The sequence below is a fragment of the Adiantum capillus-veneris genome, chromosome 22, assembly GCF_014529385.1.
Source record: "Adiantum capillus-veneris isolate H3 chromosome 22, ASM1452938v2, whole genome shotgun sequence".
Taxonomy (NCBI): Eukaryota; Viridiplantae; Streptophyta; class Polypodiopsida; order Polypodiales; family Pteridaceae; genus Adiantum; species Adiantum capillus-veneris.
The window spans coordinates 80442873-80514961 of NC_140952.1; the positions used below are offsets into that span (position 1 = coordinate 80442873).

The 72089-nt window shown below is 41.4% G+C and overlaps 2 protein-coding genes across 2 annotated transcripts; both read left to right on the top strand.

Annotated features, from left to right (window-relative positions):
* The first annotated feature begins 17993 nt into the window (after positions 1 to 17993).
* LOC147429656 (uncharacterized) lies at positions 17994 to 57529 on the top strand. Its single transcript, XM_086495922.1, has 6 exons — positions 17994 to 18986; positions 19095 to 19385; positions 54441 to 55145; positions 55242 to 56290; positions 56395 to 56668; positions 56810 to 57529. Exons 1-6 carry the CDS (start codon positions 18228 to 18230, stop codon positions 57257 to 57259), a joined length of 3528 nt encoding a protein of 1175 aa, XP_086352048.1. The 5' UTR covers positions 17994 to 18227; the 3' UTR covers positions 57260 to 57529.
* On the top strand, positions 32007 to 34042 carry LOC147429657 (uncharacterized). The gene is made up of 2 exons (XM_086495923.1): positions 32007 to 32189; positions 32273 to 34042. Exons 1-2 carry the CDS (start codon positions 32057 to 32059, stop codon positions 32491 to 32493), a joined length of 354 nt encoding a protein of 117 aa, XP_086352049.1. The 5' UTR covers positions 32007 to 32056; the 3' UTR covers positions 32494 to 34042.
* Positions 57530 to 72089: the final 14560 nt, after the last annotated feature.

The window sequence follows — 72089 nt, forward strand, 5'->3', positions numbered from 1 at the left end:
TACCACTGTATTTTGATCTTTTCTACGTGAAAGATAAAGTGCAATATAGACCATAGATCTCGTACGCTTTTGCAGTGACACACCTAATCGCAATTGCAACCATGAGCCAATGCCTCACCGTACGACAACTTACAAACAGATGCTCCTGTCATTCTAGCAGCAACACACCTAGTCGCAATTGCAACCATGTGCCGAAGCATGAATGACTGGGAGCAACATAAAACATAGTCACCCTACGCTTTTGCAATGACACACCTAGCCGCAATTGCAACCATGTGCCAGTGCATCCACGCACAGTGACTTCTTTCAAACAGATGCTCCTATCATTCTAGCAGTAACACACCTAGTCGCAATTGCAACCATCTGCCGAAGCATGAATGACTGGGAGCAACATAAAACATAGTCATCCTATGCTTTTGCAATGACACACCTAGCCACAATTGCAACCATGTGCCAGTGCATCCACGCACGGTGACTTCTTTCAAACAAATGCTCCTGTCATTCTAGCAGCAACACACCTAGTCGCAATTGCAACCATGTGCCGAAGCATGAATGACTGGGAGCAACATAAAACATAGTCATCCTACGCTTTTGCAATGACACACCTAGTCACAATTGCAACCATGTACCAGTGCATCCACGCACGATGTCTTCTTTCAAGATTCAAGCATATGAAGCATTATGAAATTATTTGAGCACACATTCATGCATTAGATGCTACCATCAATCTAGCAGCAACACACCTAGTCGCAATTGCAACCATGTGCCGAAGCATGAATGACGGGAAGCAACAACAAACATAGTCATCTTGCGTTTTTGCAATGACACACCTAGCCGCAATTGCAACCATGTGCCAGTGCATCCACGCACGGTGACTTCTTTCAAACAGATGCTCCTGTCATTCTAGCAGCAACACACCTAGTCGCAATTGCAACCATGTGCCGAAGCATGAATGACTGGGAGCAACATAAAACATAATCACCCTACGCTTTTGCAATGACACACCTAGCCGCAATTGCAACCATGTGCTAGTGCATTCACGCATGGTTACTTCTTTCAAACAAATGCTCCTATCATTCTAGCAGCAACACACCTAGTCGCAATTGCAACCAAGTGCCGAAGCATGAATGACTGGGAGCAATATAAAACATAATCATTGTACGCTTTTGCAATGACACACCTAGCCGCAATTGCAACCATATGCCAGTGCATCTACATACAATGATTTGATAAAAGAAATTTTAAACCTTTAAGTTTTAACGCAAAAAACTCAAAAAAACATCAATAAAATAAGGAAGGGTTTAAAAAATTACTGCTACACTGCTTTGAGAATGTGGAAAGCTGCCAGAAAGTTTGGTGAAGACTTTTCAATGTACCTCTTTTGTGAAAAGACAAGCACCGACGTCACCTTTATATAGCCACGGTGGGCAAATAGCTTTACCCGGTGTGACCGCCGGGAAGATTCACTAGCCCGACGGGCCAACTAATTAGCCTGGCGGGCTACGAGCCGGTCTCCAGGTCTCCCTGGAGGTCAAAAAAGATGAATGTCAATTAACAAAATATTTGTTATTTTGCATTTCTATTGTTATTAACCTGAAATTATAGTGTGATCACGTCATTTTGAAATCCCTGATAAAGAGATTGTAACCTTTTCTCTATCTGATTTATATTGTGATGAGCCTTGGTCCCTTGCAAACTACACACACACACACACACACACACACACACACACACACACACACACACACACACACACACACACACACACACATACACATAGACACACTCATTGCATACATATGCACACACACATACAACTCTCTCTCTCTCTCTCTCTCTCTCTCTCTCATAGACACACTCATTGTGTACATATGTACACACGCATACACACACATGCATGCGTATGTAAACACATACAAACACACACACACACACACACATGCACAACACATACATACACACATACACACAACATACACACACACACACACACTCTCACACACACATACACACACATATATATATAGGTGCACGTGCACACACACAAAAACTCTCTCTCTCTCATACGTACATGATCTTGAAAGTTCAATATAGCTTAAGCTCATGACTGGGTATATTAAAAACATGCCATTTCTCCATACTGTACATATGACGTTTAAAAACTCCCTCCCCCCCCCTCACACACACACACACACACACACACACACACACACACACACACACACACACACACATACACACACCCTCTTATAGAACCCTTGAAAATAGCCTCTTATATTCACAACACCCATCGACCATGACAAAATATCAATTCACTGTGGGCAGGAGACTTGGTACAACAACATGACTTCTTTCTTTCTCCCCCTCTATGGGGGACGGCCGGTCTGTCTCTGGCCCTCATTCAGTCTCCTATAATGCAGTCCTCCCTCTCTCTCTCCCTCCCTCTCTCTCTCTCGATGCCATTACAAACAAGGGATTGTACTTACTGTCCAAAGTTTTGCTGAGCGCATTGTACTTTTCTCTGCCACTAGCCTAACAATCCCATAGTACATTAAGAAAGGGGAAAGACGCCTACATCCATATCTTCCCTCCTATAGGCAATTACTCCTACTATACCAAGGTAGCAGACCCCCTACTCATTTAAGGCTGTAGCCCTGCTGAAAACAAACTAAGCGAAGCCATGTGGACTTAATCACCTTGAAGTGTCTTAGAAGGAGTAGCTCTAAAATGAAAATAGCTCTTGTTGAGATAAAAAGGGGGGAAAAAAAGAGCTCCAAATGTGTGTGACAAAGCATCGCTAACGTAGGGCGTTTGGAAGTTTGGAGACTCACGATTCACAAATCAGAAAGCCTTGAGCGCTTGCAGGCCGACACTTCCAAAATAGATGTGCACACACACACACACACACACACACACACACACACACACACACACACACACACACACACACACACACACACACACACACACACACACACACACACACACACACACACATACACCACACATTATTTTAGTGAAAAATGGTTGATGGAGCCAGGGAAGTTCTCGACCTCAGAGTACAAAAAAAGGGAAGGGAGTCCAATAAGCCCTGCCTCCACACACAGTCGATGGAATGATTTAAGACTGTTTGCCAATCCAATAGAAACAAGTTTGAAATTGAGTCTTCATGATATTGGGAATTTTTGAATGCCTTATTTATAGTAGCTTTATAGCCACACTTTGAAAAATAATTGGCTCCCCTCTTACAGTTAGAAGTATTAACTCATAGTAAACGCAGCCAAAAAAACTATAGAATCTAGAACACGATTTGTATGTCCTACTGCTATTAATGACTAATACAAAAAAGAGAGACCCAACCAATAATTGAGATGATGAATTGAATAATTAGAGGACGTTAATTACTCGCCATAGATCCAATATTGGCTTAAAAAGAACAAGCAAAATTAGCATGCGCAGTGTTCATGCTGGTATACTTATTTAATACATGGATTACTCAATACAAGTAAAAAAGGAGAGCGTAGACTCTAATGATGCTTTCCTTAATGCTGGAATTAACCATGTTTAAATGGCACAAACAAAACATGTTTTATATAGCAATGGCAAGTTCCTAAAACTACTTCTCAAGAATCACATGCATCTCTCTGAAACATCAAGGAATTTTTCAAGCAGCCATGCACGTCTTCTAGAACTGTAAGAGCCTGTCTTAGACTCTTGGGCAATTGTAGAAAATACAGTTCACATATTGGTTGCCAACATAGATCAAGAGCCACAGTTCCAACAAGATTTTTCTTCATCATATAGGCTACTAACCAAGAGGTCAACATCCCTTCATACTCTAGAATAAGTACATTACTCTAATGTTGCTTTCCTTAATGCTGGAATTAACGCCATGTTCGAATGGCACAAACAAAACATCTTTTATATAGTGGTAGCAAGTTCCTAAAACTACCTCTCAAGGATCAGATGCATCTCTCTGAAACATCAAGGAGTTTATCAAGCAGCCGTGCATGTCTCCTAGAACTATAAGAGCCTGTCTCGTGGGCTCTTGCGGAGCTGTAGAAAATATAGTTCACATAGTGGTTTCCAACATAAATCAAGAGCCATAGTTCCAACAAGGATTTTCTTCATCATATAGGCTACTAACCAAGAGGTCAACAATCCTTCACACTCTAGAATAAGTCCATTATTTTACCTATAGCAAGGTTTACTAACATCATATCACTTCCACCTAAGCAAACTATTAATGAATAGCATAGCCGTAAATAGGAGGTGTTTGTTCTTTTCAAAGAAAGAAAATGTTTTTCCCAACTACTCACACATGGCTTATTGTTTCAAAAAACATGAAGGAACAACAAAAAAAGGCTGAAAAGGTCATGCAAGTAACCGACCTCTCAGAAAGAATGCGACATGGAGACCTATTTGAAGGACTAATTTTGAGCCGTTACAGAACCTATGACCAAAATATCAGTCCTTCATTTCCAGTCCTGCGTGCAGACTTAACAGACAAAGAGGGCTTTGTGACAGTCACACTGCAAATAAACAAGGATGAAATTCAACAATTTGAAAAGTTGATAAAAAAAAGGACCTGGGTGTGCATACAAAACTTCAGGCTTCATCCTAAAAACCCTAAATTTGATAAAGGCGATGCACCAACTGTCATCATAGTTACTGGGAGCTCGTTGATATCAACTATGACTCCGCAGCCATGTGAAATAATTTTTTTCCCAAGTGCAACTCTTTCTAGTCTGGTTCAAGCACAAGGAGACAGAGAGCAAGAGGAAACAGTTTCAGTTGGTCGTAATGCAAGACAGAGGCCCTCAGACAACAACAAGGAAAAATATTATATACAAGTTTGATTTCGCGGACGGCACTGCAGAAGCTAACTACCAAACCGTACATCTCGATATGTAAAACCATGTGGTACAATCTGATCTAGCTAGTGAAAAAAAAACCCTTCTTGAGCATGCTGACGTGTTGTTATGTATGCAAAAAAGAGGTGGCTTTCAACACTGCTTGCGAAGACGATAGAAAATACATTGTGCAACAGTTTCGCAAAGAGGAGCATGCAATGTTCACTTTGAAAAACTTATTCTTAGGAGCTTTCTTCGGTGCATGCTCACTACAATTTCGTACATCGACAATCATCGCGCCTATTAATGACGCCGATCGGAGATTAGAATTGATGCAAGTCGCCGATTTTTGGAAAAAGAAAAATCAAATGGTCAAACAAGTATCAGTACTCAATACCTTAAAACCCAAAGGAATGAAAATCCTACTCACAGTTTTCAACACGGATTGCGCAGGTAGATGGTTGTCTGCTCTTTTCTCCAACAAGCAATCCTTTCTTTACAGGCTGTGAGAAATGTAGAACCATAATTCACGATGCATTGCCTTCTACTTCACACTCTCAGCCAAACAAGTAGTACTGCACACGCTGCTCACAAGTTACTAGCCCTACTCTCATTCCCGGGGTAAATGGCGCAATTGAAGGCGACAACAGCTACATAAGGATATCCATTGTTGACAAATGGGTTCCGTTGTTGCTGAAAATCGAAGAGCCGCTTGAAACGTACTTTGGAAAAAATAAAAGGGACTTCTACAAAAAACTGAGCTCCACCCGAACGCACGGACACTTTACAATAGATAGCAATAACATCTTAGTGGGGTACGATGAGGTTCCTGCAAAGCACCAACGAGCTTGATATGTAGTGCATGTTCCCTTCTAGAGCAAACTCAGTTTTGGATGTACTGACTTTGTATTTTTAATGTTGATAAACTCTTTTTATAAATGCAGGAATCTATTGGATGATGCTTCTCTGCAGCACCATGGTTTGAAGAAGGAGAAAAACAACCGCTATCCAGTCGCTCACCTAGAAGGACAACAAGACATCTTTTTTTTTTTATCAGCTATTTGAAATCCCTGTAGACACCTCCGTTGCACAAAACCCCTCTGCAGATATTGGTATAGTGTGGTAAATAAACTCTGTCTGATTTGTTTTTTCCCTAGAAAAGACATAAAAAGGCATTTTGTCAAAATATGCTTGTATAAATACATCACTAGTGAACTTTGTTACGCGGTCAATAAACCCTAGCTTTTTTGAAGCAACTTGTACCTTGTTTGCAATGCTAGAAAATTGTAATTCTCTTACAACTAGACTTACATTTGACAATGTTATACTGCAAATTCTAGAAGACTACGTATACATCACCAGAGATTGTCTATTTGACACATTCAACTATTTGCTAAAACACTCTTTATCGTCAATTGCTTTGAGGTATGCTTATATTTCAGATTTCATTCTTGCTATGAATAGAGAAGATCACAATGCACTTCATTGCATACATACTTTTCTATGTAATGATTTCCTAGTAAGTTTGCATGGAGTACATTCATTAGAAGAATACACACACCGAATGCAAACTACAAGCTGCTAATGGTGGATTATGGGGTGATCACTTCTGTATCTTTTGGTTTTCACACTTATTTGAAAGAAGTATTACATTATGGTCGAAAACAACTTCGAAGCCATACATTACATATTCCTCATAATTCACAACCAAGTGGCATATATTATATGACGACCGGTCGATGCACGTTGGACATTTTGAACCTCTTGTACCTTCAAACAATGACTTAACCCCAAATGCTTCTAACATGGCGCAAAAAAACTTAAATGCTATAAGATTTAAACATCTTCAGCCTCTAAAAGCATTTAACTATAATGCTGGTGATTGCTTATTTGATAACATAGTATATCTATTAGATAATCAAACTTCGAGCCATAACTTAAGACAACTAGTTGTCTTTGAGCTCCTTAAAAATTTAAGACTCGATGATACAGCAGCAAAAGAAACAGTAGAGATCCACTTGAGCGCATCTTGGTTGCGCGAAACTCATAATATTAGTAGCTTCGAAGAGTATATTCAGTTGATGCAATTACCAGCAAGAGCAGGAGGATTGTGGGGAGATGCAGTTATTTTATTTTGGCTGACACGAGCCTTGTAGTTAAATGTCAATGTTTGGAGCTTAACTTCTAAATTGATTATCTTCAAAGTGAATTTTGCAAGCAACACAAAACAATTGAATTTACTTTTTCATGATGAATGCGGGAAAGATGGGCACTATGAACCCCTTATTTTTATACCAGAAACAAATGAGTCAAGTCAAGAAGAGTTTGAAGAAACGACAGAAATTTTAAAAGCAAAGGAAAATAGGGAAAAGAAGTGGGCAAAAAAACGAACATACACTCAATGGACCACAAATTTAGAAAACAAGCTTGTAACTCTTTTTTTCACGCACAAACAGCTCTCAAAAAAACAAACTTCAGAACTATTCTTGCAGCAAAATCCTGATATCCAGGCTTCAGTCGCGACCACTGTGAATAGACTCTCACACATTCTCAAACAGTACAATATCAGCAAAGAAATGGAGTATGAATTTCCAATTTGCAAAAGAAGATCACAGAACTACTCTCTTTCTTGGAATACACATATGAATAACTCCTTGTTACATTTGCTCACAGAAAGTAAATACAACACGCATGAACAAGTTTGCTTTCAGTTTATGAAGCTCTTCAACCTCCCGCAAAATTATTTCGAACAAATAAAACGTCATTTGCTTTATCTAAAAAAGAAAAACAAGCAAACACAATATCTTGGTCCAGCAGCTAATATCAGCAATATAGAAGTAGCAAAGTTGGAACAACATTTTTACAGGCGCGTCCAACAAACACCTTCAAAAATTTGTAGCTGTTGTAGGCGCCTATTCTTTAAAGAACAACTTGTTGCTAGATGTTCATATGAGATAAGCTTCATTGAGCATGAAACTTTCACTGCAATTAGTACAAGTAATAACAAAAAAACAATTAAAATATGCAAAAGTTGTATGAGCTTTTGCAAGAAAAAAAGGTGCCAAAGTTCTTGTCACCTTTCTTAATACGCATGAATGAACCTATAAAAAAAGTCTCAGTTCTCAATGAGCTAGAAGAACGCCTGGTTGCACCAAGAAATACATTTTCGCAGATACACCAGTACTTGCACCACGGCCAGTATTTACTGAAAGGAAGCATAATCAATGTTCCAGCCACTACAGATACAATATAGAGGATCTTGCCACGACTGACTTTCGAACATACAACAATAGGAGTTGCAATAAAGAGAAAACTTGAGTACAAATCTATCTATAAAAGTGGACAAGTTCAACCTCGGCTTATTATTGATGCGCTATGCGAACTAGTTTAAACTCCTTTATACAAAAAACATAAAATTGAGGTTAACGATACAATGAATACCATTAGAGATTTTGAAGAAAAAACAAATAGACAATCTTCAGAGCTTGAGAGCGCAACACTAGAAACAGTTGACTTAGCAAAAGACAATCAAACTCTCATAAGCAATGAAAGAAACGTCGACCTGCATGAAGAGGCAACTGAACCGCACACAGACACACTCTTACACAACTTCACAGACTCAAATGACTTTTTTGATGCTTTTTCAAAAGTTTTAACTCTTGCACCATACGAGGGGAAGCAGCCGCTTGGCCTTTTTATCGATCAACATTGCGAAGAATTGAACTTCCCTACCTTATTCTATGGGAGCCAACGGCAAAATACACCTCCCTTATACCACTACTCATTCCAAGAAATTTGCCAATGGGAACTCATGAATAGTGACCGAAGATTTGCAAATCATATTACCAACATCTTTTTCAAAGTAATAAAAATAATGATCCACCAAATTTACACTTCAGCATGGGTGTGTTTGCGAAAAACTTCACTAAATAACAGACTAATTTGCGCACGAGATGTAAAGATAAGAGAAAACATTGAGGATATTTTACAAACAGACATTGGCTACAGAGATTTAGAACGATTAAGAACTTCTCCAACCTATTTTGAGCGCCTTCGGAGAAATCTCTTTGCAATGATTCGCCAGCTCGGGCCACCTACCTTCTTTATCACATTCACAAGCGGCGAGCGCAACTGGAAACCACTACAAGAGGTTCTCAAAAGCCTAGCTTCAACTAGCCTTGCAAAGCAAGATAAACCACTTAACTTAAATGACCTTATAAGAGGAGATCCTATTACATGTGCCAGGTACTATCACCATAGAACCTCATGTCTAAGACAATTGTTAAAGCGTACATCACACATATATGGCCACATACAGGAATTTTTTTCCGGCACAGAGTTCCAATCGCGTGGTAGTGAACATGACCATCGGCTACTTTGGGTAAAGGACGCACCTATCTACAATGGAGAAAATCAACAAGAAATTACTAATTTCATCGACACTTATATATCTTGTGACAAAGAAAACATTCTTGAGCACCTGAAATCTAGTCAGACACATCTTCATACACACACATGTAAAAAACATAATAGAAAAAAATGCAGATTTAAGTTCCCAAAGCCACCATTTCAAACAACTACAATTCTTGAGCCTTTAGAAAATCCGACTTCAACAGATATCGAGAATGCAAAAAACATTTTTGACTTTTTAGACACATATGAAGAAACTGACAAACCCCTTCAATATGAAGACTTTATTAGAAACCTGCACATCACTGGAGAAGCGTACTCTAGAGCAATCGCAACAACCATCAAGCATCCAACAATATTCCTTAAAAGGAACTTGCAAAACATTTGAACAAACGCTTTTGCAAAACACATCATCAATATTTGGGAAGCAAATGTTGACTCCCAGTTCATTTTAGAGCCTTATGCAGCAGCATCATATTGTACATCGTATTTAACAAAAGTTGATAATAACTTAACAAAAACGCTCCAACAAATTCTCAAACATGCAAAGCTAAGCAATTCAAGCATAGCTTCACGTATCAAGCAATTAGGATTAGCGCTATTGAATACACAACAAATGTCTGCTCAACAAGCAGTATATTTAATACTTTCTTTACCTCTTTTTCATGCTTCATGCCAGTTCCAGTTCATCAACACAACACCTCTACAAGACCACATGTTCATCTTAAAACGCAGACATGCGTTGGAGGCCCTGCCGGACGACTCTGTCGACATTCTGAGGGAACCAATTATAGAAAAGTATAAAAGAAGGCCTCCACGTTTAGAAAATTGTACACTGGATGACATTGTTGCTGAATATAATTACGTCAAGAACTTTGCGAAGCGAAAAACACCAAATTTCATTAGATCAATTAAATATAACAAAAAACGCGACCCTGAGAACTTCTACAGAGAAATGCTTCTCTTACATGTACTACCTTTCCGAGGAACCGAAGAAGACCTTCTACAAAAATGCTCAAACTGGAGAGACGCATTTGAACTAGAAAGAGACCAGGTCAAAGATAACTACGAAAAGTATAACTACAAAAAAAATGACACAATTGACGAACAATGGTACAACATTGATTACCTAGCTTCTGACATAGTTGAAGACAACTCAGATGACAATGAAGAAATTAACAGGAACTACATCAGTGTCACAGATGCAACCGACATTGAGCCGTACAACATGAACCTTGATTTTGTACATGAAAGATCAAACAACGCCCAAAAATTCCAATACATTTCAAAATCCAATATAATGTTAGAAACAAACAAGCACTACGAACAAATAAGGAACCTAAATATACAACAGTGAGCTTTTTTTGATGGCGTCCTGCACAAAATACAGCATGATCCACAGATACAGCTCTTCGCTTTCATAACTGGAGGAGCTGGCACCGGTAAAACAGTTCTCTTAAAAGCTATTGCAGAACAACTTGCTAGATACTATAACTCTGATAAACTGTGTGACCCACTAAAACCAAAGATCTTAAAGTTGGCTTATACTGGAAAAGCAGCATACAATGTCGATGGAACAACAATACATTCAGCTCTACATATACCAATAAACCAAAAAACATTACTGCAAGTTCCGGATTCACAACTAGACATCCTATCAAAAACATACAATGAGCTAAAAGTGGTCATTGTGGATGAGATATCATTGGTAGGAGCACGCATGTTTTCATACATTGACAAACGGTTGCAAGCCATTAAGCATATACATCATCTACCATTTGGAGATTTACATATACTATGCTTTGGAGACCTTTACCAACTACCTCCAGTAAGAGACAAGTGGATTTTTGTAAATATTGATTCTCTTGATAAATAAATTTGGCAAACATACTTCAAGCAATATGAATTAACACAAGTAATGCGCCAAAACGATACTAGTTTCATCGACATGCTAAACCGAATTCGAAAAAATGAACAAACAGACATTGATATTCAAGCTTTGAACAGTAGCTGCTTGAAGCAAAATTTCTTTGATACATACACACCTCACCTATTCTACACCCAAAAAAGCACAGCTAGACACAACAATAATGTTTTTGAAGCTATGAAAGGACCAACATACATATTGAAATCAAACGACGATCCCCTAATTACATCAGGTTTAATTTTGAATGACACGAACAAAACAGCTGGTTTGCAAACAGTCCTAGAGATCAAACCTCTCATGATGGTTGAGCTATGTGCAGGAAACTACGACATAAACGATGGGCTTGTCAATGGAGCAGATGGCTACTTTTAAACCATAACTACTAGCAATAACAAGAAAATAATGTGGGCTGAATTTTCCAATAAAAGAACAGGACAAGAAACACGTCTAAAACACAAAGTATTATATGGATCAGACATAAAACCCACATGGATATGCATATTCCCAATAACAAAAGAATTCCAGGTAACTAAAAATGCAAGTAAAAAAACATACAGAACTCAATTCCCAATTCAACAAGCTTCTGCACGAACCATACACTATTCTCAAGGACTTTCATTCCATTCGATGGCATTCTCGCTTGCTAAGTGTACTAAACACGGTTTAACATATAGTGTGCTTTCTAGAGTTCGAACGAAAGAAAACTTATTTTTATTAGATCCTTTAGAACAGTCAAACTTTACAGTTGATGATTTTGTAAGAGAGAAGCATGCTAGATTTATTTCAATATCCCAGTGGAAATTTTCAGTCCCATATTTCAACTGTAGAGATACAAACACCATCAACATCTTCACATTGAATCTCAGATCACTACCAAAACATATTGAGGACTTAAAGTCTCATCCACTTATTGATATGACTGATGTCGCTTGCCTTCAAGAAGTAAACACATATTCCACACCATCAATAGGCTTTGAAAAAAATTTAAAGCAATCTCAACACAAAGCAAACATAACACAACCATTTTATACGACTCTTTGTTAAATGTTACGTCATCAAAAACTCACACATAAATATACTATGACATAATTGAATTTATATGGTACATCAACAACTCCAGGCCTCTACATTTAATTGCATTATATCGGTTTCCAACAACTGACAATATTCAACCATTCTTAGATGACCTAGAAAAAGTTATAGAGATGCAAAACAACGAAAACATGCTTGTTATTATTGGTGACTTCAACATCGACATGCTCACACAATCTCGGCCACAGCTGCACTTGCAACGAATGATGGAAAAACATAGGCTTCACATTGCAAACACACTTTTCACAACAACAAATAAAACTTTGCTTGATCACATTTGGACCAATGAACCCTTGGTCAATATTGTTGTGCACAATATTCCAATCTATTGGTCAGATCACTATGTGTGCTACTTTCTATAAAAAAATGACGCTCATCTAAAAAAGACAAAAATATAACTTATAAAGAAAACTATAAATCCTAATAATTCCTTACTTGGCCAAATCTCCTACTTTCAAAGCAAAAAAAAAAACTCAGTGACGCTCATGTGCTTAAGTAACATGACTGCTTAGGAACTGAGACGACCATTCAAAAGCCTAAAGAAATTTGTAAAACCCTTGCTATACTATTATAGGGCTTGAAGAGCAATAGTATTGGGTCCCAACATAGCCACTTCGCTATTAGATAACTAAAATTGCAGTTCTTCAGCTAAACACAAAACCCTTATCAAGAAACAAGCAGCACACGCTCCTTTTTTTTTCAAAAGCAACAAGCATAAAGTAGCATCCCACTCTGATAATGCTCATGCATGCTATGTAGACGTTCTAGATACAAAAGCAAGCATCCAAGTATCTGCTATTTCTCAAATAATGACATTTTAGCTTTATGTACTTTTGAGTGATTTTGTTCTCATGGTGCTCTTCCCTTCCTTCAAAAGTCTTCATCAAACTCATGAAGTACTATTGTCCCTGAAGAACCATTCAAAGGTCTTCCACATATATCTTTACAAACTTCAGAACTGCTTAGGCGACTTGACAAGCTGCTCTATTTCTTGAGTCGACTCAACTTGAGGTAAATTAAGTTTTATGATTTTGTCAATTTGTTGACATCATACATGCAGGTCTATTCTATCGATAAGAATTTCTAATACAATTCTTTTTAATTTACCTCTACAATACACTTTGAAATAGTTCTATAAGAATGGAAAAATTCTTCCCCATGCTTGTGTTCTCAAATAACAAAAAAGAAAACCTTTTCTTATCTCCCTTATCTAATACTCTTGTAGAATTTTTTTGCAACATCATTCTCCACCTTGAACATAGGATTCCAAAAATTAGCTATATATAGTCAATGTAGGCATAGAAGCTACACTCTAACTTACACATAGGCGTTGAAACTATAGTTCCAACATTATGACAGCACAATGTCAAAGGAAGGCCATAAGCCAAATAGAGAGAGAGAGAGAGAGAGAGAGAGAGAGAGAGAAAATCCCACATGTAAGTAGACAGTAATATAGAAAACACCTTCCAAAGCACAAAGCAGCTTTGTAGATCTAACCATGAAAATATACATGCCAAAACACTTGACAACCAAGTACAATCATTAAAGTACAAAATGTCAATTCCAATCATCTCTCTAAAATCAGCATTAAGGCCTCTTGAGGCATGTGTCTTGCGAATCCAATTTAAGACGTGGTTGTTGTTGCAGGAAGAAGTACCACAAACAAAAGTACATAGCTTCATCGAACTGTAGCCAAAGCATGCAACTTCCAGCCAGCTGTTATGACTAATATGTCAAACTTTCTTTTGCTGCCGATACAGAACACAATGCATTTTGCATGCAAAAAATCCGATGAAGCATTTTGCAAGGCCATGTAGACAAAGAGTGCCAGTCAAATCTGTAAACACTTCCATTCATATGTTCCAAAAGTATCGTGACATCAATGTCCTCCTATTTGGTTGAGCAAATCAAAGAGTAGAAATTCGATTATTATAATATTCAATCAAAGAACAATATTCTACTCAATAGAATGCAAGCTTGCAAGGAGGTAGAAGGAAAATTGAGAGATATGCCTAAATATGATTTAGAACTTGATGGCTGGTACATATTAGCTCTTAGAGGCAAATGTTGAGTACTTGTTGCTTCAAGGATGGTTTGAGGACTTCGAATTTGAGGTGCCAGCATTGAGAGCAAAAAGTATTCTAAGGAATACTTAGATGCTTGCTCAAGAACAAGAGACAATGCCAAATAAAGTGCAAGCATCTACAACGGACCATAATTTCATTGCTCTAGTAAAAGATGCAAAAACACATGGCTCCATTGAGAAAGGACATGAAGTACAAAAATAGAGACAAGGAATATCACTGCAGAAGCGGTTCAAGAGCACCTGAAGAAAATCCAAGCAAAGAGCAAGTTGAAGACTTACCAGGCAAGGCAAAAGATGCTTCGAATAAGATTACGCCATCACTTACTTCGAAGGAATTAAGAGACACCTCAAGGCTCAGTACAAGCTTGTGACTACTTTGCATTGCTCCTCAGTAATAGGACACCTCAAGCCTCAAAATGAGCTAAACGCTACTTTGTATAACTCTTCTGTCTACTCTGTATAGATGTTCACTACTGCTTTGTATTGCTCCTAATAGAAGGACACCTCAAGCTTAAAAATGAGTTGAAGGCTACTTTGTATAACTCTTGAGTCTACTTTGTATAGATGTTCACTGGTTTAGGATTATTTCTGTACAATATTTGGAATCATCCATGGAAGATGACTCAAGGGTTGGCATGGGATAGCCAGTTTCTCATTGTTGGAAGGAGGTGGCATTGGACAAGCAAAAGTGCAAACTTTGTATGTTTGCTGAGTGTTGTTGTATTCATCAACAGGGTTATCATCGACACTTGCAGTAAAAGGAGCAACTATAGAATTTTGACCAGATTGTATGTGTTTGCCTTCCTGAATCCTGTCCGAAATATCATCAGTATCCACGTTATGAAAAGTAACAGTGGGACTTTGATCAGCATGTGTTTTCTTAGCATTCTTGTTCTGAATGAAACTGGTACTACTGTTCGACAATGTCCTCTTCTTTTCGAACTTCTTTCTTGCAGGGCCATGAACACTTTTACTGAAAGGAAGATGAGGAAGCGGTAAAAACTTAGGTCCAGATCCACATTCTCCTGCTAGCTCTTTCCCAATTCTGTTTTGTTTACATGAGGCCCAACCATTCATATTTGGCTGGTACTCCAGTAACTCATTTTCAGCAGCAAGGGCTACAGCTTCGAGGGCAGCCCTTGCAATTGCAACAGCCTTAGCTTTGCTGCCGCAGCTTTTTCCAGAGCTATGGATTTCGCTTTGACAACTGCCTTTGCAGCCTTTGCTAGAGCAGCTCTAGCAGCATCCACCGTTTCATCGTATCCATAAACAAGTGCCTGCTCTCTTGAAACATTGCTCCTTCTAGTTGGTGTGTGTGTGTGTGTCTGTGAGAGAGAGAGAGAGAGAGAGAGAGAGAGAGAGAGAGAGATCATTTCAAGTAATCCACATGAGGATATAGAGCGAGCTTGCTTTACATTTGCTTAAAATAGCATTGTGCACATCCTGCCACTAGCGGATCTCAACAGACGACGTTCTGGATAGGAATCTCCTCAAGCACTTCTTGCGCTTCCTCAAGCGTACTGCATCTGGCATATATGCTGACCAAGACAGTGCCAAGCATGATATCTTTTTTGATCAGCCTGCGACTCACAATATAACTCTGGTTTTTTGTATCCATATCAGCATCTTGCACAGGGCCACATGCCTTCAAGATGCGTGCATAGGCGATTGTATCTGGAAAAAGAATCTCACTTCGATCTAATGAGAACAAACTAGAGCTTTCTATTGTGGCTGAAATCACTACATTCGAAGAGCCCACACTCCGAACAGGAAGCTCCTCAAGCACTTGCGTGGACCCACATGATGATGTAAGTATACCCTCCAAGACGGAACGGTAAGTGGCTGATTCGGAGAGACACACTTGCTGTTGCTGCACATATCTCGCAATCAGTGCATTTGAAGAGACGACATTTTGGACAGGAACCTCTTCAAGTACTGTTTGTGCTTTCTGAAGTATGTCATATTTGGCGTACACAGACAGTGCTTACCAAGTGAAGAGATGGCTTGCTTTGCATCTGTTCAGAACAAGCCCATAACCTTTTTTTGTAAATCTCTGCAGCTTCCAAACAGCAACATGCCTTTAAGCTGCAAGACTAGGTGACTGCATCTCCCTAAGACTAGGTGACTGCATCTAGGGAGATGCGCTTATTTCATGTAGAGAGTGCTGCTCGCTTTGCATCGCCTGGAAATATTCTAGAGCTTACTTCGAAGGAATTAAGAGACACCTCAAGGCTTAGTACAAGCTTGTGACTACTTTGCATTGCTCCTAATAGAAGGACACCTCAAGCCTCAAAATGAGCTAAACGCTACTTTGTATAACTCTTCAGTTTACTCTGTATAGATGTTCACTACTGCTTTGTATTGCTCCTAATAGAAGGACACCTCAAGCCTCAAAATGAGCTGAAGGCTACTTTGTATAACTCTTGAGTCTCTTTTGTATAGATATACAGTGCTTTAAGATTGTCTCTGTACAATATTTAGAACCATCCATGGAAGATGCCTCAAGGGTTGGCATGAACTCTATCTCCCTCTCTCCCTCTCTCTCTCTCTCTCTCTCTCAACACATCCTGATCAGTACCTGAAGTGATGTACATATTTTACTTTCCAAGACAATTTTCTTAACGTACATGTGTCCTCTCTCTCTCTCTCTCTCTCTCTCTCTCTCTCTCTCTCCCCCCCCCCCCCCCCTCTAAGACATCACATCCCAAATGATGATAGTTCACTTCTGTAAATAACTATATGTTAAGTCATATTCAGAGTGTAAGCTTTAATCACAATCAATAAGCATTCTCACCGTCATTATATTAGCTTCTTTGGTCATGGACTTTGCAATTTCTCTTGGAGGACAATTGCCTTCAGTTTTAAGCTAACAATTTAAATAAGCAAACCACGTTTGTGTGTCTGTATGATTAGCCCGATTATAAAAATAAAAAAGAGCAAAAAAGGTTGTCAAAAGAAAGGTAGAACCAAAGGGGGCACAACCCCTGCACAAGGTTGGCTAGTTATGTTGTTTATCAACTTCTCAAGATGTGATAAGAGTCCTATAAGAGCGAATACTTGAAACATATTCCACCGGCAGTGCCACTCGTCCTACAGACGCCTTGTTATTTTCCTCAGTTTTTCCAGGATGAACAAACTGAACACACTTTTTCTTCGATAGCCTTCGTCGTTTTTTGTGGCTGCATCCTTGCTCCACCCCTATGCGGAGGAGCTTGCATGCAATTTGTTCGCAACTTGTGGGCAACTCTGCTAGTGATTTTCCCCATGAGAACTTGCAGGGTTTGCAACTTGTTGCGCACAAGTTGGGAACCAGTTCCCCATGTGAAATGTCTCATAAATAGGTGTGACCTTGAAAGTGTTGTGATTTAATATAGATAGGTGTGAACTTGCAACTTGTGGTCAATACAACTTCCTCACAACTTGTGGCCGGTGTGAACTTGAAGCTTTTAGTGGTAGGTGTGAACTTGGTCTAGAAGAAGCGTAATATAAACTTCGACTCATGGAAACTTTCAGTGATAGGTGTGAACTTGGTCAAGAAGAAGCGTAATATGGATATGTGTGAACTTGGTCAAGCCGGCTCGTCGAAACTTTCAATGTGAACTTGGTCAAGAAGAAGCGTAATATGGATAAATGTGAACTTGGTCAAGCCGACTCGTCGTGTTCAAGTCTGCTTGCAGCTTTATAACAGGAAAAGTAGCAGCAGCTTGATGTGCTCAAACCAACAGGTGAGCGAAATATGAGCAACTGTCGTTATATGCTCAAGATTGCTGGTGGAGCAGAGGTTGAGCCCAAGATGACCCATGACCTGCCTTATGTGCTGAAGCTACACCCCATATAGGGGATATGCTGCAGCATAAAGATGGACGTGCAGAAGAGGGCTGAAGGCCGACATCCTGACGACGTGGTTATTACAGTCGACGTACCTACCACATCCTCCTCGGCAGCTCACGGTGATGATAAGGATCTTCCCTGGATCTTCCTCAACCACTCTGGCCACCAGAAGGCCGAGCTTGTGGAGCCCCTCTACTATGCCCTCCACCATACAGGACACAGGCCCTTCTTCGACCTTGATTGCATCGATTCTCTGCCCAGTGGCCATAGCTACCCGACCCGCATCTTCCAAGCTTGCCTAGCCTGCAAAATGGGAGTGGTGGTGCTGAGCGAGGACTACGTGCAGAGCCTCTGGCCCATGCTAGAGCTGCAGTACCTCCTCCGCGGTCGCCCCGAACGCCCCATCTACCCTCTTTTCTATAAGCTGAAACCCTCAGATCTAACCACTCCTGCAAATCTGGAGCGGTGGAAAAAATGCTGGGCCAAAAACGCCCATCATTGGCAGAAAAGCGTAAAGAGATTGCAGGAGGACATAATTTCGTCCTGCAGTGGCTCGCGTGGCCTCCAGATCAACCTAGATCTAGAATCTTGGCCAGCTAATCTAGGAAAGCTTAATTATAGAAGTGGAGACGTGGATGCCCAAATGTTGAGCTGTTCGGAGAAAAGCGCCTACCGCAGTAGCCGTGAGTACATCGATGCAATTGTCGAGAACATCTGTGCTCAGCTGCCTCCACCTTCCAAGTATTCATTGAAGAAAGGCATAAAGGGGAAGGAACGCATGTGCGAGGTATTCTCACGAGTCACAGCTCTCTAGAGGATCTCATATTTTACGCTGCCGTTGCCCACTTGATCACTGGTTTCAATTTTCATTCGAATTTCAATTTGTTTACTGCAGATGATCCATCAAGTTTTTACGCGAAAAGGCAGCAAGGGAGAGGATGAGGTGATCGCCATTGGAGTGCATGGGATTGGAGGCTCCGGAAAAACTTCTCTGTGCAAAATGATGGCCAACTTCTATGGCAATGAATTTCCGGGGAGATCTCTTTATCTGGAGCTTCCTACTCCAGGAGACAAGGCAATCGATAGTGACAAAAAGATGCTTTTGCGAAATATCAACGACATTCTTCCGGCATTCACGTCTGCTACATCTACCAGACGTGGTCCGAAAGTGTCGAGCATCGATGAAGTAAGGAAAATTTTGAATCTGCACTATATTTTTGTTATGCATAGCTAAGTATAGCTTAGGATACGTTGTCGGGGGATATGTGTTCGCTACGTGAGCCGGGCAGGCGTCGGGTCTCTGGCTGTGGGAGTTGTGAAAGAGAGAGAAAACGAACAACTGATGCAACTGACTCTGGCAATCGCCGTAATATCAATTAATTGATCAATATATTCGAGTACAACTTAATCTTTAGCCAAGGCGGGCTGTTAACAACACCGTCACTTGGATCATCTGCTAACTAGGAGTTTAAGCTCTCGCTTTACAGAATCAATCGGACGACATCGGGCTTAACAGAATGATTAATCAAACATTAGCTGATGACGGTGATGGAAATTCCTCCTACCGCTTTATCTGCTTCAACTGACCTTAGGTTCTGCAAATTTTATCTTTCTATGTCGATCTTTCCCTGCTTCGATAGCACTCAAGAGCTTTCTCTGGCCTACTACCTCAATTACCAACAATAAGCTGCAAATTTGCTTTAATTATCTTCAGGCTCTATATGCCCTTGATGAACGGGTTCGATGGAATCAGCTTATTTGCTTCTTTACTTTTCTCCTGCTCCGCCTTCCTTGCTTCACCACTTTCTCCCGCTCCGCCTTTGTTACTTTACCAAGGTTGAAAGCGAGAGAGAAAAACCTTGTCTTTGGTTACCTTTTTCTTTATGCTTGACTTATGCTCGTCGAGAGAGAGAGAGAAATCCCTCCTTTTCCTTGACCAAGCTTTCTCCTTGCTAAGCCAGAAGAGAGAGAGAGTGGTTCCTTCCTTAGCAAAGGCCGGGAGCGAGACTTGTGCCTTGGTTAGCGAAGGAAGAGAGTGAGAAAGAGAGAGAACCTCCTCCTTGCTTGCTCCTTGGTTCTTGCCCTCGTTTTTCCTGCATTATGCTTCTCCTTCCTCGTTGCCTCCTCGTTCTCCTCTTGCAACTTTTTGCTTGCCATACCCCTCGTGCAAAAAAAAGGCGTCCTATTATTAGCGTGCCCCTTCCCTTCAATAGTGCCGCCGCTACTGACGTGGCACGGGAACGGGCACCATGACGTGACAGGGAAAAAATCGAGGTGCACGAAACGCGGCGGGATTAGCACCAAACTGCTGCGCCGTGAGCCTCTGAGTTTTTCTTGCTTCTTCGGCGTCGTCGTTTACGGCCTTCCATGGGCTCTACGAGCCCCTTTCCCTGAGTCTGCGCTCGTCAACTGCTATTGCCCGCTTGCTCTTGCTTTTCTTTTTTTCCCCCTTACACACTAAAACTCCTCCCTTATTAAACCTTGGGCGGTCATTGACCCACTTGCCTTGGGTGGCCTTGCCTTAAGTGGGTGGCCTTGCCTTTAGGTTATGGGCTTTGGGCATCACACATGGCATACATCTTGGCCAAGGCAATGCCTCACACGACTTCAGTTTCCAAGATCCCCTGACTAGCAATATCACCTTGAATTCTGTTGCCCACTCTAGTGTATTGAATGCCACCATAGCTTTCAAGATGCAGGTAGAGGTGATTCTATTTGCTGGAAGGCATTCCCTTCGCACTCAATTGTTTGTTTCTTGTATCAATTTCTTAGATGATGCAAAAATTATCCGGCTCAGTAGTGCGCCAGCAACTGACACCGGCCTCAAGTCGTATTCTCTCATCAAGCCGTAAATTCCTTTAGCCTTCTCAAATTGCATAAAATGGATACAAACCTTGCTGAGGCTTCAAAATTTCCTAGATGGAACACCGACCGAGCGGACCAAACTGGTACGGAGCCGGCCCCCGGCGAATCTTTAACGGCTAATATCTTGGCAACCGGAACTCCGATCGCTAATCTCTAAAGACCGATGCTAATCTTTAACGGCTAATATCTTGGCAACCGGAACTCCGATCGCTAATCTCTAAGCACTTCAGCCCTGTGCATTCATTTCATTTATGTCACCTCAGTTGCAGTTGCCCAATCCGGTACAGATCTGCAATCGACTTGAACTTTAAATTGCCATAACTTCATCACCGTAGCTTCTATCTACGAGCCGTAAAGACAGGACGGTAGAGCACTTCAAGCACTGTAGTTTTAGATCATAATATTCCATTTGTGCTCACTTCAAGCATAATCATTTTTGGCATCATTAAGGCATCTGTTGGCCCTTTTAAGCCGCATCTGACATACGTTAATTATTAAACTTGGCTTGTTATCAAGCCCTGATCACTGCTCAGTAAATGTGTAGGCTTCAAAGAAGCTTAGCTTGCATTTCTCTGCTCTTTTTCTCATCATGGTAGCGGAGCTGCACGACAACGTAATACAACCCGCTCGCTATGAGGTAGGGGGTACCCAGCTGGGGAAAATTGGAAAAATGATAGAATCACGCCAGATTCGTTTCGAAGCTGAATGGGAGGTGTTGAAGTTTGCAGACAAACGTCTGAGCGAGGGGGGAGATGCGAGGCGAATTCGGCTGCTCATGCTCCTGCCACATGCTGCAGTGCTCTGCATCCTGTCGTGTAGGGAACTAGCAGCTATGCGGGCGTAGGAGGTTCAGGCTATTTTTTATATGCAGGGAATTGTGCTCAACATCGCAACACCTACTCCATGCTGTGTTGGCTACGAGAACATTGTGAGGTCGTACCATAATTATGTCGCGCGTTTGAACTCCTCATCCGCCTTTTACAGTGAGAGAGATCTCAACTCAGATCCGGAATCTGAGAAGTATCCGATGAATATAATATCAGCGGAGCGAGTAGAATTGCCAAAAGAAAATGGAGAAAGGGTTCATAAAGAGCATGCCTTGGTTCGCATGAGCCGTTTAAAAACTTGTTCTAAGGGAAGAGAGAAGAAGGGGAGACGTGGAGGGAATGCCATATTCAGCTCCTTCCTTTGCGCACGCTCTCACTTTCTCTGTCTCCATCGCTCTCTACAAAGGCCTGCATCACTACTCTCTCTCTCTCTCTCTCTCTCTCTCTCTCTACGACGGCTTGCATTGCGACTAATTATTGCCTGGTGTGCAGGTCTGTGGTGCAGGTCCGTAGCATTGCTTGAATGCCTTCTGCTTGCCTATTGCAGATCAACAACACTGATTGAATGTCTCCAGCTCGCTCTGCTTCAACACTGGTTGAAGGCCAGTTATTGAGACCTGCATTTGAAGGAATGTTGACAGTTACTCGCAAGTAGGTGGAAAAGCGAGGCAAAGCGTACATGCGGATGAGCATGATGGGCGATGGCAATGGCAATGGATGGAAGGGTGTTAAGAGCATCATCCACACACCCTTAATGTTGTTGATAAGAATTACAGAGAGATAAAGACAGCAAGAGAGAGAGATAGAGAGAGAAGTGATAACCAGACATCCCAAGACATGTTCTCTGTTAATGATTGAACACCCAATGATGCGTACAAGGAGGACTCCTCCCTTTTATAGGAAAATAAGAACACCCTTTGAATCCCCGATGCCCCTTTAGTTACACCTTTTGAGATCCCCTCTACTAAGAGTGCATTCCCACATGAAGGTACACGAGGCATGCTCCACACTCCCAATGCGGTCAGAGATCAACATCCTGTGTAGGAAACTCATTGAGCACTTTCTGTGCCTTTGTCAATAACCTCCGGCTCACAATCTCACTGTGTATTTGCTCTCCCTTCGCAATTGCTCATCCACTGCATATCTTGCGAATTCAGCAAGCGGCGGCCGGTCATGGTGTCAATAACCCCAGCAATTCCTCCTGGAATTCCTTGCTTTTGGCAGTCTGCATATATAGATGCACCCAACCAGGCTCCTCATGAGAACTCTCTTGCTCTTTGGGTACCCACACAGAGAGGATCTCCCTCTCTCATACCGTATTCCCCTGACACTGCATACCTCGGCCACCCTCAGCATGGTGTCCCCTCAATCTCGTGCTCTTGGCAATGGCCATCATCACCAAAGGGTGGAGGTTCGATCAACTGCGTGGTCGCCAAGTGTTAAGAGCATCATCCACACACCCTTAATGTTGTTGATAAAGAAGAATTACAGAGAGATAAAGACAGCAAGAGAGAGAGATAGAGAGAGAAGTGATAACTAGACATCCCAAGACATGTTCTCTGTTAATGATTGAACACCCAATGATGCGTACAAGGAGGACTCCTCCCTTTTATAGGAAAATAAGAACACCCTTTGAATCCCCGATGCCCCTTTAGTTACACCTTTTGAGATCCCCTCTACTAAGAGTGCATTCCCACATGAAGGTACACGAGGCATGCTCAACACTCCCAATGCGGTCAGAGATCAACATCCTGTGTAGGAAACTCATTGAGCACTTTCTGTGCCTTTGTCAATAACCTCCCGCTCACAATCTCACTGTGTATTTGCTCTCCCTTCGCAATTGCTCATCTACTGCATATCTTACGAACTCAGCCAGCGCCGGCCGGTCATGGTGTCAATAACCTTCGCAATTCCTTCTGGAATTCCTTGCTTTTGGCAGTCTGCATATATAGATGCACCCAACCTGGCTCGTCATGAGAACTCTCTTGCTCTTTGGATACCCACACAAAGAGGATCTCCCTCTCTCATAGCGTATTCCCTCGACACTGCATACCCCGGCCACCCTCAGCATGGTGTCCCCTCAATCTCGTGTTCTTGGCAATGGCCATCATCACCAAAGGGTGGAGGTTCTATCAACTGTGTGGTCGCCAAGTGTTAAGAGCATCATCCACACACTCTTAATGTTGTTGATAAAGAAGAATTACAGAGAGATAAAGACAGCAAGAGAGAGAGATAGAGAGAGAAGTGATAACCAGACATCCCAAGACATGTAGCACTTGGAAGCTCTTTTTAGCACTTTGAAGCACTTTCACCCTCCTGCAAATGCTTGCAGGGTCTTGAAAGTGGTTAAAAGTGCTTAAAGTGCTTAAAAGTGCCTCAAAGTGCTCTGAAGTGATTGCAGAATAAACTTTTAAGCACTTTGAAAAGCATTTTGATACAAATTTAAGCACGTTGAAGCACCTTCAAGCACTTGCAGGACTTTGCAAGTGGTTAAAAGTGCTTCAAAGCGCTTTAATATCCTTGCAGCTGGTTCAAAGTGCTTGCAAAGTGCATACAAGTTACGCACTTTTTAGCAGTTGTTGGCATTTGTAGACGGTTTAAAATTGCTTGGAAGTGCTTGCAAGTGCTCAATTTGTCCACTTGCAGTACTTTGAAAGGCACTTGGAAGCTCTTTTTAGCACTTTGAAGCACTTTCAACTACCTGCAAACTCCTGCAAGTGCTTGCAGGATCTTAAAATTGCTTCAAAGTGCTTTAAAGTCGTTAAAAGTGATTTGGAGTGATTGCAAAAAGCACTTTTATTCACTTTGAAAGAATTTTGAAGCAATTTTAACCACTTTGAATCTTCTTCGACAAGCACTTGCAAGAGTTTGCAAGTGGTTGAAAGTGCTTCAAAGTGCTTTATTGTGCCAAATGGTGGTTCAAAGTGCTTGCAAGTGCATAAAAGCTAGGTACTTTTTAGCACTTGCAGGCATTTTGAGGTGTTTAAAAGTGCTTGGAAGGGCTTGCAAGTGGTTAAGCTGTTTGCAAGTGCTAAATAGTCAAGCATTTTTTAGGGCACTTGCAAGCAAATTCAACCACTTTTATGCACCTGCAAGAACTTGTAGGTATTTCCAAAAGTTTGCATGTGCTTAAAAGAGCCTGTAGGTGGCTGAAAGTGCTTAAAAGGTCAGCACTCTCAACCATTTTTAGCACTTTATACACTTTAAAGACAGAGAAGATTGGAGTACCTACATGGCTGACACCTCCCCCTTCATCCTTGTAGCATCATTGAATCCAAATGACTTGGAGAGCACCCTTGTAAGGGCTCCGATTTCAGCCTCCTTTTTGGCAATTAGAGCTGCATTTTCTGTTGGAGAGGCTTTCAGATTCTCCACCTCCTCTTTGAGGCTCTCCACCTCTGTAGTGATGGGTGCACAAGCTAAGGAGGTACCTTCGTTGCACAACCATAAGTCCCACTTTGCAGCCAGGACTGTCTTTGCAAACTTCCACTTCTCTTCTGCCTTCACTGCCTACTACTCAAGGTCATTGGCAAGATTATCCACCCATGTTGTGTAGAGGAGCTGAGAGGCTGTCCACAAGTGTTGTAAATGGTGGCTGGATGCCGTAGGACCGTCCACAGCATTCTCTATCAGTCCTTCAAATGTGGGGGCTTCCTTCACGCTGTAATCGGACATGAACTTTTGTTTTTCCCGATTGAGTCTACCTTTCTAGCTCTTGACATTCTCTAATACTTGATCTCCAACCAAAGACCATGCAATCTTATGGCTGTCGGGGTCTGCTTTGGCAACATCGCAGTATTCATATGCAAACCCCCTCACAAACCTCGTCATGAGGTTGTCGTTGGAGGGGGCAGCCTAGTAGACCTTCTGATACAGAAGCTTGCATGCATCATAAAGGTGGTCATGCACTTGGTGGAGAAAGATCTTAGTCTTCTTATTCTCTGGCACCTTGAACACTATTGACCACTGTTCAGCTGGCAGGACATTGTCTGTTAAATCCCTGGGCAGCTTGCCTTCCATGCTCAATCCATATTCCTCATGCAACTACAATACTGCAATGCTGCAATGCAGAATAGAAAAACTTGGAAAGTACCAGATACTCCACCGATCTTGTAAGCAAAGCCATGGAGAAAAATGATTTGCAACCAACGCTGAAAAATAGGATTTTTGGCCATGCATTGCCATGAGGCACATAGATACGACGAAAACGCGATGTAGAACTCACCTTTCTGAGCATATTTTTCAACCGACAACATGGATTTGGAGAGGGAAGTTTCTGCAGTCGTGTTTGTTGCTGGGGTCTCCAGTGTCATGTTGGTTGTAGGGGACTGATGTGTCGTGGTTGTTGAAGGCATCTGTTGTGTCGCATGTGTTGGGAGGGTCTGCTGCGTGGTGGCTATTGCAGAGGTCTGCTGTGCTGTGGTGTTTGTTGCAAGGGACACCTGTTGTACCAACTCCGTGCTCTAAGTCGGGTTTTTGCACTTCCTGGAGGGAGTGTTCTTCTTGGGAGTCATCTCTGCAGAGGATGCTATTGCAGCCTTTATGCTTCCGTGACGGGGGCAGAGCTCCACCAAGGCTATGGCAAAGCGCGACGGGTGCAATGGGGGGCAGAGCGCGATGGCTACAACATGCAATGGGCGGAGCACGAGCTATGGGAGCAGAGTGAGCACACAGGTACAAGCGGGATTCCAAGTGACAAGCTAGTTGCATGAGAGGAAAGGAGAAAGAGGACAAAGTCCATGATGACTGTAAGTTCGAAAAAAGGGGACCCACTCCACCCCCTAATGGCTCGCATGCATCTAGACTATAGGTACATAAATTATATTGCCTACAAATTTAGAATTTCCCTCTCCCTCATTTCCCAAATTTGAAAAACGTTGAATTTCCCTCCATTTAGGTGCTATTGGTGGTACCACCAAAAGGTACAAAAAGTGGTACCACCTAAACATGCTATCACCCAAAAGTAGTGTTTGCAGGTACAAAATGAAATTCTCTATCCGAGACTACAACCTTTGTTGGAATTATAGAAGTAGGCATGAGGACAAGACGATGCTAATATAAGTGGAGTGCTAATATCTAAAGGAGATCTTACAGTATTCAAGCAGCAGATGGTGGACAGGAATTTAGAGTAAAGGATTAAGAAATTGAACCAAGCGCAACACATTCCAAAAAAGGTGGAGCATACAAAGCAACTAGTGATTGAAGCAAAACAATATGAAGCTACAAAGGAGCAAGGTGCAAGTGTAGCAGAGAATGTGACTACAACAACAGTTGTTGATTTAAAAGTTTTGTAGGACAAGCAGACAAATTCTATGCATGATCCAGTCATTGTGGACTGATCACATACTTTGCAATTAGTTGGTGAGCAGATATTTTTGTTAACCTATGTTTTGGGATGAAGGGATATCATATATGTGAGTCCGAGTCGGATTTTTTGGAAATCCACCACCCCGCCGTGCCATGTGTTGATACTATAGTATTTTGTAAATCTTAGCTTATGCTCGATCAGATTGTACTTAGTCAGATTTTTCTTGATAAGTTATGCTAAGTCAAATGTTACTTACTCGAATCATACTGAGTTGGATATGTTTGAGGTAGTTGTAACCACCTTCATGTCGAGTAGTTTAAAAGTGGCCTCTTGGATCAGCTGAAGAATGTGTTTTTCGGGATGTAGCCATGAGGAGGAAATCTTGTAAGCTCTTAACTCTTTTTTTTCATGCAATTCTCTATGTCTCCTTTGTCTCTAATATGCTTTGTGTTATTTCTTGCTCAATCAAAAGTTCATGATGCAAGTCCTTACTGTATTTGATCTTTTATCTCGTAGTTTTATTATGTGTTATTGAATCCCAACACAAGACTCTAGATTCCTTAGGAGAGTGAAGGGAGTGTAAATACAGCTAAGAGTGCAAGATATTGAGTGTGGTTAATAAGTATGCTAATTAAGCTCTAGTCTTTGATATCATGAGAGATGACCACACTTAAGTGAAATAATATAGACTAAGCATAATTGACCACTTGAATTGTAATACAATCACACTACAACATATAGTAACTAATAAAATGTGTGATACAAATGAGAAGAACTATATACTTACATGAGTTGAGAAAAAACTAAATAGGAGTTCTTCTTCATATAGGGCATTTATACACTTTATTTAGGAAATGTAGGTAGATTCACTAAATTATGTGGTTTGGTATAGTGATTTAAGATAAGTTGGATAGATCCATTCACTCTTATATATTAACAACTTACGAAAACACACACACACACACACACACACACACACACGATGTCGTGTCTCGGCACGTTTACAATGTGAATTTAAATGTTCACCTCTCTCTTTATGTTTCTTGATATGAGAGAACAAATGTGACAATGTACATAATGTCATATATGTGAAAACGGTTGCCACGGCTGTAGTTGTGTACATATCTTACTAGCGCAACGAGGCCCAAGACGTGGCGCTAGCTTTAAAAATGTACAAATGTCAAGTGTTTTGAAGTGGCACACTTGTTTTGCCTAGAAAGTTCAATGCGGGCGACCTCAACCAAAAATAGCAGGTTACATACACATGCGTAAAAGATGTATCTTAAGTCTTTGCTAAGAGGAAAAATAAGGTTCAACATAAAATTTGAGCCTATCAGATTTTTTCACAAATTTAGAGACTTTTCCTAGCTCGTTGGGGCTTTCTACAGGCCAAAAAGGTATTTTTGGGCTAAAATGGCTAAAAATGATCCAACAAAGGTAAAAAATGGCTCAAAATGACACACACACTCATGGTTCCATGACTATAAGAAGTTGAGGAACATTTTAGAAGAACAATAACAGCTCATTAGCCTCTTTGTGAAGGGATACATAGCCTGCTTCTATGGTATACTAGTGCAATCTTGTGTTGTTTCCACTATGTGTTTGAGGCTGTGATCAGGCCACCAATTAGGGTTTTCCCTATTTAAATAATCACTTAGGCTTATCTAATGAAGTTATAAAGCTTCCATGAAATGGCTACGATGAAGAATTGAAGCGTTAATTTAGCGGTTTTATAAAGGCGAAAGAGCACTACATCTGTGCAATTGGGAGCGAAGCTACACCAAATCTTCACACACACAAGAGTTTTCAATTGCTCTTTGTTCTTTTTCAAAGTGAAACTTTCATGGCTGGAGTTTTGTTCATTTTTGGTGTGTCTTTTGCTTCAAATATTTTGCGACTTACAAGATTTTGCTACGAGATCTCACAGTCAGATGCTCAGTGCTTTCCTAGCCACACTAGGTACTTCTTAACAGAAATTGACTCAAGAGAATGAAAATTATTATCTTTAAGCATTCACTTTAAATCCTATGGAAGAGGTTAAATTTTTAATGCCTTGGAGTTCACATCAATACTGAACTCTCTCTCTCTCTCTCTCTCTCTCTCACACACACACACACACACACACACACACACACACACACACACACACACACACACACACACACACACACACACACACACACACAGGGGGTAACAGAGGGGTAACTTTTTCCTAGTTACCTCTCTTCACTTCACTAATTTCACCTCGAAGAAGTGCAATTGGATTTGCAATAGCTAGCTGATCCTCCCCCCAATTACGCATTTGTGTTACCCCCCCCCCCCCCCCCTCTTAAATTACGCGAGTGTGTGAGTTGTATTCACATCAAAATGTTTAGTCAATTGAATCTTACTTCTTACCCCCTCCCATGTGGGGATACCCTTAGTGGATGCATTTGTATAAGCTAATCATAACTCTACTACTACTACTATTGGCAACACTTTTAGAAAATCCTTTTATTAATGAGATTCCCTTCCCCCGCCTCAGTTGCCTACCCTAAAGCCTAACCCTTTGTATGTGCCCGAAATGTACCGCACATGACCGCATTGGGAGTGTCGAGCATGCCTCGTGTGCCTTCATGTGGGAATGCACTCTTAGTAGAGGGGATCTCAAAATGTGTAACTAAAGAGGCATCGGGGATTCAAAGGGTGTTCTTATTTTCCTATAAAAGGGAGGAGTCCTCCTTGTACGCATCATTGGGTGTTCAATCATTAATAGAGGACAAGTTCAATGCTGAATGTATGTCAAATGCGGTTAAAAAGGCCAAGAGATGGCTTAATGATGCCAAAAATAATTATGCTTGAAGTGAACACAAAAGGAAGATTATGATCTAGAACTATAGTGCTTGAAGTGCTCTACCGGCCTGTCTTTACAGCTCGTCGATTGGAGCTACGGTGAAGAAGTTATGGTAGTTCGAAGTTTGAGTCGATTGCAGATCCGTACCGGATTGGGAAACTGTAGCTGAGGTGATAGAAATGAAAAGAATGCACGGGCTTGAAGTGTTCACTTTGTGGAGCACATCAGTCTCTTCAGTTCAGTGATTGGAGTCCCGGTCGCCAAGATATTGGCCGATTAAGATACACCGGGGGTCGGCTCCGTACCAGTCCAGTCGGCTCAGTCAGTGTCTCAGCTGGGAGTTTTGCCTATTGTCCAGAGTTTGGGATGCTGGAGTAGTAGTAGCTTGATGAGTCTCATGCTCGGGATGTCATTTCATGCAGTGCTTGGCCGGCAGTGGTCGTAATTGGAAATACTCGGCTGACAAGAAAAAAACTCTGACACTTTTTAGCGGATGTGATGGGAAGGCCTTACTTCAATGCAATCACCTAAACTTGTATCTCAAAGGTATGTAGGATTATATGAGAGGTTGATGCGGGCATCGAAGTTCAAGATGATAAGGTTAGTCAAGGACTGCTCACAAAGAATGCCGTGTTCGGCAGTGCTTTGCTAGATATGTATGCCAAATGTGGTGCCGTAAATTTAGCAAAGCTTCGTGTCTGCAATATCGGCTCTTGCAACGCTTTAAACTAAATGTATGCCACGTGTGGTGCCCAAAGCCCATCAAATATTGGCCAAGGGCCACAAACTAGGGCCACCCACATTTTATGGCCGTCCAATGGCCAAATTAAAGTGCCCGCCCACTTGAGAATTAAAGTGGCCCCTAAACTTAGGGGGTGTGTGAAGCCAAGGAAAAAACAAAGGCGATGGCGTTCAACAGCGAGGACGGGAGCTGCGTAGGAAAAAAATGGCACGCAGTGGCCTGCACGGGCCTCGGATGGAGATGAGCATGAAGCGGAGTTTTCTCTCCGTGCTCTGGTGCCCCTTTTCGGTAGTCCTCACGTGCGGAACAGGGCACCTTGACAGTCAGGTTGCCACGTCACCAGAGTTAGTTCTTGTGCCACGTCAGTGACGCCCGGCGCCACTGCTTAGAGGAAGGGCACACTATTATTAGGGGGAGAGCGGCCTCTTTTTGCATGTGTGTTAGGAAGAAAACGAGCAAGAGGGTAAGCAAGAGGCGAACTCTCTCTCCCCATCTCCAATCCAACCAAAGCAAGGGCGAGCTCTCTCTCTCGATCTCCAATCAAGCTAGGCAAGGAGGTAAGGGCCAAGAAGGGCGAGCCCTCTCTCTTGATCTTGCAAAAGAAGGTGCTTTCGGCTCGTCATCGGCAACCAAGCAAGGGCTAGTTCTCTCTCCCGTACTGAAGGGCGAGAGCTTGGCGAGAAGGAAAGCTCTCTCTCAATCTTCAATGAAGAAGGCGAGGAGGTAAGGAGAAAGCAGGGCAAGCTCTCTCTCGATCGCCGGCTCAAGGAAGGAGAGGGAAAACAAGGCTCGTAAGTAGTCTTCGAGAAAGAACGCCAAGCTTCGGCATAGCAAACAGAACAAGTTTTGAGAGCTCGGAGCAAGGCAACCGTGAAGGGAAATTGGAAAGTCTAGCGCTGAAGAAAAGGCAAGATAGTGTTAGAAGACAAAGCAATCAAATGGAACCGGCACATTAGGATTTTTTTGTCGGCAGGCAACTTAATTTAATTGTTTCTTTTTTTAATGAATCGCGGAGTTGTTAACGGCCCGGAGTATTCTGTAAGGGGAGTTTAAGCTCTTAAATCGTCATAATTGTGCATCAATTTCGTAAGTGTTACCGGTTTCCAAGCAAGTTTTGTGTGCCGATAGCATTACCAAGTGATTAATAGCTACTGTATTGTGCGGTGTGGAAAATTTTTGCTCTCAATTTTTCCACAGCGAGCAGCCCGGCACTGACCTGGCTCAAGTTTCGAACACATATCCCCCGACACCAGTGGCTGAGAAAGAAGCTTCCACATCGTCCATGCACGATTTGGACGAGGTCTTTGACCTGGACACCATGCTGCTGAAGTACAAGAACTTTGAAGGTGGGAAAACTGTTGAGGGTGGTGACCGAGACATTTTGAAGGAGACAACTCCGTCCGTAAGCAACCAAGGTAATGTCCGTTTTGTATATCTCTCTCCTCCCATGTCTAAATCATGGTCACCGTGTTCATTGTGGTCACAATATGCTGCCCAGGTATTGATGCCTGTAAAGAGGACAGTGTAGCTGAGGCAGAGGATCCTGAAATGGAATCAACCCTACAATTTGTAGCGGTGGAGATGCGGAAGAAGAGAAAAAAGCAGATGGACACGAGCTTTCCCAGGACCCCAAAAAGAGTAGTGGCATACTCCCCCCAAAAACCAGAGCATGCAAGAAGCTTTAGATTCTTGAAGCTTTGTATCTTTTTTAGATTGTAGCTTTGTATCTTTTTTCCCAGCAATATAAATTTAAGTATTCTCTCTTAGTTTCTCTCAATTAGTGCTCTGTAGTTAAAATTTGTATGGTTGGCTCAAAACGCCCACCGCCCACTGATAAGGTTGAGCAAATTGATCGCCCGCTTCCTTGCTACGAACCAATGTCTCACTTCCTAGTCCATAGAGATTTGGTAGTAATTGTAGACTTCAACAATTTGCTTGCTTGTATGCATGATAAGCGCAAAGGATTGGAACCCCTAGATTTAAACACACTGTACTTTGACAAAGTAAAGGGGGATGATACCGTCACCTACTATGTACGAAATGATGCAGAATTATTCTTGCTTGGACTCAGTCAGATAGCAAATAATTTTTGTGGTCGTCGTGTCCCTGCCACAATCTTGAGAAGGGTATGGACAAGTGCCTATCTCACGTCAAGCGTTGTCTGAGTGGGTGGCTGGCACAAAAGTGCTGCCATACTAGCAGTTGGGAATATGGAAACCTCTCAAAGAAAATGTTTTCCAAAAAAATAGAAACCTTTTGGCACCTCTTTCCTAAGTTCAATAAGTCTAACACTTTACTGCTGGATGATTCCCTTTATAAGATGTACTTCAATGATCCTAGTAACTTTGTCATTCTGCCTGGGTTAGAAAAGCAAAATGAGAGGTAGTGGAAAAATTTCCTCAAAGAAGATGTTGCCTCATTTATAATACAGTGGGACTGAGACTCCTAACAGAGCCAAGACTGTTAGGGAATGTCCATTTGATGCCAAAATGGATGAACTTGCACAATTGAATTGGAATCTGGCACATGGAAAAGTATGGACACAACAGACAATTCTTGCACCAAAAATGCCAGGTTGAGCAACCAATTTAAGCAGCCACATCGACAAGAATGGCTAGAGTAGTCTACTAACTAACTAACATTACTGCTTGAGAAAACTCCCTGTAATGAAAATTGTTCTTGTATCTAGACCTGAATATACTATGAAGAATCTTGTAAGTCAATTGTTACTGCTGTTGTCAATTGGATTGGGTGTTAAGTGTTGGTCAAGTGGTCAAGTGGTTCAAAGTGGGTGGTGGTCAAGTGGTCAATAGTGCTTGTCAAGTAGTATAAAGTGATTCAAAGTGCTGGTCAGGTGGTCTTAAGTGGTCCAAAGAGCTAATCAAGTGGTTCATAGTGCTTGTCAAGTAGTATAAAGTGCCAGTCAGCTGGTCCAAAGTGGTCTAAAGAGCTGGTCAAGTGGTTGTTAAGTGGTGGTCAGTTAGTACAAAGTGATGTCCAAGTGGTTCACGGGTTTGGTCAAGTGGTCCAAAGTGCTGGTCAGGTGGTTCAAAGTGCTTGTCAAGTGGTATAAAGTGTTGGCCAAGTGGTTCAGGGGGGTGGTTAAGTGGTTCAAGGGGCTTATCAAGTGGTATAAAGTGCTGGTCAGGAGGTCCTAAGTGGTCCACAGAGCTTGTCAACTTTTTCAAGGGACTGGTAAATGGTGGTTAAGTGGAAGAAAGTGTTTTCCAAGTGGTTCAGGGGGCTGGTCAAGTGGTTCAAAGTGCTGGTTAGGTGGTTCAGAGTGCTTGTCAAGTGGTATAAAGTGTTGGCCAAGTGGTTTAGGGTGTGTTCAAGTGGTTCATAGTGCTTGTCAAGTAGTATAAATTTCTTAAAAGTGTTGGTCAGGTGGTCCTAAGTGGTCCAAAGAGCTAATCAAGTGGTACAGGGGACTGGTAAAGTGCTCAAAAGTTCTTTTAAGTGTTTTTAGGGGTTGGTAAGTGGTTTAGGGGGGGCTGGTAAAGTGCTGGTCAACTGGCCAAGTGCTCAGAAGTGCTTTCAAGTGTTTTAAAAGACTTCTTTTATCACTCTGTTGTGAAAAGTGCTAGCTTTTTAGCAGGGATGATTAGCTATAATTTTAGAGGGCAGTAGTCAGGTGATTCCCCCCCCCCCCCCCCCCCTCAACTTTGTTGTTATCCTTCCCGACTCTCTTCAATATAGTTCACTGCCTCCTTTTTATTTTATTTTTTTAAAAACAAAGTGCTAGCTACTGTTAAAAGTGCTGGCGAAAGTCAAATTTACAGAGATGAATTTTACAAGTTCTCCTCTGGGGGCATCGTGTTATAAATTTGATTGATCGAATATGTCATTTGACATATGATATAAATTATGCTCACCTTCCGTTGGGGACAGAAAACCTGATGCATCACACTAGATGGGAGTAGATTAGAGTAGTGGGCTTGTTGTCCAAAAGGACATACATATCATCTCGGCCATTTACCTTGTCATAGAATAGGGCCTCAACCACATATGAATTTTTCTTAATGATGTTGTGCCATTGATTCTTTTCCTCTGTTTTGGCTAGGCGCTTTGTGCTGGTGCATTTCAGGACGTAGAAGTCTGCACCTGCCTCCTCTGAGTCACTGCAAAGTTCTGTCCAACCATCAAGGCATCGCTCAGGTCATCGTGGTGGCCAGCATACATGGGGGCATATTCATTCTCATCCTCGCTCGACGCTTCTCCATCGCTTTCATCCGTAACTGTGGGTTGTATTTGCAAGTATACCCGCACCCTTGCACATGATCTTTGTTGGCACATCTCCTCCATTGACCTTTGATGCACGCACCACAAAAGCAAGAGACTGTGCCTTAGTCCGTGCATATCCGTCTGACTATATCCATTGACACAGTGCCAAGATAGAGACCCTGTCATGCGCTTGAAATCCCACTCTATAATTCTATCGACATCACCGAGCTTGACCTCCCAGAAAGCACGATCAACTTTATTGCATGTCTGTGGGCATTGATTTCTGAGAGTTGCATTGAGGAATGCAAGTCTTCCTTCAAGTAAACAAGTTGGACATGGTATTCAAAACACCAGGTGTTGCGGTCCTTCAACTTGCGTACGAAGTATGGCTTCGGACCCTCAAAGCATCTAGGGACATCCTAATGTTAGGATTAGCCTCCTGGAACTACATGTACAAATCCCTCTGCCACACAAAATACATTTAAAAATACTATAAAGTACTAAAATCTAGTTGCAACACTTACATACTACTATCTCGAGGTGTATTTTCACAAAAGTAAGTATGACTTCACCTTTTGTCCACCAAAAAAGTAGGTATGTCATTTCTCCACCTTTTCAACCAAAGTGAGGTGGGGTTGGTTGAGCACGTGGCACTTTCAAGAAACCTGTCATGCACTTTGGTGCCCTTTGAAGCACTCTACAGAACTATAAAGCACTTTGGGGCACTCTGAAGCACTTCAGTGCACTTTAAGAGCACTCTAAGGCACTTGATAGAAGTCTAAAGCACTTTACCAGCACTTTGGTGCACTTTGAACTACATTGGCGCACTTTGGAAGCACTCTAAACTACTTACTGGCACTTTAAAAGCACTTTCAAGCACTTTGAGGCACTTCAAAGCACTTTGAGGAACTCTGTGGCACTTTCAAGCACTATGAAGCACTTTTAAAACCCTATGAAGCACTTTGGGGCACTTTAGTGCACTAAATAGAACTGTGTGGCACTTTGAAGTACGTTGAAGCACTCTAGAGCACTTTTTGACGCTTTCAAGCACTCTGAAGCACTCTAAAGTACTTTGAAGCGCTTTGAAGCACTATGCAACACTTTAAAGCACTTTTGGGCACTTGAAAGCAAGGCTGAAGTGCACTTTAAGGGATCTTTGAAAGCACTTCAGTGCTATTTAAGAGCATTTTGAGGCACTTTATGGCACTCTACAACACTCCAAAGAGCTTTAGAGTTTAGAAAGCACTCTAAAGTACTTTGTGGAACTTTCAAGCACCATGAAGCACTTTAGTGCACTTTGGAAGCGCTTTGAAGTACTATGAAGCACCTTTTGGTGCTTTCATGCACACAGAGATGCACTTTTCTGGCGCTTTCAAGCATTTGCAGGCTCTAAGTGATGCTTTTCAAATCTTTTGCAAGCACCCAAAATTACTAAGTAGCGCATTGTGACACACTTTCAAGATGTTCTGGATGATATACCTGAGGTAAATCAAGGAGATGCACCGGATGCACCACATGTGCCGTCCTGTTGATTCTCTTTCGAATGAAATCTTTCTTGTTTGGGGAGATGCAGGTTTCCATTGAAACACGATTTCAATTGTTAAGGTATCGGTCCTATGCTGTTGACGTTGACACGTGTCTAAGGGAAGTGACCCCTCCTCCATATCAGTTTGCACCTGGAAACTAGCTCCCACAAAATTTCTTCGATGAAGTCCTAATGCCTTTGCAGCATCATTATTGCTCATTACATTGTCAGCCCCATTGACTCCATTGAGGCATGCCATGACAGTAGCCCGTTTCAAAAATAGCTCATTGTTTGAACGAGGAGTCTTCACCTCAGACAATGTATGACAAATGTTAGAGAAAATCAGCCTCCCAACTGTCTCTGATGTGGGTTGCAACACTAAGAACGTTGGATGACTAAGAAGTTGCTATAGAATGCTCCATTGAAGACCCTCAAAAAGCCCGTTTGTTTGATTACGCCAATACTTAACAACTACCCTAAAGATTTTGTTTGCCTCCTACTCATCAATGTCACTATCCTCTTGCGCTCGTGCCAACCTTTTTTGCATGTTTCTTTGTTACCTCTTCTTTGCAACCGAGTAGTTTCGTAGACTCGGCAGAAGATCTCTTGGGGATATGCTATGTAGCAAATAATGGAGGAAGGTAACGGGGATTTTTACTGCCATTATGAGTATTATGTGATTCCATGTGGAACATGCAAGGATGCTATTGACACGACAATGGAGACAATCAAAACAGTGCCATAGTACTCATAGATAGATAGAGAGAGAGAGAGAGAGAGAGAGAGAGAGAGAGAGAGTTTTTTGAAGCTGAATATGGTTGGCAATGAGGAGCTGGTTGATATGGCTTTGTGTTGCGTCCACAAGCACCTGCAGCGGCTATGGAGGATTGAGAGAGAGAGAGAGAGAGAGAGAGAGAGAGAGAGAGAGAGAGAGAGAGAGAGAGAGAGAGAGTTTGTTGAAGCTGAATATGGATGGCAATGAGGAGCTGGTTGATATGGATTTGTGCTACGCCCATAAGCACCTGCAGGCTATGGAGGATTGAGAGAGAGAGAGAGAGAGAGAGAGAGAGAGAGAGAGAGAGAGAGAGAGAGAGAGAGAGAGAGAGAGAGAGAGAGAGAGAGAGAGAGAGAGAGAGAGAGAGAGAGAGAGAGAGAGAGAGTTTTTGTTGAAGCTGAATATGGCTGGCAATGAGGAGCTGGTTGATATCGCTTTGTGTTGCACCCACGAGCACCTTTAGCGGCTATGGAGGATTGAGAGAGAGAGAGAGAGAGAGAGAGAGAGAGAGAGAGAGAGAGAGAGAGAGAGAGAGAGAGAGAGAGAGAGAGAGAGAGAGAGAGAGAGAGAGAGAGAGAGAGAGAGAGAGAGAGAGAGAGAGAGAGAGAGAGAGAGAGAGAGAGAGAGAGCACTAAGCCCGCAAGCCTGCAAATGCTGCACGAGCTTGACAACGAAGGCTTATGGAGAGATATAGAGAGGGGGAGAGAGAGAGAGAATGGGCACAAGAGGTGGAGGGACCCATTGAGGCTGTGCTGGAGAGAGACAAGAGGAGTGGCGATGAGAGGGAATTTGAATGCGCAGGCAGTTTGCTACTTTAAGATATAGTATTAAGTGAAATGGAAATTCCATCCCGCCTAAATTCCAACCTCTCATACAGAAATATTTTAGCTTTCCTTTATATAAAATGAAAATGAATAACCCACCACCCATTTCATCTCCTCCCAGAGGAGTGTCCAAGACACTCCTTTTTGGTACCACCTAAACATGCTATCATCTACATAGGCTTTTTGTTGATCAACTACTCCAGTTCAAAATTAACCTTGATATCCAAAGCCTATGTCTATTCCTTAAACAAACCAAGTTACATTTTGACTTTGGCCACTTCTTTGTCATGATGTGCCACAGTTCCGTGCAACTCCTGTTTATGCTTCTCCTCCATAGATGCCATCTTCAACTTGAGACTGGTCATTAATTGAGTCTGTTCTTGCATTGATACACTAGATTCTACAATCTATTGCAGTTGAGTCTCTAAAAAGTTTTGTTGCTTGTTGATATATTCTTGCACAGCCGCTAGCATCTTCATAACCATTCTACTATATTTTGCAATAACATCTTGTCCTTATGTCCTTTCAAAATCCAATTTCTTGGCCACATGCAACACACTGCTATCTATCTTTTTTTCTTAAATAGAGTGAATACCTCACCCAATTTAGTTGGAGTCTGAGTTACATGTTCAGGCTTAGGAACTGTAATATCTAGATCTTTCAACAAAGAATCCACCAACACTGGAGTCCCTACATACTTAAGGGATTCTTCTTGTGTAAACTTGACAGTTTGACTTTTTTGTCACTTAGCAACTTGGTAAAACTAGGCCTGCCTTTTTCCTCTACATCACTTTTCCAAGCTGCCACCTTTTGAGCATAAGAAAACAAAGAAGCCATATAAGCACATAACCTAATATTAATTTGGGCTTTCCTCTTGTTTGACATGTAAACTGTAGCATATATTGTATCATACATCCAATTAACACAACTCATAGAACCATCTTGTTTAGCAAAACAGAGAGGAGAAAAATTATCCTTGGATATGTAGTCAAACTTCACTAGAAAACATAGCCTTTCTAGGTACCCTTTAAGTTGTTCCCACCTGGAATACCCCACACTCTTCAACATGTAATATTGCTTGCCACCTTCTCTAGAACCAAACTCTTTCTTAAGCAAGAACTCAAAACAATTAGGAATAACAGTCATAAGAGTCAGAGGTAGTTTAAAGGCTTCTGCAACCACTTCAGGGCTGAGAGAAATATGTTCAGAAAGCATTCATTTGGTCTTCCTTAATATCTCCATCTGAGACTTAACATAATAATTACTTTTCCATTCAGCCTATGTAAAGAGGCAAAAGCATACAGACCAACCTTCTACAACCATACTGCATTAACTTCTTCTTTCCAACAATCAATTTCAATAAGTTGAAATCCATATATGGATCCATCAAGGACTTTTGAAGCTTTGACTTGGTCTGCCGCGTATTTGAGTCACTACATCTTCATCACCCGAATCTTTCTCCTCATACTCTGGGTTGCTCACATCTACACTGAGGACAACCCATTTTCATTGAGGTTTGATTTTTTGTAGTATGTTCTCCTCTCTACACTAGGATGCATGGTGAGATGGGTTGCTTAGCTTCGGACCTATCATCTTCTTTTTGCAATGCGGCTAAGTACTTTAAGTGCTTTCGTGAGAACATGACAGTGTCATTGATTAGATGCCTCACACCTTCGACTTGCATAGGCGCCCTGCAAAATATTTGGAAATCTCTTAAACAACCCGCACTTCAATGATTATGTTTGTGGGTTTCCAACCCTCACATCAAAGCTAATTTTTTTAAAAAATTGCTAGCTTTGACGATTGAGTTTCCAAAACAGTCTAAAAGTTGGTCTCGGATTCAAAAAAATCATCGTGCAAAACCTCATGGATTTGTCTAACACCCTGTTTTGGACCATCTGGAACAATGTGCTGAGATGCTATTATGGAATTTGAACCTCCACATTGACAAGAAAACTCACGATAATACTTATCCTTAGACTCTTTTGCTTCAAGAAATCCTCCAATTGCCCAATCCCCGTTGAACAAGTACCCCCGTCAACCCTGGCCTCCCCTAAAACTTCTTTAATCTCAATCCATTTACAGGTTTCTCCAATCAAATTCCAAACACATCAGCTACAACAAAGGTACCTTGACCCAAATCTTGAAAAATCTGATAAGGACCTTTATACCTTAATGTGAGCTTAAATAGATGCGTACCCAATCTAGAATTGTATAACATTACCCAATCTCCAACCTGAAAAGATTCAAACTTAACATTCATTCTTTGCCCCCTCCTCTGGATTACCTGCGTGATATAAGAATTGATCAACTTGTCCTCCTCCAACTGCATCAAATATTTGCTCATGTGCTTAAGTGATGATTTAGGAGTCATCTTCTCAGCACTCACTCTAAGATGTGGTAGAAGAAATTCCATAGGAAGTAAAGCTTCAAGTCCCTACACTAGTTTGAATGGTGTCATACCTATTGTTACCTTGAATCCTGTTCTGAAAGACTATAATGTTGAGTCCAACTTCTCATCCCAATCCTTTTGATTCTCTTGAACAATCTTCTTCAAAATCCTAACCAAAGGGTACTCTCAGCTTATCCATTAGCTTGGGGATGATAAGCTACTGTGGGATTCTTATGCATAATTATATGAGTCTTTTTCAACTCAAAAATTACTTCATTCAAAAAATTAGCTCCCCTACCACTCACCAATTCAACAGGATAACCAAACCTAGTCATAACTTTATGATAGAGAAACCTAGCCACACTCTGAGCTTTATTGTCCTTAAGGGCTACATCTTCTGCACACAGTGGTACAATAGTCTATATCAACCAAAATATACTTGCATCCCCTGCTTGTAGTGGCTTCACAAGTCCTACAAAATCGAATCCCCACTTCTGAAAAGGCTCTAATGGCAAAATAGGATGATCAAACATTCTATCTTTGGACTGAGGCTATCCAAGTTTTTGAATTGTTAAATGGAAAATCTTTGGACTGATGGTTAGGATCAAGACAAGTGTAACACAAGTGATCTTGTCTGGCCTTCATACGTAATAGGCTCTCTATTCTTTGATGTGGATTTCTAGACCTTTGTTCCTCCTCGACCCAAGAGGCCTTTCGATTTCACGAACAAGAGCAAGTTTTGGGCCTTCCTCGATTGCTAGGAGATCTCTTCGCAGCACTTTTTCCATGAATCGCTTGGTGAGAAAGGGGCAGCCTTTCTTGCGACCCCCTCTTCTGGTGCAGACGTCCCCCTTTGCAGCAGTTCCTCATGGTCTGACGAGCTTTGACATTCGTCATCGTTGCGATTTATTTGCCTACAAATTTACACGGTTTCTTGGAGAGCCCTTACCAGATGATGCATGGATTCTCTTTTCCCTTATGCGGCAGGGACCAGGTTGAGTGGACTCTAGACTCACTATTGGAGTGGCTGCAGACACAAGCTCTAGAGTTTTCTCACCACATGGGAGACCTAGGGATTACAGAATTGGTTTAGACTCTGTGTGATACCTCTCGACTCAGCAAGATGTAGACACATTGTGGTACACTTCTTTGCTGACACACAGAGCCCGCCATGTTATGTACACATACATGATGACTCTTGGACAGAGGAGGTTGTTTTGCGCACGGCTCATTCTACTTGGGCTTGGACTAGAAACCTTTGCAGTCACACCTATCTCGGGGACGCTCGGATGTGGATTACTCCCCATCCAAGCCTGCCTCAAAGATAACACGGTTAGCTGTTGCTGCAGCATCAGTTCTCTCTCGCTCCCCATGGGGATCATCTGATGGAACGTGCAGGGATTAGGTGGACCCCAGTTTCAACGTCAGAGGGTCCGATTGTGTCAGGAGCTTCATTGATGCCTTGTGCGAGGAGAGGTTGACCTTCTTATGCTACAGAAGCATCATCTGTGTGAGAGCCGCATTAGATGTTGTGGATAGCTTTTGTGTGGATGATATGGGACTTTTTGGTTAGTTGCATTTGGACCTGGAGGCATCTAGGGAGGGGTATGTATGACTATTGAGGATTATTTGTAGGAGGCTATTGTGGGCAAAGGGATTCTTGTGCCAGGCAGGGCTCAATGGATCATTATCCAGGTTCAGGGTTGCCTCGTGGGCTTTCTGAACATCTATGCGCCCAATGTGGTGAATGCATGTGCAAAGTTTTGGTCTTAGATTGTTGAGTCTCTGCCGCAAGCAGAGCAATGGTGCATTGTGGGTGACTTCAACATGTTGGAGGACCCCTCTGATAGGATTGGAGGTAGCCATACTAATGTGCATGGAGTTGAGTTGGCAGCTTGGGAGGGGTTTGTATGACTCTGTGGGTTTCAGATGTGTGGCTACATTCAAGCTTTTTGTGAGGCCCCCAGACAGCCTGACCTTATCTCGTTCGGACCACAGAGTGGGAGGAGTGAATCTATCTCGGCTAGATTGCTTCTACACCAGTGACCACTTTTGGGACTTGGGTGGGACAATTTTTATTCTGGCTGGGACTTCCTTTCCGAACCATGCACCAATGATCCTCACAGTGAAATTCTTGCCAAGGCTTTGAGTTTGAGGATTCAACCACTTCTAGAGAGCTTATACATGGGACACAGATAGGTTTTGTCAAGGAGCATAGTATCGTTGACAACATCTTTACTTTTTGGGAGGCTTCTACCCTTGCATAGGCTCTGTGGTGAGGATCTGGTGATACTGCTTCTCGATTTTGAGAAGGCCTATGATAGAGTTGACTGGGACTTTTTGGAGGGCACTTGACGCAAGATGGGTTTTTCAGATGCTTGGATCAGAAGTGTGTCAACTCTATACAGACAGGCACAGAGTGAGGTACTTTTGTGAGGAGGTAGAGGTGATTGTTTCATGCTCTCACATTTGGTTAGACAGGGTTGCCCTCTTGACCCTTTCCTCTTTTTGTTCTATGCTGAGGCGATGAGCAAGTTTCTGGTTTCACAGCAGCAGGTTGTTTTACGTGGATTAGCGATCCCTATTCGAGGAGATAAGCTACCTGATGCTGAGTTTGAAATCGACTCAGCCTTGAACTTAGATGTCTAGGAGGCCAACCTTCACAGGTGTGAGAAGGCTCTTGAGACCTTTTGTTGTGCATCAGATGCACTAGTCAACTGGAGAAAGACAGTGGCTTTCTCAGTTGGTAGTGCTCCTACGCCCGATTGGATGCCAGGGGTGAGGGCTTCAGATGGATTCCCCCATGGACTACAATTCAATACTTGGGTTGTCAGGTTGGCTTGGACTTCTCTCCCAAGCAGCTAGGGATTTCAAAATGACGTGATCACACTATAATTTCAGGTTAATAACAATAGAAATGCAAAATATCAAATATTTTGTTAATTGACATTCATCTTTTTTGACCTCCAGGGAGACCTGGAGACCGGCTCGTAGCCCGCCGGGCTAATTAGTTGGCCCGCCGGGCCCGTTAGGCTAGTGAATCTTCCCAGCGGTCACGCAAGGTAAAGCTATTTGCCCGCCGGGCCCGCCGTGGCTATATAAAGGTGACGCCGGTGCTTGTCTTTTCACAAAAGAGGTACATTGAAAAGTCTTCACGAAACTATCTGGCAGCTTTCCACATTCTCAAAGCAGTGTAGCAGTAATTTTTTAAACCCTTCCTTATTTTATTGATGTTTTTTTGAGTTTTTTGCGTTAAAACTTAAAGGTTTAAAATTTATTTTATCAAATCATCGTACGTGGATGCACTGACACATGGTTGCAATTGCGGCTAGGTGTGTCATTGCAAAAGCGTACGATGATTATGTTTTATATTGCTCCCAGTCATTCATGCTTCGTTACATGGTTGCAATTGCGACTAGGTGTGTTGTTGCTAGAATGACAGGAGCATTTGTTTGAAAGAAGTAACCGTGCGTGAATGCACTGGCACATGGTTGCAATTGCAGCTAGGTGTGTCATTGCAATACCAATAAACATAGCTCAGTATGCTATCTATTCTTTCAAGTATTATTCAAACCAAACATTAGTGTTATAATCAATATCACACACAAGCGTAGTAGTGAAGCCTGAAGTGAATAAACCTCAATCTACTCAAACATGAGCAAGAAAATACAACGGTGAATCAAATATGTGATCAGTCCATCCCCAAAGTAGAGATATCGACCCAAAGATTTACCTTCCTACCTCCTTTCATGAATCAGTCCAGTCCAAAAAAGAACTAATGACCCATGATTGGAGCTCTAATCGAAATAGCAAGCAAATATAGCGGTGAATCAAACATGTGATCAGTCCATCCCAAAAGTAGAGATATCGACCCAAAGATTCACCTTCCTACCTCCTTTCATGAATTAGTCTAGTCCAAAAAAGAACTAATGACCCATGATTGGAGCTCTAATCGGAATAGCAAGCAAATACAACGGTGAATCAAACATGTGATGAGTCCATCCCAAAAGTAGAGATATCGACCCAAAGATTCACCTTTCTACCTCCTTTCATGAATTAGTCCAGTCCAAAAAAGAACTAATGACCCATGATTGGAGCTCTAATTGGAATAGCAAGCAAATACAATGGTGAATCAAACATGTGATCAGTCCATCCCAAAAGTAGAGATATCGACCCAAAGATTCACCTTTCTATCTCTTTTCAAGAACCAGTTCAGTCCAAAAAAGAACTAATGACCCATGATAGAAGTTCTAATCAATATAGCAATCAATTTAGCAAATATAATGATGAACCAAACATGAGATCAGTCCATCCCAAATGTAGAGATACCGACCCAAAGATTCACCTTTCTACTTCCTTTCAAGAACCAGTTTAGTCCAAAAAAGAACTAATGATCCATGATCAGAGTTACATTAAGTTTTTATTTTTTTAAAGACTATTCATTTTTTTACCTTTAGTTTTTCTTCTAAATTTTAAATGATGACCAAATTTAGAGGAAGAGGTGATGTGATGTGATGTCTATAAAAGGGTTCTATAGAGCCGCCAAATATGGAGGGGGTACACGACGGGCCTGGTGGGATTCTTGCTTGTCCCGCCGAGCCTGCCGGGATTGTTGGTTGTCCCGCCGGTTCTATGTTTTCTACCGGTTTTCGTAGGTCATGACATTAGATATGTTATTAACATGAAAAAATAGTGATAATAACAACAATAACTAACATTTAACAAAATGCGTCATCGCGTAATTAGAATCCTTGCAAGAAGCAGATTGCTCCCCTCCTCCTGTCCATCAAGAGGAAGTTTTTACATTGGAGCTCCACACGACTTTCTTTGGCAGGCAGAGTTGTAGTGGCCAACCAGGTGTTGTTGGCTACTATGTGGTACATTACCTCTTGTTGGATCTTTTTGAGTTCCTGCATCATCCTGGTAGAGAGGCTGATCAGGAACTTCCTTTGGTCAGGGTGGGATACTCAGATAGCTTGGGCCAAAGTGGCCTGGCAGGTCATCACTCTACCTTCTTCTCACGGGGGATTGGGGATCATAGATCCACCACAATAGAGCAGATCCCATATTGGGAAGTTTGTTGTTAGAGGATTGCTTCCGGGGGAGGAGCCCTGGAAGGAGTTTTTGCTTCAACGGATTAGAGTTAGAGTGCCTAAGACTGGAGGCCCTTGGAGACCTTCCACCAGATGGATTTTCACAGAGATGCACAGAGTTGGCCTGAGTCGAAGACTAGAGGACCATTTTGCTGTGAGCCTTCTTTGATCCTGGGAGTAGCTATGGAGAGGCTTGGAGCAGCACCAGCCTACTTGCATGGAGGAGCGCCTGAGACAGCCCCTTGTTTGGAACCTCATCATTAGCACTCAGAGAGGCCACTTGGTTGGTAGTAGGACTCATGTTTCCTGGGGTCCCATGGCAGAGGGTCCAACACGCACTTCAGGTGAATGGCTACATTTCTCAGATTTGTCAGAGGAGCTTCATAGCATCCAGCTACAGAGCATGAGAGGGGTGTAGAGCATGTGTCAAGACATTTCAGAGGCAGTACCAGCTGAGTGGCTCACACCTCTCGAGTTAGTAGCACCCAGATGGATGGGGGTCTTCACGCGACCGGAGGTTCTCATCTCAGTTAGGGCTTGCTCAGAGACTGTACCCTCCCTGTTTATTGAGCTATAAGGTGAGGGACGCTTACGCCGAGTTTGAGTAGAGGCCCCACAGGTGGCATAGTGCTGTTTTCAGACTGTGGGCTTGGGAGTGTTGTCCATTGGCACGAGTGTAGTGGGATCCTGGAGAGTGGTTCTGGAGGGACCCTTTCTCTTCAACCAACCATCTAGGTGTCCCTTTCTTTCAGTACACTGTTAGACTGGGACGTCACATCCTGGCAGCACGGAGAGAGGCTTGTCCTATTGCAACACCTCATTGGTAGGAGGAAGGTCTCACAACTAAGTTCTTGTCAGCTTTTTGGGAGAGGTTGTGGGACTCCAGACAGATGAGGCGAGTCACTTTGTTCCAGTGGATGGTTGCACATCGAGCCACAACAGTTGGGAGCTGGCTTGTACATAGTGGTCTCTCAGTAGCATGTGTAGCTTGCGACCATCTTGTGGAGAGTCAGCGCCACTGTCTTTGGGACTTTCCTTTGGCACAACAGGTTTGGATTCATGTTCTTTGACTGATGAAAAATCTTTCCACAGCTCGATAGTACACTTGAGGGGCGGTGGCTTGGTCTACTCTTACGGGCCCGGCACTTCAGTTTGAGCTATCCTCCATCGGCAGGATGATAGTGATGCAGGGTGGTCGACCTACACTCCAACGTGCTAAAGAGCTTACTCTACAGGAGTGGTGCAGTGAGAGAGAGGAGTGTTGGGAGATCATTTGTGGCCTTACACTCTGGTTCATCTGGCGGGCCCATTGCTTTCACATCTTTGAGGCTCGCCCTATACCACCAACAGAGATAGTTTGGGATCTTTGGCTAGAGTTGATCCATACTCTCGAGTCTTAGAGGACGGCTCGAGAGACTCCAAGGCAGCTTCGACCGCATGAGGGAGCATAGAGAGGCTTTTCTTCGACTCTGGCGCCCTGGGCCTTTCTTCACCATGGTCCAGGGTGTGCTCAGATGGCACCACCGTCCACCTGTGTGGCTTTTCCATCCTCCCATTTCTTGATTTAGCCTCATTGTACATATGCTGTTTTTTTTCATTGGGAGAGTCTTCCCTTCATGATTATTGTAGCCCTCTCTTGTACACGTGGTTGTAGCCCTATGGGTAGTTTCATTAACTAATAGAAGGATCTTTTTGTCGGAAAAAAATATGCATTGGAAATGGATTAGTGATCGAAGCTGCATTTAACTTCTTATAATCAATACATAAGTTATGATCTTGCCATTCTTCTTGGGTACCACAATGATACGTGATAACCATGTTACTTCATGGATTGGTTTGATAAAGCCAACAACCAAAAACTTGTTAATTTTCTCTTTGACCTGTTGTGCAAAATTTGGATTCATTCGATACCTTTGTTGCACAATCTGATGTGGATCATCCTTAAGATTGATATGATGTTGATGTAGATTATGATCAATACCTTTCACTTGAGAATAGTCCCATGCAAAAACATCTTTGTACTCCATCAATAGATGGAAAAACTCATTCAGGAATTGTTCTACCACATGAAAATTTATTTTCACCATCTTTGGATCCTCCTCAATTCCCAAATTGAGATCCTCAACTCATCTTGCCTAACCCTGTTAGATGCTCCAAATCTTTTGCTATAGATCTTCTTAGCCATATCTCTTGCTTCATTTTCTTCATGCTATAAAGCTTCCTTTGAGGTGGAAGCTTTATTTTGATCCACTAGCTGTAGTAACTTTGATCCCTGTATTTCCTGTCCAAGTACTAGACCAAAACTGAGATCAATTGGTTCATCCTCCTTATGCAAGATCCATGCTATATCAACTTCAACTATAGACACAATGGTTGGGTTAGCCTTTAAGAATGCTTCCTCCTCATCATCTTCAACCTTCTCTCTTAGGTTCATGGTTTGTGCATACAATGGACTATCTTTGCAAAAAATATTCTTCCTACCAAGCATAGGTATCGTGACTATTGGTTTTCCTTTGGTAAGAACAATTTGATTTTTTCCCCAATCCTATTTTGCCTTAGCCGTTCTCAATCAAGGTCTTCTCGACAACATTTCCTAAGAAGTGTCGCCACCTTTTATTTTAAGAACAAAAAAATTCACATGAAAATGCATTCTAGAGATCTAAATTGAGTGCTATCTCAGAATTCCTACTGGTTGGACCCTTCTTTGATCTTCCATCTTAACCTAAAAGGTACTGGATCTAGCTTCCCTAACTTATCTTTTAATAAACAGACTCAGGATGTGTGTTCACTTCAAATCCTCCATATTCAAGCAACACTTCTTCATATGACAGGAACTACAAAATCAACATCTACTGGATCAATATTATGCTCTATTGGTTCAATTGTTTGGTTGGTTTGAGTTTCATAATCTTACCTAGCAGACTATTTAAAAAATTTTCCTTGAAAGCTGGTATAATACACAATAATTGATCTAATGGCAATTTAATAGAGAATAAATCAGTACCTCAAACCAATCCTTGTCATCTCCTCTTGATTTTTAAAGTGCTGGTTCTGATTATCAAACTGCATATCTTAAGTTATGTCATCCAATATGTGCTTCTTCTGTCCTTTCTAGACCTATTTTTGAGCTTGCTCCCTTATTCCTTTTTGCTCTTTTCAATCAATTGGTCCCTTGGCTTTAGACTTTGTAATAGCCATGACCTCAATATCTTGAGAAGTACAACATTGGGAACACTCTCAAGCCGACTCATCCACATGTTCTTGAGTATATTGTGAGAGGGCCATGTCTGGGTCTAGCTTCCCCTAGACCCCTACATGACATCCCTCCCACTTGGGACCGACATTCAGACAGGACTCTGCCTCCGGACTCGAATGCTAATCCAAGGTTGTTCCAAAAAAAACCTTGTCAACATCATATTGTGATTCTTCTGTTTCAGATACCCTTCCACGTGGTAAATAAGTTTCTCTTATCTTCCCAATAAAACAAAATCTTCAAACTAAGTCGTGCTATCAATCAGGTTCTACTGACTGAATCATTCTATAGATCCTCCGTAGTTCAAGGTTGATAACCCTTTTTTCCTGATCAAGTTGGGCACGACAATTATCACGTTCCCCTAGGAGGAGGGTGGTTACTTACTACTCATAATCCCTTGTCCCGTTTAAACCCCACTCTCTAGTTTGAAATCCTTTACTTAATAGACTAAACATAAATATCTTGAGATCAACTTCCAGCCATCTAACCCTCTGGATCCACCCACCCACTGAAACTTTCTGTAAGTGTACATTCCAAGGTCATATTATCCTACTAGGAGGGAAAAAACGATTGAAGACAGGGGAATCAATTGAAAGACAGGGGTACCGTTGATGTTTGCAGAAGACGAAAGAGAGAGAGAGAGAGAGAGAGAGAGAGAGAGAGAGAGAGAGAGAGAGAGAGAGAGAGAGAGAGAGAGAGAGAGAGAGAGAGAGCATACGCAGATCTGGGCGTGTGCTATTCAGCACACTTTACAATGTTATGTTTTATTGATTTTAAGAGGATACACACTATAGGGTCACTTCACACCCAAAGAATAAATAATAAGTGTACAAGGGTTTCCAGAGGGCCTTTAGACCCAACAACCTCCTACTTAAAGGCCTGATGTCGGTACCTTTAAGTAACTCCCATTAAGGGTAAGCAATGCTGATGTTGTGTCTTAGCAAGACACTTAGTGAGAACATCTTTGGGGTTATCCTGTTTTTTTACGTTTGTGAGTGTGACAAGGCCATCATCCAGTACTTGTCGTATAAAATGGTACCGTACATCAATGTGTTTGGCACGAGCATGGAACATGGCATTCGTAGCTAGGCATACATCACTCTGACTATCACAACCAAGCACTCGAGCACTGGAAGATAAAAAATCCTCACAAGACGGACAAGCCAAATGGCTTCCTTCAGTGAAGCCTCTGTGACTGAAACATATTCAGCCTCTATAGTGCTCAATCTAGCAATCTTTTGAAATCTTGAACACTAGGAAATAGCTCCACTAGCTAATGTAAAGACATAACCACTGGTAGATTTCCAAGTGTCACCTGCTGTCCGAATCACAAAATCCTCGCACCGACAATGTACTCTTTTCATAACATATGCATGTGTCCTATGTACCTTTCAAGTACCTAAAAATGCTTTTTACTATCTTAGAATGTGGTTTCCCAGGTTTAGACATAAACCTGCTAATAACTCCCATTGCATAAGCAATATCGCGTCTTGTAGCAACCATGGCATACATCAAAGAACCACAAGCTGATGCATAAGGAATGATTTGCATAGCACGGGCAACAACATCATCTTTTGGGAAAGCATGCTTGCTAAGCTTTGTGTGTGGAGGTAACGGAACACCATGAGGCTTAGTATCAACCATATTAAATCTCTCAATCACTTTCTTGATGTACTTGTCTTGAGAAAGCAATAAAAGATGCTTCTTTCTATCTCTTGTAATGCGCATACACAAAATATATTCAACTACACCCAAATATTTCATAGAGAAAGGTGGATTTAACTCCTTTTTCAAAGGCAATGATTTGGATGACTGTGTTTCAACCCATGGTTGAGCATAAAAGTATCAAACTTTTGGTACCATTTCCTAGGGGCTTGTTTCAACCCATACAAGTTGCGTTTCAATTTGCATACCAAATGCTCTCTCCTTGGAATGACAAAGCCCTTAGGTTGCAACCTGTACAACTCCTCATCCAAGTCATCCAAGTCATCATGTAAGAAAGCAGTAATTACATCCATTTGATCCAACTCCAAATCCAAGAGAGCACATAAAGCAAACAAAATCCGGAGCGTAGTCATCTTTACCACATGAGGTGAAAAGATCTCTTGGAAGTCTATGCCTTCCTTCTGTGCATAACCCTTAGCAATCAAACGTGCTTTGTACTTGGGTTTGTAATCAAAACATTTGACCTTATAAACCCACTTGTTAGGAATAGCCTTCCTACCTTTGGGCAAAGGCACAAGCTCCCATGTATTGTTTGCATACACTAACTGCATCTCGGATCTCATAGCAAGCTCCCACTTACTTTTGTCTTCACAAGACTGGGCCTCTTTGTATATAAGGGGTTCCCCTTCATCTGTAAACAAAATGCAATCCATAGATGGTTGAAACTTCTGTGGTTGCCTTCTAACACGTGTAGACCTTCTCACCCAATGATCCGCATTAACTGGTAATGGGTCTACATCGTTTGGAATGTGCACACCATCAATTGGCGACTTATTTTCAGCATTACCTCGCTGTTGTAATTAATTTTCAGCATGTTGGTCATGTGGTATAATCTCATTTTGTGCATCTATTTGTTGTCCATTCTCTTCTGGAAATTGCACACTAGGTTGCTGTTCATTTTCAGCATCAAAGGAAGTCAAATTTTTAACCAAAGGTGGCTTTATGAGTGGTAATTTTGCTAAAATTTGACCTTCTTTTTGTCAATGTCTACATGTGTAGCATTTTTCAGCAATTTAACCTCATTGAAAACTACATCTCAGTTGCATATTATCTTCCTGTACTAAGGTATCCAAACTCGGTAACCCATCTTTTCCTCATATCCATATCCCATGAGATACCCGTGATAGATTTCATGTGAAGTTTGGTCCTCTAATCAACAAGTACATGCACAAATGCATCACAGCCAAAGACTCGTAAATGGTCATATGAAGCCGGTTTGCCGACCAAACCTCTTCAGGGATGCCCATTATCTAACGCACAATTCGGAGAGCGATTGTGCACATGAACTTCAATTTTAAGAGCCTCTCCCCAAAACTCTTGAGGGAGATTGGACAACATGCATCTCACTCTCTCACAAATTGTGCGATTATATCTTTCAGCCACACCATTATATGATGGATTATAAGGGGTTGTCAATTCCCGCTTAATACCATACATCTCACAAAAACTGTTAAACTCACGTGATACATAATCTCCTCTATTATCTGTCCTGATATATTTTAACTTAAAGCCCTTTTGTGTGGTCACAAATGCATGAAACTTCTTGAATGAGTCATGTACATCACTTTTTCTTTTTAGTACATACACCGATGTCTTTCAACTGTGATCATCAATGAAAGACACAAAGTTACGTGCATCTCCATGTGAATTCATAGGCATAGTGCAAACATCAAAATGTACTAAATCAAGAACATGCAATTTGCGAGCGACACCAAAGGAATAGGAGAAGTTCACTTGCTTTCCATAGATGCAATTTACAAAAATCAAGGCCATGGAATTTTACATCAAACTTCCCCAAAGAGGAGAGAACATCAGGCCCTTTTTCACTCATATGGCCAAGTCTTTTGTGCCAAATCTCCTTGTAAGAATGAACTTCAGCCACAATCAAAAACTTGCTAGGTAATGGCTTGCAATGCAAATAATAAAGAGTTCCCTTCTTGCTGCCCTTTATAACATCAAACTTCCCCAAAGAGGAGAGAACATCAGGCCCTTTTTCACTCATATGGCCAAGTCTTTTGTGCCAAATCTCCTTGTAAGAATGAACTTCAGCCACAATCAAAAACTTGCTAGGTAATGGCTTGCAATGCAAATAATAAAGAGTTCCCTTCTTGCTGCCCTTTGTAATCAGCATAAAGCCTTTAAGCACTTTCCAAGAGCCACCACCAACCATAGTGTGATAACCCTTCACATCTAGCTGCCGAACTGAAAGTAGACTTTTCCTGATGCCAGGTACATACCGTAACATCATGAAAAATCAGCTCTTGACTATTTTCAAGGGCCAAGTGTATAGTGCCAACGCCCTCAATCTCACATGCATGGTTATTGCCCAAGTAAACTTTACCCAGACTACCTACAATGTATGAAGCAAAGGACTCCAAAGATGGAGTAACATGAAACGAGGCACCACTGTCTACTATCCATGATTGTGACAAACCATCTGCCGCACTATCATCATGAAGGCGTAAGTCAACAACAAGTGCAACATCCGTATGAAGAATTTCTTCAATGACAACACTCGAAGCAACATTTGCCTTCGCAACTTCTTTGGAAGAAGAGTCATGATCATCACAGCTAGAATTCTTCTTCTTCTTGCTATACTATTTCCGAGGCATTATATGCTGACCCAGTGTTTTCACCGCTAGTCTTTCTTCTAATCTCTTCATTGAGAATAGAACCTCATACACCGTCAAATGTCAAAGCAGCATTCTTGCTCAAAGAGACAACCAAAGCTTCCCAAATGTTAGGCAAAGTCATCAATAAGAAGATAGCCTTGAGCTTATCACCAAAAGGCTGCAAACCAGAGTCTTGCAATTGACTCAAGACACGTGTGTGAAAGCACTCAAGTTTCAGATGCAGGCTTGAACTCATCAAACTCCATGTTTACAAGCTTTCACATAGATGTACTTGATTTATAGGAGTCGTGTTCTCATACGTAACTGTCGATTTCTTCGAGACAGCATAAGCAGTGTTAAGACGCTTAATGTCCGTGAGCACATCATCAGACACCGCCATCTTGATGTAAGCAATTGCTTTCTTGTTAAGCCTATCCCAATCATCATCTAACAAAGCTGCAGGTTTCACTTTAACGAAGCTATAGATTGGTTATGCCATGTCCCTCTTGAATAACAGGTCTTAAGTTCAACTCTCCTCGTTGGATAGATCTTTAAGGTCTCTTGGGATAGTTTCCTATGAAGTTAAAATACTCTTCTTCTTCTTCTTCTACACCCATAGTATGAGATGAAAAAGGTTGGGGGTACTTATTTCAAGGAGATCATGAGATATATTAGATTGGAGATGGCTAGCCTATGTTTAAGGAGAGCCTTTCACTACCTAAGTAATAGCTTATTCCCTTCCTTCTTCAAGGTGCTAGTGGGTTTATAAACGTCTTCTATATTTGTGGAGGAAAACAGGGATGTGCATTTATATAGGAAACACTATTCCTACTAGTCCATGGTGCGACCCAGCTCTTAAAAGACTCACTTTCCTTTTTCTATTTTTCACTCACAGGTGTGAGTATTGCCCCAAAAAAAAAAGACTCAATTTCCTATCTGCTTTGTAATTTCAAGTCCCAACTTTAATACACTCTATTAGTGATTTCACGAGGCACGCTTTACACTTCCTAAAATCACTTTTGGAAAATTTTCATAAACAAATTGCAAAAGGTCGTAGGGGGAGGGCCCAGGGGCCTTATTAGTTTTGACGAAATTTCCAGTCCGAGAACATCCACGGAGAGAGGCGCATTAAAGGTTGGACTCCTGATAATTTCATTTGGTTTAAATGAATGATAATTGCTTGCTCTGTGTGTGTGTGTGTGTGTGAGAGAGAGAGAGAGAGAGCTATTGATTGATTGTGCAGGCAATGAATGCTTTGAAGGAAGGGCTGCAGAGACACAAAGCGTTCCTTGCCATTGACAATGTGTGGGACAATAGCTTGTCTGAATCCGATCAGTATCCAAGCTTTGAGTACGCTCAGCAGATAATAGACATGAAATGCATGCCAGGAACCAAAATAATGGTGACCAGCAGGAGTAAGCAGGTTGTGAGTTTTCTGCTTCAGAGTAGAGCACAGTCAATGGAGGTGGGAGGAAGTATTGAAGGAACGTCTAGAACAACTTCCAGTAATAATGTAGTTCATATTCCCAGTCTGACCGAGGAGGAAGCTATGCAGGCGCTCAGATATTACTGTTGCGACTCGTCTTTCATCATCCCCGACGAGGACTTACGGAAGATCGCCCTTAATTCCTGCTTTTTTGAAGAGCAATGCCATCCTCTGTGTCTCAAGCTCCAGGGAGCGGCGCTTCGGCAAGTTTTACGTCAGGATCCAGCTAAATTCAATTCTCAGGAATGGGTCACTGACCCTAAGAGCAACATATATAGTGAGGGGGCCGTTTTGAAAGTTGTGGAGAAAAGCTTAGATGCAGTGCCCTCTTCCCTTCTAAACCTCTTTATTGACTTGGCCACATTTAAAAGCGATGACTTTACGACTTGGATTCGTTATCCACCGTGGACCTTCGTGCGGCTTCACTATGATGACTACACAGAGGATAGGATGCATGACGAGGTATAAGTATTGCGCTCTCGCCTCTTTAATAATTAGCTGGTACCTTCAGTGTCTGTAGTTATGGTGTCCAGCTTTAATGCAGTACGTACCGTGCAGGTGCTTCGGCTGGAATATCATGGTCTTTTGGAGCTGGTTCATTATGATGATGATGAATATGGTATGCAGCCACGGCTAGTGATTCATGACTTGCTCAAGCGTGTTGCTAAATCTAGAGTTGCCCTTCCAAATCATGTGGATGCTCTTGTGAACTCTGCAATTATACATTATAAGGACTTCCCACATCGCACGACAGATGAGCTATTGACGAAGAAGCATGTCACGCTAGTCCTGGAAGAAGAAGCTCTGTTTGAAACATTCTCAGGATTAGCTCAGGTACGATATTTGAGTCTTGTAATACGTTATCGATTATCCTCTGTGAGCTGGCCATGGGAGCAGAGGGGCCTACAACTGGGGATAAACATGAAGGCTCTCCGTGTTTTGGAACTGAAGCACCTGAAAGAGATTAAGGAGATAACGGGTTGGGAAGGGACTCCGAACCTTGTGTGGCTGATCTTGGAATCCTTGGAAGGTTTGAGAAGTCTGGGGCCTTATGTATTGGGCAGGTGCCAGCTGACGAGGCTGGAGAAGTTGAGTCTGCAGGCGTGTCCTAATCTGGAAGTGCAGAGTGTAGTGGGTTATACGGGCCGGTCGACGTGCATTGTCGAAGCCGGCCATCCCTTGCCACAGCTTCAGGAACTCTCAGTCTATGACAATCTGCATTTGGCCGAGGTGGGACCATTGCCTGACGCTTGCCCTGCCCTGACAAAGTTACAACTGAGGAAATGCCCGGAGCTAAAGCACGTGCCAAACCTCAACACACTAAGCAGGTTACTCACTCTTGATCTTTGGGACTGCAAAGGGCTGAGGACTGTAGAGGGAAGCTTTTCCTCTCTCACAGCTTTAAGACAGCTGATATTATGCGGCTGTGGCAATCTAGAGAGCATTCCAGACCTAGACAACTTGCGGAACGTGGTAGGGATTGATACTTGTGGATGTTCTTCCTTGACATATTTGACCAGAGCAGAGCAGCAACTTGAAGTGATGGAGGATCAGGAGTCTGGCTTCGTCCTGCCCTTCTTGGGACGACGTAATAGACACAATCTTGAGTAAGTATTGAATTGCTAATATTGTTGTCAGCAAGCTTAATAAGCATGAATATATATCCCTCGACCACTGCAGTATTCCAATACGTCGCGATTAATTCATGCAGGGATTCTCCTTTTGTACATCTGCAAGACCTCAGACTTGAATTGGCCGCCTGCAAGTCTGGAAATGTCAATCGGTGCTTGGATGTAAGCGGTCTGCCGCTTCTCAAAGGCCTCGACTTGAAAGGTTTGGCGGGGGTGCGAAAGCTGACCCTCTCGAGTACCCTACACAACTTGCGGTGGCTGAGTCTGACAAATTTCTCTTCCTTGGAAGAAATCAGTGGCCTTCTTTCGCAGGTCCCCAGAATAGAGATAAAAGAGTGTCCCTTGCTGGTGCTGGTAAAGGCTTTTTATAAATATGAGTGCTCAACTAATTAACATTTTATTGTGCATGGTGACTCATGATCATGCATTGTCATCATCTGTCCGATCATCTTTATAAACGACACTAGTGTTGTTAATTAATATTCTACTGTGCAGGTAAAAATTGTGAATGTAGATGGGAAGAATTCTCTGAATTTGAGCGAGTGCACTTCTCTCTCAGATGTGTCTACTGTGGCTTATAACCTTGTTTTGAGTGGGTGCACTTCATTCACAGATGTGTCGGCTGTGGCTATCCTTACAGACTTGGAAACACTTGATTTGAGTGGGTGCACTTCATTGACAGATGTGTCGGCTCTAGCTACCCTTACAAACTTGCAAACACTTTATTTGAGTGGCTGCACTTCATTGACAGATGTGTCGGCTCTGGCTACCCTTACAAACTTGGAAGCACTTGATTTGAGTGGGTGCACTTCATTGACAGACGTGTGGGCTCTGGCTACCCTTACAAACTTGGAAGCATTTGATTTGAGTGGGTGCACTTCATTGACAGATGTGTCAGCTGATCTGGCTACCCTTTCAAACTTGAGAAGTACACTTGATTGGTGATGGTGCACTTCATTGGCAAACCTGCAAAACTTTATTTGAGTGGGTGCACTTCATTGACAGATAAATGGAGATGGGGAAGTCCACCTTTTTACATTTGTGTTTTTCTTTGCTTATTTTCTCTCTAGGGTATTCTTCTCTTTAGAGTGTCCTTTCACAATGTAAGTATGTTCCCCCAACTTCAGAAATACAAAGATCCTTGTACTAAATTATGGAGATGACAAATGAAACTGGCATATTGTGGATGATTTTATAGACCTGTTTAAGTAGATAATTTGGAAAGGTTATCAAGATTTGGGATAAATAAAATAATGGTGTCAATACTCGCAAAGAAATAAGCAGGAACTTCACAATCAAAGGTTGATTCATAATATTTGGAAGGATAATTAATCGGCATTTTTCAATAAAAAGTGCTCTCTCTCTCTCTCTCTCTCTCTCTCTCTCTCTCTCTCTCTCTCTCAAAACAATACTAGTAGATGACCACTGGCTTGGTGTATCAATCTCGTGCCTCACTAACTAGCTCCAAATCTTTTGAGATTTCAAGTGATTTTTGAAGCCAATAGGAAAGCTATATGTTTATTTAAAAATATAAAATCATTTGATATGGGATATGATTTGTGATTAAGGGTGCAATCTTATTAAACTAGTGGTTCCACAGTGGCCTACCGGTTGCATTGGTTTGCTCCCCATCATCAGCTCAACAAGATTGTGTGGACATATCGAGAAATGCCCCCCCAATGCACGCGCGCGCACACACACACACACACATAGAGAACTCTACAAAAAGATCAACAAATAGTGAGATGCTGCACTACTTTATTACTAAAAAGCACATATGGAGTATAATTATATAGTGCTCTAATTAGTACTACTATTTCAACTAGGAGATACTCAAAATATACAGCGATAGTATACACATCACCCCCTTCCTCTACACACACACACACACACACACACACACACACACACATTCAAACACTTAGAGGACCAAAGTAAAACCTAGACATTTCAATGTCAATAAGGTAACATATGGACTCAAGAGGCCTGTGAGGGTATTTTTCATGGAGAAGCATCCAAAAAAAAACAATACAATGGGACAAAGGGGTCAATCATAGGGAGACTACAAACCCTTTTCTTCATCGGACAAAACACATGTCAACCATTCCCAAGGCCACCACTTCTAGAAAACCCTCTACATCATATGTGCTCAAGCAACATTCAAATTACCCTTCTTCACATACAAATTTTTATGAATAAAATGACCCCTTTTCCTTTAGAACATGTAGATTCTTTTCAAAATTAATTTTTAAAACCCCTTTTGTCGACAAGAACTTGCAACTTTTTGGAAATTAAAAAACCATCTTATTGAATTCACGTGCTACAGCTACATATTTTAAGCTTGACCCTGAGCAACCATAATACATTAGAGTTAGATATGTCATGTGCAAAGTCAACTTGTGAGTATAACATTAGTGTATTATAGCGCTAGTAATGGGGGCCACAACAACATAGAGTACATGTTGAGCTATCACTCTTTCTAAAGTCACAAGTAACATCCTTGAAAAGAGCTAAGATGCGCAAAAGAGAGTAAGATAATTTTTGAGACCCAAGAGAGAGAGAGAGAGAGAGAGAGAGAGAGAGAGAGAGAGAGAGAGAGAGCACTATCTCTATTAATACTTGATAACCCTATATGCCACCAGTTGATTAATCCTCTATGCCATTGACCCTTGTGTGCCTATGATAATTGAAAAACACAAGCAATGGCTATATGTATCAGGCCTTGCGATACCTTCTTTCTATTACTATGCCCCAAATTTCCCCCTTTAGTTGCATAGAAATTTTACAGTGATCTCTCTCTCTCTCTCTCTCTCTCTCTCTCTCTCTCTCTCTCTCTCTCTCTCTCTCTCTCCACCTTTCTCACCTAGCTACTTTGGGGACTCTCCATTGCCACCCTCATAGCCCCACTTTTCAACAATTGAGAGCCATTTTTCACTTAATCATAAAGCATCTGACATCCTGCATTAATTAGAGAAAAACTTTAGAACCGCCAACATTGTCGTGGTTTAACAAAGGTAATTAGAAAGAGAATTTTTTACGTGTGCGATAATAGAGACAAGAATGTATGCGGTAATGGTTAATCGATAATATACACGGTAATATTTGTAACAATATATCCGTGAATATTATCGCACATATTATCGTGTTTATTACTGCTATACGGCCTTTTTAAAAAAAAGATGCTCATTTGGGCTACCCACCAAGAAGCATCTTTATTTTTTACCTACATAAAACATATGAAATATGAATTTCATTCAAAAAAATGAAATAAGCATCTTTATTTTTGACCTACATAAAATAATGAAATATGAATTTCATATTAAAAATTGTAAAAATAATAATAAACTTTTAAATTACAACTCATACCTTACCTTTATAAATTGAGGTGAAAAGGAACAATAATTTAAAAAAATAATAAAGCCAAATTTTCAAATGAGTATTATATACAAAATATGAGGGGTTTTTTGTACCACACTTGCAGGAGGAGTACATAAATATATATATCTATCCTAATCCTCTTTTTTGTCATCCTCATTCTCATCCTCGTCTCGAGTTGCATACGTTGGATCGCTTCGACTCTACACCAATAAAAATCAAATTAGATAAATCAATAACCTAAATTAACTTTTAATATAAGGTTCATTGTCTACAGTTACCACTTGTAGCATTTCGATTGCTGAGTCAAATTTCTCGGGAGAGATATGATGGTTTTCCAACAACCATCGCCAAGTATCAAACTCTGTGCTAGTGTCTCTCTCGATACTTGACTATCTCTTTAGTAGGACTGCTCAAAGACATATTTTCTTGAGTTAATAGTAACCAAAAAGGTTTAATAAGCTAAAACACCTTCTTATCCAAACTTGAATAATTAAAACTAACTTACATATTTATCTTTCATCGCCACTTTGCCTCCCGAACCATAGTGCGTGGGAGTTTGCCTCGCTCGAGCTTCACGCTATTAATTGTGGGATGAGCCCATTGCACCTTGGTCACTCTTTTCTTGAATTGTCCACTCCCACTCTGCATCTGCTATGTTGCCGCCATAGTAGCTCATGTCTGGATTTGTGACGTGGTTGGCCGCTGGGTGCCATCGTACACTTGATTGCTTATTTTAAAAAAAATGCTTTGATATATCCCTTAAATCAATGTGTCGAGAAATGTTGATCGGGGGCATTTAAAGATCAAGCATGCAACTCTTCCTTGATGCAGCACGCACGATTGGCACTTGGTCTTTGAATTTTATGAAATAATTCCTGTACGTGAAGTCTATAAGAATTTGCAGATGGCGCCAAAATGCTATGCAGCTATCCCAAAGTCAACCTCGCCACCATACTTTACCCTGTAATAATGCCCATGAGTGTCTGACATGGGTGCATCAGTGGCATGCTCCAAAATAGCTGAGTCTATCCTCCCTCCCACCACCAAAACAAGCATCCTAATAGGAGTCCCTATCGCTTTGCCTATGCTCGCTACCCTGAGATAAACTTCGTCATGCGCTGCTAGAAGACCCTCGTCAACCACCCGTGGACTGTCGATGAGGCTCGGGCGAAGCAAAAGTCGCATGGAATGGTGTAGGGTCGTGTGATGCAAGGGGGGTAGGTTCCCGCGATGGAAGGGGGTTGGGTCAATAGGAAGATACAGGAGAAGTTGATGCCACCCTCGCGAGGCTCTAAATGTATGGAGTCCCTCCCTGGCTTTCCCACATTGTGGTCTGCTATGAAAGACCATAGGCCACAAGGTGTTGTTGTGTGTAGCAGCCAAACAATTCCTCCATCAAACACAGGTACTTCTCCAATAAAGACAATGGGCACTGCAAATCCGGATCTACCACCTATGGACGAACTTGTGTAGATGGACCAACATCTCCAAAGTTGTAGGAGGGTCATGCCTGCAAATTATAGAAAGAAGTTTATACTCATGCTCACAAAAAACTAGCCATAGATAAATCTAAATCCATTGTTTGAATGTACCGTCTCAAGACTCGGCTCCATTGGAGGCGATGTACACCCTGGATGGGCACCCACGTGGGACGTGAATAAATCAAAAGAAGAATGTGATGGCTGCTCCTCACCGGATGGTCTCTCGTTCGATATCTACAAGAGATCTGTTGGAAAGGATTAGGACCTAATTGGTTTTTACTCTCCATATATCTAATTTACATACCTAGCCTGTATATACACAAGGTCTATCATATATATACACACACATATATCTACGTACATATATACACATACACTCACATAGATACATTGTTGGGCAAAAGAAAAAGTGGGACACCTCTATAGCTTTATAGCCCAAGAGAGTTTGAACTCTAGCCTCAGTATCAAAAAGTATATCAAAACAACTCTTAGTAAACCCCAACCAAAAGACCCATGCTCCCTTGGGAATTTACAAACACACGCCCACCCAAAGGACCATCGCACATAAGAAAACCCTATCAAAGCACGGATTTATGACACACGCCGACCAATGCATATGAAGACAAGGGCCTTCCCTTTCACAATTGAACATCACAAACCCACAATTTCAACATTAATTCAACAATTCATATATACATTCCCTTCCAATCTATTTGCACACTACAATTTGCCACTAGGCTGCCATAGCCATAACCCTACTACAGAGAACTAGTCGTAACCTGAAGAGAATAACTCCAATTTGGGCACTTTAAAGCTTCGAAGAAATCTTGAAAAATGACTAGAAAGAAAGATGAAGATGACCATAATTGATTCTACACGCTGCTATGTGTAAAATTGACACGAAAAAAGAGCAGTCCCGGTATGACTACACGTAGAGAAGGCAAGGTGAGGGCACAAAACTACATCAGAAAGCATAGAGAAGCCAAAATGACACAAAACCTGCAATTTTTTGAATTTTTACTGAAAGTTTTAATCAGTTATATGAGTTTAAGTTACATACAAGTGACACTTCCAAAAACTCACTTACGAGCATCAATGGCAACCCGACAGCCGACTCTAGCCAAGCAACTTGCATTGCATGTACATGTGCTTGCAAAATAAATCATAACTAATGAAAGTTTATCTCAAGCCCATTTGTAAATTTTTACAAAAAACGAGGTTTTCAAAATGTGTGCAACATAGTTTTACCCCAGTTTGCTAGAGCATTGATGCTCCGCAGTAGCCTACACACAAGCTTTATGTACACATGTACATGATCAAAGGTATGAAAACCATGGACCCTTTCCACGATTAAATGGGAAACTACAGTCCCTTGCATACATTAGGCACACATAATGGCATCCTCCTATGTCACAAGGCCAATTCCTTAGCATTGTCAAGCTCCAACCATTCATGTAGCAAGAAGACCATGCATCACCATTCCCATCTCCATAATACATGTACATATAATTCATGCCAAGACAATATATATCTTCTCTATTATCATGTTCAATATGGCGGTCCCAACTTTCTAAGTCATAGTCATCTTCAAAAGCCACAAGTGCATTTGAGATTTCTCTAAGCTTTTGTACCCGTGACATTGCATGGCACACAAGGAATTGCATCTTCTCATCCATCTCCACTTGGGGATCATCAGAACCCCAATCAAGACAAGATCAATAGTACTAGCATCATACCCATAGGTCTCATAAACATCACTTTCACTACATGCCATCTCAAGACCATAACTAGTAGGAAAACAAGAATCCCAATTGCAACCAATATCACCAACACCAATCTTAGCATCCCAAATGGGTCCAAATGCCCATAAGTCACATGGATACCATCTTAACTCATAAGATGGAGGAGAAAAAACATCACCCATAATGTCAACATGCGTGTCATTTGTATCACAAGTAAGAGCATCCATAGACCATAATGTAAACACATAGACCTAGATAAGGCCTCAACTTTAAGATAATCCATACATGGAACTAAGTCAGCCATATCATTGCCCTCTTTATCATACATGCACTCCAAGATTTTCTCTTTCATGATATTGCTTTCATGTAACTCCTCATTAAGGTTTGTACCATCAAGAGACAAAACCTCATCATATATATGCCACTGATTTAATCTATAACTTAAGCTCAATATCAATGCTACCATTATTGTCAATGACAAAGGTTCATATGCAGCCCACGAAGAAGCACTAGACTGATTTACATACCCAAGCCATCTATCTTGCTTCAAGAAATCCACTAGGTTCCTCACACCCAACAAGTTTGTGCATGCAACATCAATGCCCAAGCATGTTGTAAGAGTTCCAATGAACAAATATCTCTCTCTTTCTGAATCCAAAATCATGTCTTGAAGAACCTCTAACTCTTGTTTGAGAGAGCAGAACCTCATGTAATGCATGTCCAACTCTTGTAACTTGCTTAATTTCAACTGTTTCATCGCATCATTCATCCTAATCAATGAATCACTAAGCTTAACGATGTCTGCAATTCTATGTATTAACCACCAAGGCTAAAGGTAACTCAAGCCAACAATCCAATCAAACTTGTAAATTGAAGGTCACTTGAAGAAACTCCTCGGTGCAGGCACCAAAACACTGTTGGGCAAAAGAAAAAGTGGGACACCTCTATAGCTTTATAGCCAACGTTCGAACTCCAACCTTAGTACCAAAAAAGATACAAAAATCACTCTTAGTAAACTCCAACTAAAAGACCCATGCTCCCTTGGGAATTTGCAAGCACACGTCCACCCAAAGGACTATAGCACATAGGAGGAAAACCCTATCAAAGCATGGATTTACAGCACACGTCGAGAAATGCATATGAAGACAAGGGCCTCCCCTTTTACAATTGAAGATGACAAACCCAAAATTTTAACATCAATTCCACAATTCATAGATACAGTTCTCCCAATCTGTCTGCACAAAAGTTTCCACTAGGCTGCCATAGCCATAACTCTGTAGAGAACTAGTAGTAACGTGAAGAGCATAACTCAATTGGGGCACTTTAAAGCTTGTAAGAAATCTTGCAAAATGATTGGCGAGAAAGGTAAAGATGACCAAAATTTATTCTACACGCTGCTACGTAAAAAATTGACACGAACAGAGAGCTATCTCGGTATGGCTACACGTAGAGAAGATAAGGTGAGAACAAAAAACTGTATCAGAAAGCATTGAGAAGCCAGAATAAGACAAAACCTGCAATTTTTTGAACTTTCACTTAACATTTTTAAGTTTTAATACAAGTTTAAGTTATATATGTCACAAAATCTAATATCTACCTATCCCATATGATTTTCTCATATTGAAATGATCATTTAATTTGGGAACAAGAGATATGTACTTTTAGACCTATCTCAGCACGGTACCAAACGGAGGGAAGGCTACATCTTATTGGAGGGTCCAAAAAGGAGATGGTCTACCAAAGAGGAATGTGCAAATAATGGAGCTTAAAAGACCTTAGGGTTAGATTCATTGAAGAACTCCAAAGATTAGTGTTAAAAGTCCTTAGACGTAGGACCTTTGGTACTTAAGACCTTAGGAAAGCTAGGAATGTGCTTGAGGTTCTTGAGCTTACTAAGGTGCTTAAGGTGTGTGAGCTAACTAAGGTGCTTGAGGTGTTCAAGTCAAACATGAACCCTACATAGGAGAAGGCGAGCCCTAAAGGTAGGGGATGATTGATACCTACCTCCATCAACACACAATATTCAATTAGAATTAGCCATCATATGTTGAAAGGCAAGTTGCACCAACCTCTTACACTTCTTTTTAATGTCCCATGCGAGAAGGGTAAAGGTACATGTTAACTATGGTGCATCTAAAAAAGTGTAACTAAACTCCAAAGATCCTACAAAGGTTTCTCATCTAACCTACATTACCCAATATCACAAGTTTCAAAAACAAGAGGATGGTCAAAACACTTATGCATTTTCCAAGCAAAATGACCATGACACTGAAGTTTGAAAAGCGAAACATCCTGATCAAGGGATGATCATGTTGGGATGCGAGGTTCTGTTTCATCTCTTGTGTGAACAATCTCTTCCACCTAGAAAAGTGTCACGTGTCAATAAGGTGGGAAAGAAACTTTAAATTTAGGTGGGAAAGTTTGAATTCTCGTGGCAAAATATGAACTAGAGCCCGGTAATTTGAATTTAGGCGGGAAAATTTGACTTCAAGAGGAAAAATTTGAATTTGCTTGAAAAATTTGAATTCATTTTGTTCAAAATTCCAATGAGGTGGATCTAGGAGACACCAACCATTGCATCTACCTTCCAACACTTGGTTAGAATGGCCAGGTGGTGGATCTAAGGTGAGGGGAAGAGTGCTAAGAATGGACAAGTGGTGGATATAGAAGACACCAACGACTGCATTCACCTTTCAAGACCTCGCTAGAATGGCCAAGTGTGTTAGGAAATAAGACGTAGCTAAATAGATAATTGAGTAGATTACTTAATGGAGAGAGACAGATTTATATACACGAGATTATAGAGTAGAGAGAGAGAGAGAGAGAGAGAGTACACACGATATACGTGGTTCACCCAATGTGGGCTACGTCCACGGGAAAGCAGCCACTCAATGGCTTTAGTACTTCAAAACAAGAAGTAGTTTACAAAGGGATTATACCCTTAATGGAGCTCCCGCTTTGCGTCACTCTCACCACCTCACACTCACCTTGTTGCATCAACTTCACACTATGAAATTTGTGTAGAAATGGCCTCCTTTTATAGGCCAAAAGGGTTGCCCTCTCTTATGAGAGACAGCCATGTGTAGCCGCCCTTGTGCGAATAAGTCCAAATCGGACCCTCCAATCCGCCCATGTGTGGCTGCCCTTGAGAAGACAAGTCCGCTTTTGAATTTGGCCACCGGCCATTGAATTCGGCCACCAGTCACCAGCCATTGACTTCCAACCACCGGCCACCGGCCATTGACTTCTGACCACCGGCCACCGGCCAACCGGCCGGTTGTTTTCCGACCACTTTCCGGCCGCCGTCCGGCCATAATATTTCGGCGAAAAAGAATATTCCGGCGAAAATGTTGCCCCTGATTCTTGTCCGTGAAAATGTTGGTTTCCGGTGAGTGATTTTCCTTCACGCACGATGGCTTCTCCTCATAATGGGGGCCTTACAAATGTGCACTTTTGCCACAGAAAATTACAAGGGTAAATCAAGCTCCATACTTAACAAAGTGGTGGATCTAGGATGTACTTTTTTAAAACACTTTATTTGAAGTGTCAAGAATGTAACTAGTTACAATGGCCAGGTGGTGGATCTTGGATGCACCCACCTTCAGGAATTGGCTAGAATGGATAAGGATCTAAGGTCTACCTTTATTACACACTTTTTTGAAAGTTGTAAATTGGAGGAGAAACCAACCATTGCACCCACCTTCCAAAACTTGGCTTGAATGGTGTCCAACTATTGGATCTTGGATGCACTTCCTCTCTAGGAGTTGGTTAAAATGGCCCACTGGGAAATCCAAGGTCGATCTACCTATTTCACACACTTTATTTGAGATTTCAAGGTGGTGAATCTAGGATCTACTCATCCCACAAGCATTGTGTAAAATTACAAGTGTTATGATTGCCAAGTGTTGAATGCACCTAACTTTGAGACATGGTTGGAATGGCCAAGTGGTGGATCTACGGTTTACATCCACCTACCTTTACTTGGTTAGAATGGCCAAGTGGTGGATCTATGGTCTATCTTTCCTATAAACACTATTTAAAATTGGTAGATGGTGGATGTAGGGGAAACCAACCATTGCATCCACCTTGCAAAAGTTGGTTAGAATGGCCAAGTGGTGGATTTAAATGTTAGCCACCTTTAAGCCTTGGTTAGAATGGCCAGGTGGTGGATCTAAGGTTTGTATATTGCATACACGTTGTTTAAAATAAGAAGTTGGTGGATGTAGGAGACACCAACCATTGCATCCACCTTGTAAAATCTAGTTAGAATGGCCAAGTGGTGGATCTTGGATGCACTCACCTTCAAAAATAGAAAGTTGGTGGATGTAGGAGAAACCAACCATTGCATCCACCTTGAAAAATCTGGTTAGAATAGCCAAGTGGTGGATCTTGGATGCACCCACCTTCAGGAATTGGCTAGAATGGCTAAGGATCTAAGGTCTACCTTTCTTACACACTTTGTTGAAAGTTATAAATTGGAGGATTTACAAGACACCAACCATTACACCCACCTTCCAAAGCTTGGTTTGAATGGCTAACTGTTGGATCTTGGATGCATTCACCCTCTAGGGCTGTGTTAAAATGGCCTACTAGAGAATCTAAGGTCTACCTATTTCTCACACTTTTTTTGAAATTGCAAGGTGGTGGATCTAGGAGACACCAACAATTGGATCCACATTTCAAGCCTTGGTTATAATGGCCGAGTGGTGGATCTTTGACTTACTTTCCAATTTTTAGTCTAAATAGCCAAGTGGTCGATCTAGGATCAACTCATCCCACAAACTTTGTGTAAAACTACACTATGTCATGACAACCAAGTGTTGAATGCACCTAACTTTCAGACATGGTTAGAATGGCCAAGTGGTGGATCTACAGTCTACACCCACTTACCAATACTTGGTTAGAATGGCAAAGTGGTGGATCTATGGTCTATCTTTCCTATAAACACTATTTAAAATTGATAGATGGTGGACGTAGAAGAAACCAACCATTGCATCCACCTTGCAAAATTTGGTTAAAATGGCCAAGTGGTGAATCTTAATTGTAGCTACCTTCAAGACTAGGTTAGAATGGTAGGTGGTGGATCTAAGGTCTACACACACACTTTGTTAAAAATGAGAAGTTGGTGGATATAGGAGAAACCAACCATTGCATCCACCTTACAAGACCTGGTTAGAATGGCCAAGAGGTGGATCTTGGATGCACCCACCTTCAGCAATTGGCTAGAATGGCTAAGTGGTGTATATAAGGTCTATTTTTCTTACACACTTTGTTGAAAGTTGTAAATTGGAGGATTTAGGAGACGCCAAATATTGCACCCACATTTCAAAAACTGGTTAGAATGGCAAGTGTTGGATCTTGGATGCACTCACTCTCCAAGACTTGGTTAGAATGGCCCACTAGGGAATTTTTGGTCTACCTATTTCATGCACTTTATTTGAAATTGCAAGGTGGTGGATTTAGGACACACCAACAATTGGATCCACATTTCAAACCTTTGTTAGGATGACCGACTGGTGGATCTTTGATGCACATACTTTCCAAATCTTAATCTGAGTGGCCAAGTGGTGGATCTAGGGTCTACTCATCCTACAAATTTGTGTAAAATTACAAGTCTTATGATGGCCAAGTGTTGAATGCATCTAACTTTAAGACATGGTTAGAATGACCAAGTGGTGGATGCTAAATGCACCCACCTACCAATACTTGGATCATGGATATACCCACCTACCAATACTTTGTTAGAATGGCCAAGTGCGTGGTGGATCTAAGGACATATTGCACACACGTTGTTTAAAATAAAAGGTTGGTGGATGTACGAGAAACCAATAATTGCATCAACCTTGTAAGATTTGTTTAGAATGAACAAGTGGTGGATCTTAATTGTAGCCACCTTCAAAAATTAGGTAGAATGGTCATGTGGTGGATCTAAGGTCTACATATTGCATACACTTGGTTCAGAATAGGAAGTTGTTGGATGTAGGAGAAACCAACCATTGCATCCACCTTGGAAGACGTGCTTAGAATGGCCAAGTGGTGGATCTGAATTGCAGCCACCTTCAAAACTTGGTTAGAATGGCCAAGTGGTAGATCTAAGGTCTACATATTGCACACACTTTGTTTAGAATAGGATGTTGGTGGATGTAGGAGAAACCAACCATTGCATCCACCTTGATAGACGTGCTTAGAATGGCCAAGTGGTGGATCTGAATTGTAGCCACCTTCAAGGCTTGGTTAGAATGGTCAGTCGGTGGATCTAAGGTGTGCATATTGCACACATTTTGTTTAAAATAGGAAGTTGGTGGATGTAGGAGAAACCAATCATTGCATCCACCTTGGAAGACCTAGTTAGAATGGCCAAGTGGTGGATCTGGGATGCACCCACATTCCAAGAATTGACTAGAATGGCCAAATAGTGAATCTAGTATTTACCTATCCTACATAGTTTATTTGAAGATTCAATGTGATGGATCTAAGATACATTAACAATTGTACCCACCTTTCAAAGACTTGCTTAGAATGGCCAAGTGGTGGATCTTTGATGCACCCACCTATCAAAGCTTGGTTAGAATGGCCAAGTGGTAGATCTAAGACAGATACAATCTTGAAAATGTATTTCAAATGGTTTATTTAAAGGATTCAAGATAACCTACCTTGAAAAAATTATTCTAGATGACTTATGGGATCTAGGATACACCTACTTTGGTTATCAAATGTCTAAATTGGATAAATATTTGATTTTAGAATCTAAAATTCTGGAAGAGTGTAATTAAAATGTTATGTGTAAATTTAGTTTTATACGGTTTTAAAGAATTATTACATTCAATGTGTCATTATAAATTTTAACTAGTCATTTGTGTTTTCTTTGATTTCAAAGAAAAAATGGTTCAAAAAGAAAAATATGTGATGGTTCCTGTTAATGTTGACTTTGCAAGTGATGACAAGAGAAAATGGTACTTAGATGTTTATGGAGTGCAAGGTGCACAATTTCATAAAGTGCATGTAACATTGGGATACCTGGAAATACTGAGTACCAATTATTTGCAAATTCCTATGTCGGTGAAAAAATGATCAAAGACAAGAAAGAGACAATGTTTTCACGAGGTTAGGATGTTAATGAAGATTTATTTGATATCATTGCATATAGGCTACAAGATGCAATTATTATTGCTTTAAAAGGCAAGCAAGTGAAGAATAAGAAATCAAATAAGAAGACCACAACTGTGGGATGTGTGTCTAACCTCACTATCTTATCTTATTGCAGTATTAGCGAGAACCACAATTAAATTGTCAATCCATGGGATGAAGCTGCCTTGACTAGTGCATAGAGGCTACAAGAGGTTGTCAATCTCTTGGAAAACAACAAACAAATCGCATCTAACTCAGGCTACCCTCCAGTGACTGAAATCACCAAAAGCCAATCGCTCATTCGCAAACAGATCACATCCGTTACAGCATCAAATGACATCCAAACGTAATCAAACTTCTAGGACATGTTTATAAGATCTAAGCACACATGCTTATGGTCTCAAATCCCACTTTAGGTCAAGTGTCAAAATTGCAATTATTAACAACAGTGGATTTTTGACCTAGCCGTTTTCGAGCCAGAATTTATCTAAATGCTTGGCATTGATGCCCTAATACCCCGCCTATACTTAGTTTTTGATTCTGAAGTGTAAATTTCTACTTATGATAAAATTAGGCTGTGAGTCAGCGACGCCAAAAGCTACAAAATACTGTGATGCGTTTACATCAATGCGTAGAGCTCTTACCTGCTGCGGTTGCAATGCAACAAACGCGACTGCAATGTGACAACCGAGGAGGGAGTAGGAAGCACAAGAAGGAGAGAAGTGAGAACCGTTAGCTCACGCTATGTATTTCATTATCCAAAACTTTTTAATAACTTACAAAAATTGGCTTTTATACCTTAGCCAAGGTTTTTGGTGGTCAAAACTAATAATCTGGGAGTTCTACTAAAGATGGGTAATGACAGGTTGATACAATCTGGAAGCTTGTAGCCCCGGCTCATCAATTACAAGGTTTATTCGAGAAAATAGGAGTTATAATATTCTCAACTTATCAAATAATAAGTGTTTTGACAATGAGAACTCCGAAAAATGGTATCCGTGTTAGCTTGCTGCTAACATTCCCCCCCTCCTCGCTTGTGTTGTCCCTTGACACAACTTTATGGGCTGAAGTAGTCTTCGAGTTGGCGGCTAGCGAGGCGGTCTTTAAGCGCTGTTAGAGCCTTTTGATATCTGATTTTTAAGACCATATTGGGTATTTTGGTAAAAATCTCACATTATGGGAATCTCCAAATCGATTAAATTCATATAATTTGGGAATTTTCCACTTAAAGTGGAAAAAATTGAGGTGTGTGGTTAGTAAATAAAGTGAAACATTATGCAAAATTTGGACTCACAAAGGGGCCCTTTAAGGAGTTTGACTTTACCTCTCTCTACCAAAACGGGCACATGGATAAATTTTAGCAAATAAACTCCAAAGTTGGCGGAGGTTTGACAGTTAGAATGTCCTCTTCAAGCTCTATCTACTGATATATAGCACGCCATGAGATTCTTCATATTTTAGAAGATTCTTTTTTTGATTCACCTATGATGTGACAACTCTGTCGGAATCTAAGTGAATCAAAAAAAGAATCCTTCAAAATATGAGGAATCTCATGGCGTGCTATATATCAGTAGATAGAGCTTGAAGAGGACATTCTAACTATCAAACCTCCGCCAACTTTGGAGTTTATTTGCAACAATTTATCCATGCGCCCGTTTTGGTAGAGAGAGGTAAAGTCAAACTCCTTAAAGGGCCCCTTTGTGAGTCCAAATTTTGCCTAATGATCTCATAGGATTGTGGTGTTGATAAACACCAAAAGTCAAGAGGATGTACAACACATGGATTTGAATAATAACTACAAATTACATAAAACAAAGGAAGATACAAAAAAGATTTTGTTTACAAAATTGACTAGTATAGTCACAATAGAAGCTCCACAAAATTCTACTCCACATTTGATACCATATCTAAACTTTGATCCAAGTGTGGTTGATGTGCACGAGTGAGGCCTTCTTTGGATTTTAGAGCATGCCTTTCTGGAATCTTTATTCTAGAAAATGGTCCTTTTTTGTTGGGTCTCCAGGACCAAACAATTGCATCTACAGT

Excerpts from the sequence above, each read along its gene's own strand:
- LOC147429656 (XM_086495922.1), top strand. The coding sequence starts at position 18,228 with ATGGACGTGCAGAAGAGGGCTGAAGGCCGACATCCTGACGACGTGGTT. Across the intron at positions 55,146-55,241 it reads AGGATAGGATGCATGACGAG|GTGCTTCGGCTGGAATATCA; the intron begins GTATAAGTATTG and ends CGTACCGTGCAG. Across the intron at positions 56,669-56,809 it reads AGTGTCCCTTGCTGGTGCTG|GTAAAAATTGTGAATGTAGA; the intron begins GTAAAGGCTTTT and ends TCTACTGTGCAG.
- LOC147429657 (XM_086495923.1), top strand. The coding sequence starts at position 32,057 with ATGCACGATTTGGACGAGGTCTTTGACCTGGACACCATGCTGCTGAAG. Across the intron at positions 32,190-32,272 it reads TCCGTCCGTAAGCAACCAAG|GTATTGATGCCTGTAAAGAG; the intron begins GTAATGTCCGTT and ends TATGCTGCCCAG.